The sequence below is a fragment of the Lathyrus oleraceus genome, chromosome 1 (assembly GCF_024323335.1).
Source record: "Lathyrus oleraceus cultivar Zhongwan6 chromosome 1, CAAS_Psat_ZW6_1.0, whole genome shotgun sequence".
NCBI classification, from domain to species: Eukaryota; Viridiplantae; Streptophyta; class Magnoliopsida; order Fabales; family Fabaceae; genus Lathyrus; species Lathyrus oleraceus.
Genome location: NC_066579.1, coordinates 209,537,077 through 209,609,165, shown reverse-complemented (window position 1 = coordinate 209,609,165; position 72,089 = coordinate 209,537,077). Strand labels below are relative to the sequence as shown.

At 39.2% G+C, this 72,089-nt stretch overlaps 1 long non-coding RNA gene across 1 annotated transcript; it reads right to left on the bottom strand.

The window, feature by feature from the left end:
* Positions 1 to 34,000: 34,000 nt before the first annotated feature.
* LOC127128159 (uncharacterized) lies at positions 34,001 to 35,646 on the bottom strand. The gene is made up of 3 exons (XR_007805715.1): positions 35,343 to 35,646; positions 34,870 to 35,259; positions 34,001 to 34,470 (listed from the first exon to the last, which is right to left on the bottom strand). It is a non-coding gene; the product is annotated as an uncharacterized LOC127128159 (long non-coding RNA).
* Between the last annotated feature and the right edge of the window lie 36,443 nt (positions 35,647 to 72,089).

Genomic DNA, 72,089 nt, shown 5'->3' with positions numbered 1-72,089 from the left:
TCTCCCATCAGACTCTTGCAGAGATGGTTTGCATGGTTTTCCCACTTTATTTGTGGGATACCCCCTGGAGGTTCATTCCGATTACCTGTACTGACTCACCTTTCTTTGATGGCATTAGCTTGGGAGATCCCTGGGTTTCTTACTCCTTTAATTGCTGTTACTTCGGATCTTTATCCGTGTGGTACTTTTACCTCTTTTCTGCATTTTATCGCTTTCTTAGCTGGAAGACCTCGATAGGAGGCATTTGTTTTCTTTTGTTTATTTACTTCTGAGCCCCTTGTTGGCACATTTACTTTATACATGTTTGTTTTGTATGTGTTCGTATCCCTGCAGGTAGCGCGGTTCCTTCGTCAAGGACTGCCTTTTTGCCCTTGAGCATCCCAAACCCTAAAACCCAAAGCAACACGTTAACTCCTTCTACTACAGGCGAGTAAGTCTCCAAAGGTCGAGCATCCGGTAGATTGCGTAGTGACGTCGTTCGTCCAAAACCCAATCCATAACCCCATAGTTAGCTGAACTACGGCTTGCTCTGATTCTCATTCCAGATGAGATACGTAGGCATAAGACGCGATGTCTTAGAGAGCACACATCCCCCAACCCATAGGTCAGCCGACCTACGAAGACTCTGATTCTCATATTCAGATGAGATACGTATGCAGTGGATGCGACATCCGCGCGAGTCATTTTCATTTAACCCTTTTTTTTTGGTAAACATCACAAGATAAACTCACACCCTTTAGACAAGAACTACAAAAGTGGATCCCGTAGAGTACTACAGATGCGTAGGGGTGCTAATACCTTCCCTTCGCATAACCGACTCCCGAACCCAAGATTTGGTTGCGAGACCCCGTCTTGTCCTTTCCTTTTTCAGGTTTACTTCGAGCGTTTCCTTTCCCGCCTTTGGGATGAATAACGCACGGTGGCGACTCTTCTGTCATTTTCTTTCGCCGGTTGTTTTTTCGCGCACTGTATTTTTCAGGTTGCTACAGCTGGCGACTCTGCTGGGGATATATAGAAGTTGACCTCTTGCTGGTCCATCTTCCCTAAGCGAGTCCCTCCTAGCTTTTGTGAATTTCTTGTTTATTGGATGTTCATGCTTTTGTACCTTTATTTGCTTACCTGCTTGCATGCATCTGTTGTATCTGTTGGATCTGTTTGTTTGTTTTTTGGGATGGGGTGTTCTATGAGAGATAAGCCCATTACTCAGGCTTGAGTGTACACACAGGTTTTAGAGTGGATAATCATGAGGCTTGCATGGCGTGTTGCTACGTTAAGTCGTTCGTGAAGAACCACACCCAGACGAGGTTTCTTTTGGATATATTATGTCTTACGGGTGTTCCGTAACGGCAGGATGTTCCTCTAGAAATCGTCGATTCTGGTGACCATTTCCCGAGAACCCAGTCGAGGCCTCTCCTCCGAGACGTGATTATGTTAGCTCTGGTGGGCGCATTCTCGCTGCTCAATCCGAGGATCCCGAGACTGGGAACTTGCTATTAGGATGTCCTGTTGAGGGGAGTCAATGGAGGTCTTTTTGTCCCGTAATAATACCAAACCTTTAGTGGTAAACGTATTATTCGCGACTGAAGGGCTGAAGCTGACGAACTTCTGTTCTTAGAACCTACCAGTGAGGGGTGGGCTAAATTCAGGAAACCTTAACCTCCAACCAACCCGGTTTTTCTGGAGCAGAGTTTTGGTCTTGTATTATATTCCTCAGTGAATTTCTCTCCAGGCAGTGCAACCTGACAGATGTTCAAGCGGATCCATTAATTCTGATTGACATGCCTTTGCATTGCATAACATCATATGCATATTTGCATCCAACATCTCATGCTTATTCATTTGCAGGGTATTCCCTTTCAAAACGGGGGTGCCTTAAAACTGAACAAGCAGTGCATCGCATACCATGCATATTAACCCTTGTCTGTTTTGCAGGTGTCACCGCAGTGTCTAATGTTTGCTCCCGTCAGGCAGTTATTGGTCCCAAGCGAGTCCACAGGTACCCGACAAAGGAAAATCGTCCACAGCTAGCGATGGACCAAGTACAGAAAGAGCTGGCTGATATGCGTGAAAGGATGGATCAGTTCATGACATTAATGACTGGTATGGCAGAAGGCCAGGAAAAGCTGAGGGAATTGGTTGAGCAACCGAGCCCCGATCCGGAGGTGGAGATACCAAATGCTGAGGGAAACCCTGGTAACCCTGGGAACGCTGATAACCCTATGAACACTGGTAACGCGGGTAACGCAAATGCTGATGGAAACCCGGGTAATGTTGGCAACACAGGGAATGTTGGAAATGGTATTGGCGGAAGGTACAATGTGAATCAAGGAATTCGGATTAACGGGCGCCCCGTTACTGAAGATTATCAGTATGATCAATTTTCTTTGCACGACGAGGCCCTCGAGACCACTCGCCAGATGGATGAGCTTGCTGAGAAGCTCAAATCTTTGGAGTCTCAAAATTCCTTAGGCTTTGATGTCACAAATCTTGGTCAGGTTCAGGGAGTAAGGATTCCTCACAAGTTCAAACCCCCTACTTTTGAGAAATACAACGGGGCTTCTTGCCCACGCACTCATCTCCAATCTTATCTGGGAAGGTTGGGAGCTCACACGGAAGATGAAAAGCTGTGGATGTACTATTTTGAAGACAGTCTAACTGGAGCTTCTCGTGAATGGTATTCTCATTTGTCTCGTACTACCATCAAAAGCTGGAAAGACTTGGCAGAGGCTTTTGTCAAGCAATATCAATACAACTTGGACATGGCTCCAAATCGGACCTTGTTGCAAGGTATGTCTCAGACTGCCAAGGAAACCTTTAGAGAGTATGCTCAGCGTTGGAGACAGATTGTTGCGTCCGTCCAACCCCCTATGTCTGAAAGGGAGATGGCGGACATGTTCATGAACACTCTTCAAGGAAATTATATTGAGAGATTGGCTACTTGCCCGTCAATCAGCTTTGCAGAGATAGTAATTGCTGGAGAAATAATCGAGAGTCTGTTGAAGATGGGCCGAATTCAAGACAATAGTGCTTCCAACTCATCAGGTCCCAAGAGACCGTTTGCTGGTAACGGTCAGCGAAGAAAAGAAGGCGAGGCAAGCGTTGTGTATGCCGGCAGAGGCAGGGGTAGAGGACGCCCTAATTATTATCAAGATCAAGTGGCCGCAGTCACTATTCCAACACTTGTTCCTCAACCGCAATATCATCCGCAACAACAACCCAGGTACAACAATCAACAATAAGGAGGTAATCCGGGTCAGCAGAGACACTATCAACAACGTCCAAGGCAGACGGACCGGGTCATCGAGCCAATCCCAATGCCTTATTCAGTATTACTTCCCAAGCTGATTGACATGAATCTGGTTACGTTGAGAACTCTGGCCCCACCAATCGATCCCAATAATTTGCCTAGAGGTTATAATGTCAACGCCAAATGTGCTTTTCACTCCAACGCACCTGGCCATACTACAGATAATTGCAAGGCTCTCCAGTTAAAGGTACAAGATTTGAGAGATGCCCAGGCTATCAATTTTGCTCCGGTGCCTAATGTTATCCAGAACCCGATGCCGGCTCACGGCGGGCAGAGGATTAATGCTGTTGATAGTGGGGAAACTTTGAATTTGGTTTCTGAAGTGACTAAGGTGAAGACTTCGCTATCGGTGGTTAAAGACCGACTTCTGAAAGGACAGATTTTCCCGGGCTGTGGGGAAGAATGCAGAAATTGTCAAGCTGCCGAAAACGGATGTGACAATTTGAGAAGGGGTATTCAGCAACTGATAGATGAAGGTTGTCTTCAGTTCGATCAGGCCCGTCCAGTGAAGAATGATGTATCGACGGTGACGTTTTATTTCACTCCTGAAGAAATATATGTTCCCGAGTGACTCGCTCCAACAACAATATATTTCCCAGAAAATACAGAACCAGCAGCGGTGAACATCGAAAGTTCAGCACCAGTTGCAATTTACTCTGACATCCCTCAACCGACTGTGGTTGGTCCGATCACCATCACAATACCAGGACCCGTTCCGTATGAGAAAGACAGTGCTATCCCGTGGCACTATGGGGCTGATATCTACTGCCAGAGGTAGAGAGTTAACGAAGAAGACATTGACATTGGTAGCTCCGCTGTAGACAATGTTGGAGGGGTTGGTGGCTTCACTCGCAGTGGACGCCTATTTGCACCATCAACATTACGCGCAAATACTGAAGCCGAGGCAGCTGCCAAGGCTAAAGGGAAACAGATGGCCGCCGAAGAGGTTACTACTGAGGAAGATCCTCCTAAGACTGCATTCGAGAAGGAAGTGGATGAAGGTGAGAAAAACAAGAAAGGGGGGGTTTGAATTGTTTGAAAAATAAGCGCTTTTCCAAAATGAAAATCACACAATGATTTTATACTGGTTCGCTTATAACACAAAGCTACTCCAGTCCACCCGGCCAAGGTGATTTCGCCTTCAACAAGGACTTAATCCACTAATCTTGAAAGATTACAAACAACCCCTAAGAGAGAAGAAAATCTCTTAGTCCTCTCAAGTCTACAGACCACACAAAGTCACTTGAGGAAATCAATCAAATAAAAGATACAAGATATGTAATCTAGAGTGCTTCTAGGAAAGCAAGTATTACAGACTTAAGAACAGATTTTTCACTTAATAAGCAAAAGCTTAGTGAAATTCTTTGAGAGCAAAGATGATTTTCTTGAGCGTGAAATAATTCAGTATAGTTTTGGCTAGTTGATTTCTTGCTTGCTGAAAGTTGATTTCTTCTCTATTTATATAGGAGTTGAAGTAGTGTTGAAATAGAGTTGAAGTAGAGTTGAATCTGGTGGATAATGAGATGTAATTACGCCATTCCATAAATAGCTTCTGCAGGAGACTTTTTTCTTTTAGAAGTGACTACTTACCACAAGTAGTATCTTTTCTCTTGGAAGAGGAGATTAACGTCTCTTTCTAATTGAGGAAATCCATTTGCAGAACTTTAACTTGGCTTAAACGTTACTTCATCATGATTAACAAATCTGATTAGAGTCTTCGTGTATCTGGAGAATCTTGGGATCTGGCTTCTGATGTTATTTCTTGAGAGTTCAGATAGCGCTGATAAATTTCAGAGTTTACAGAAGGCATTTGTTCAGAGTCAGAGCTTCTAGACTTTACTTCATGTTCAGATGCTTCTGATACTTTGCAGTTTTGTCCAGAGTCAGAGCTTCTTGAAACGAGATTCCACTTTAGATGCTTCTGATACTTGATAATTTGTATCTGATCTTGTTGTGCATCTGATGACATCATCAGATTTATTTCTTCTTTCTTTAGAACCCTGCACACTTAGAAACTTTTCGTTAGGGTGCCATTTTTGGTTTCATCCTTTGTTATCATCAAAATCAAGGAATCTGTTGTAGAACAATTTTTGTTCTTACAATCTCCCCCTTTTTGATGATGACAAAACAACTTAAAATAGCAGATGAAACATGAATAAAATAAGATCAGATAGACAGAAGCTCCCCCTGAGTTAGTGCTAGGGAGTTCAGAAGTTCTTACCAGAGCTTTTCAAGTAATGAGATTTCTGAAACTTTCTGCAAATTCTTAAATTTAATGTTAGAGTTATTTAATCAGAGCTATTTTTATCAGAGCTATTTCTACAAATGTTGCAGAGTGCTTAAGGTTTTAGACAATTTTCATCAGAGCTATTTAATGATTTCTCCCCCTTTTTGTCAGAATCAAAAAGGTAGATATAAAAAAAATAACAAGATAATAAAGAGAAAAACATTTCATTAATCAGAAGCACAAAGGCACAAAGGCATTCAAAACATCAGATCCAAGAGAATATCAGAGCTAAAGAAGACAGAAGCAAAAACACTAGGCAAGCAAACAAAAGAAATCCTAAGTGCCTAAGGGTTTGGAGGTTGAGGAAGTCTCTGAAGCAACATGGCAAACATGTTCTGGATGTTTTCATTCAAAGCATCTTGCTTGTCCATCCTGGCACGGAGCTCATTCTGATCTTGCTTGATTTCTTTCTGATCTTGCTTGATCTCTTTCAGAGCATGAAGAATCATAGGGATCGCAGAGGAAGACTCCCCCTGAGTCAGAGCCTGCTAAGCTTCAGCTTCAGCAGCAGCTTGGGCTTCTGCATCCGCCTGAGCCTTGGCTTCAGCTTCCTTAATCCTTAGAAGTTCTGCTTCCTTTGCCAGTCTTTCTTCTTCTAACCTTCTTGCTTCTTCTTCAGCTTCCCTAGCCAATCTTTCCTCCTCTAATCTTCTGGCCTCAGCTTCTCTGGCCAATCTCTCTTGGAGCCGTTCCTCAGCATCTCTGATGTAGCCATTTCTGACTTGTTCAGAGATACTCTTCAGCCTATAAGACTCAGAGGTCATCCAACTAATGACTCTGTTCCAGTGTGTCCTAACAGATTTAGGATCATCACTAACTTCAGAGTTTTTAGCCAGAGACTTGACCTTCTGGACTGAAGCTTCTGCAACCTGTATAATGGCCTCCTCAAGGGTAGGTATGGTAAGATCAGGTTCAGGTTCAGGTGAATGAGGTGGAGAGTTTTGAGGGCTGAGATTTAGAGAGGGAGGTTCAGTTTCTGATTCTGGTTGAGGTTCAGATTCTGCTTGAAGTTCAGAATCTGCTTCTGGTTGAAGACTGGGGGATGAAGCATAGAGTGGGTTTAGGTCTAATGGGTCAGAGTCTGGTCCAGGTACAACGGGAATAATTGGTGGAGTGATATTAGAGGTGAAGGGATCAGATGGTTGAGTTTCAGAGGGTATGGTGGTTGTTTGTGGTGGAAGGGAAGTTTGATTTTCAAGGGAGATGGTGGTTGTTTGTTGTGGAAGAGAAGTTTGATTTTCAAGGGAGATGGTGGTTGTTTGTTGTGGAAGAGAAGTTCGGAGGGTTGAGGTTACTTCAGATTGTGTTTGAGTTTGTGGGGCGAATTTTCTAGCATAAATTTCAGCTATTGTTGGGGATTTAGGGTCAGAAGGTTCTGATGATGATGATGAAACACTATTGTATGGGGGTGATTCTGGTGCTGAGGATGATGAAGAGGAAAGGCTGTGGTGATATAGTTGTTTAGGTTCAGAGGGTGGTATGAAATTACGTGCAATTTTAAAACAGGTGGAGGTTGTGAGGTTCTGATGGTTGAAGGAGGAATGTCAGAGGTTGTAAAGATGGGAGGTGTTGGGAGAGGAGTAGAAGAAGCCATTATAGGTACAGAAGTAGCGGGAGGAAAAGACTTACCAGAAGAGGAAATTTGCAGAGGAGCTGGAGATTTGTTTCCAGAGGTTTCTCCAAGTCTGGCTTTCTTTGCCTTTCTTGCTTCATCAGCTATCTTCCTCTCAGAAAGACCTCTCTTGTATCTGACAAGATCTTCTTCTGAATCCAGACAGTCTTCAATTCTGAAGTCAGAAACATCAATACCTTCATCCAGCAGACGCTGAAGGTAGATAGCAATGGCATCTCTGGGTTCATTCTTGAAGAACCTGTCAAGGCCATGAGGCATCTTCCTCTGATCCTTCAAAGATTCCCAAGATGTAATCAGAGTTGGCTTGACTCTAATCTCTTTGATGATTCCCATGCTCTTGAGGTTTCTGGCATTTAAAGCCTTCCCTACATCGATTGCCAGATCATCCATACATCTGGTCTTCTCCAGATCATCTACCAAGCCATGCTCAATGAAGATGTCAGAAAGCAATCTCCCCAGAGGAATATAAGATCTTGGCTTCAAACTGTTTCTGGTGTCTTTGACAGAATCCCTCAGATATTTGAAAAGAAGAACAGGGAGATTGATCTTGATACCCTTCTGAATGCAATATAAAATGCATTTCTGATCAGCATTTATATAATCAGAGGAGTTGGAGGCTGGGCGATGGTGAATGGTTCCCAGAATTATTTTCAACCATACTCGGAGGTTCTGATGCAATTCCTTGTTCTTAGAAGGGTTTCCCTCAGCGTTTGGCTTGAAGATAGTTGGGTTGATAACCTCAGTGATGCGTTTTGACCTAGGAGGAATGTTGTAAATCCTCTTTCCTCCAGTAGTCTCCATGTTCAGCAGGGAGGCAATTGAAGCTTCAGTGATTACAATCTTCACTCCCAGAACAAAAGAAACAATGAACTGGTCATCTGCATCTGCATGTCTCCAGAATTCTTTGACAAGAAGAGGGTAAATGGGACCATAAAGCCTGTTGAAGTAGTTTTCCCAACCTTGCTTGCGAAGATCTTCAGTAAGATCAACACCGTTTCTTTTCAAGTTTTCAAAATCTACCAGCGATTCACACAGTACATCCAAACTTTCAAAGGGGGTTGCAAGATGAATGTGGCGTTCACGGTCCAAAATGTGAGGTTCTTGATAAACGGGGGTTATAGAAACACCGGTGACGGTTGGAGTTGGAACAGAAGATGTTTGAGCGGTGGAACTTGACTCCATTTGCTGTGAGTAGTTGAACAGTTGTTGTTGTTGAGCATCCATTGAGATGAAGAAGATGAAGATTTGAAAGAGTTGCAGAGAAAACTTCGAGAGAGGGTTTAGGGTTTTAGAGTGAGTGAGAGTGATAAGTGTGAAATGTGAGAGAAAGTGTTTATATACTCTAAGTAAACACATGCAAAACGACACCTCAGAAAGCGTTAGGCACAAAGCTCAAAATGGCACGCTTGGGGGGAAAAATGATTACAGCTCATAAATGAATGTCTAATCCCACAGTTTGCACACTGCTCGAGGAAAACTCAAACGTCTGCCTTTTGAATTTCTTGACAGCTGTCTAGAAGTTCTAAAGTTTGACGCTCAGAGTTCCACGTGTTGATGTATCTGATCTTCAGGAATACCAAGAGATTGGTTCTGAAGATGTCTAACTCAGATATCTTCTTAACAATGTAGAAGTATCAGAGTCAGAGGCAGAAGTGTATTTGTTTTTATCAGAGTCTCATTTTACATGTTCAGAGCCAAATTTTACTCAGGGCAATTTTTAATGTTCAGATTTTCTAATATAAAAAGAAATCTATCTTCAGCTAGAGGCTTAGTAAAGATATCTGCCCATTGATGTTCTGTATCAATGAACTTCAATGTTACTATCCCTTTCTGAACATAGTCTCTGATAAAATGATGTTTTATTTCTATGTGTTTGGCTCTGGAATGTAGAATAGGATTCTTACTTAAACAAATAGCAGCAGTATTATCACAAAAGATAGGAATGTTACTCTCAAATATCTGAAGATCTTCTAGCTGATGCTTCATCCAGAGCATCTGAGTTGTGCATAGTGATGCTGAGATGTATTCTGCTTCTGCAGTTGATAGAGCAATAGTTGACTGTCTTTTGCTAGCCCAGGAGATTAGATTGTTTCCCAGAAGCTGGCAATTCCCAGATGTGCTTTTTCGTTCTATTCTATCTCCTGCATAATCTGCATCACAATAACCAGAAAGCCTATACTCTGATGTTTTCTCATACATCAGGCCCAGGTTAGGAGTTCCTTTCAGATACTTAAGAATTCTCTTAACAGCTGTTAAATGAGATTCTCTAGGATCTGATTGGAATCTGGCACAAAGACAGACGCTAAAGAGAATATCAGGACGAGTAGCAGTCAGATAGAGAAGAGAGCCTATCATACCTCGATAGAGCTTCTGACAAACCTTGTTGCTTACCTCTTCCTTTTCCAGAATGCAAGTTGGGTGCATAGGAGTTTTTGCAGAGTTGCATTCAGTCATGTCAAACTTCTTCAGAACGTCTTTAATGTACTTGCTTTGATGAATGTACGTGACTTCTGGAGTTTGATTGATTTGAATTCCCAGAAAGAACTTTAGTTCTTGCATTAGACTCATTTCAAATTCTGCCTGCATTAACTTAGAGAATTCTTGGCAAACAGAGATATTAGCAGAACCAAAAATGATATCATCAACATAAATTTGGCATATCATGAGATCATTATTAAGGTTTTTACAGAAGAGTGTAGAATCAACTTTCCCTCTGATAAAATTTTGTTCCAGAAGAAAATTGCTTAATCGTTCATACCAAGCTCTGGGAGCTTGTTTAAGTCCATATAAGGATTTCTTAAGTTTAAAAACATGTTCTGGAAAGTTTGAATTTTCAAAACCTGGAGGTTGATTGACATACACTTCTTCTGAAATATAACCATTAAGAAATGCACTCTTGACATCCATTTGGTATAATTTGATAGAATGATTAATAGCAAAAGATACAAGAAGACGAATAGATTCTAACCTCGCGACTGGAGCAAAAGTTTCATTATAATCAATACCTTCTTGTTGACTATAACCTTGAGCTACCAGTCGTGCTTTGTTTCTGACAACTTCTCCTTTCTCGTTCAGCTTGTTTCTGAAAACCCATCTGGTTCCAATGACGTGAGTGCCTCTGGGTTTAGGAACAAGATCCCAGACATCATTCTTGGAGAATTGATCTAACTCTTCTTGCATAGCTGCCACCCAATCGTTATCTTGAAGAGCTTCATCACAGGACGTAGGCTCAATCAGAGACACTAGTCCCAGAGGAATATCTTCAGAAGTTCTGAAGGTAGATCTGGTTCTAACAGGTTCATCTTTGTTTCCCAAAATCAAATCTTCAGATACGTTAATACGACTTTTAACTTTCCTTGGAATTTCTGGAGATTTAATTTCTTCAGAGTCTGGAGTGACAGTTGCTTCTGGAGTTTTCTCAGATTCTACCAGAGTGATCTCTAAATCTGCAAACTTTTCAACTAGCTTTGACTTTTCAGGGTCAAGCTTATCATCAAATCTAACATGAATTGATTCCTCCACAATTTTGGTTTCTGTGTTGTATACTCTGTAGCCTTTAGAGCGTTCTGAGTATCCTAACATAATACCTTTCTGTGCTTTGGAATCAAACTTGTTCAGATGTTCTTTAGTATTTAATATAAAACAAATGCATCCAAAAGGATGAAAATATGAAATGTTGGGTTTTCTTCCCTTACACAGTTCATAGGGAGTCTTTTCCAGAATAGGTCTAATAGAGATTCTATTCTGAATATAACACGCTGTATTTACAGCTTCTGCCCAAAAGTGCTTTGCTACATTTGTTTCATTGATCATGGTTCTGGCCATTTCTTGGAGTGTCCTATTCTTCCTCTCTACAACTCCATTTTGTTGTGGAGTTCTAGGGCAGGAGAAATCATGGGATATTCCATTAGAATCAAATAATTCTTCAAAATCTTTATTTTCAAATTCTCCACCATGATCACTTCTGACTCTAACAATTTTAGAGTCAAATTCTTTTTGCACTTTAGAACAGAAACTGGTGAATACAGAGTGAGACTCACTCTTGTGCTTTAGGAATTTTACCCATGTCCAGCGGCTGTAATCATCAACGATTACTAGTCCATACTTCTTTCCATTGACTGATGCTGTTTTCACAGGACCAAATAAGTCAATGTGAAGAAGCTCCAGAGGCTTAGAGGTAGAAACAACATTTTTCTTTTTAAAAGATGTTTTTGAAAACTTTCCTTTCTGACAAGCTTCACACAGAGCATCTGAAGAGAACTTCAGTTTAGGTAAGCCTCTGACTAACTCAAGTTTAGTTAGCTGAGAAAGCTTTCTCATGCTAATGTGGCCTAAGCGTCTATGCCATACCCATTGCTCTTCGTGAACTGACATTAAACATTTAACATTTTGATCTTTTAAATCAGAAAGATTTATTTTATAAATGTTGTTTTTCCTCTTGCCTGTGAAAAGGACAGAGCCATCGTTCTGACTAATGGCTTTACACGTTTTTTGATTAAAGATTACATCATAACCGTTATCACTTAATTGACTTATGGATAACAAGTTATGCATTAATCCTTCTACATAAAGAACATCAGATATAGAGGGAAGAGTACCATTACCAATAGTTCCGGAGCCTCTGATCCTTCCTTTCTGATCTCCTCCGAAGCCTACAAATCCAGCGTCTTTAAGTTCCAGGCTTTGGAACATAGACTTTCTTCCCGTCATATGTCGCGAGCATCCAGAGTCCAGGTACCATGACTGGTGTCTGAACTTTGCTGCATAGGATATCTGCAACATAGATAATCTTATCTTTCGGTACCCAGAATCTCTTGGGTCCTTTTAGATTAGTTTTCCCAGAGTTTCTCATAACTTTGGGTCTTCTAGCATTTTTAAACTTGTTTTCTTGTGTGTGTGTGTAGTGATATGAAAAAGGAGATTTAAGCTGGTTACTGGTAGAGGTTTTATTTTCCTCAGAATCATATCCAATTCCCCTTTTATTATTCTGACTTACTCCATAAATCATGGATGCCATAATACTCCTATCTATTCCATTCTTCAGAAATTTTTGAAAAGCTTCTTCATATTTATAAATAGTTTCGTTTGAAGTTTGTGGTGCTTGAGACAACGCTTTTTCTAATTCTAAGCTTTTTGTTCTAGCTCCATCTCTTTCTAACGTTAAAGATCTGATTGTATCTTCTCGTGCTAGAATTGTTGTCTCAAGTTTACTACATACTTCAGATTTTGCTTTAAGAAGGCCTTTAATGTCTTTAACTTTTTGTTTTAATTTCTGAAGAGAGGTAAGAGTTTCTGATAAACATGATTCTAAGTCAGATCTAGAAAGTTCAGAAAATACCTCTTCAGATTCTTCATCTGAGCTGCTGGATGTGGTAGCCATAAGAGCTACGTTGGCCTGTTCATCAGAGTCAGATTCTGATGATTCGGATTCACTATCGTCCCAGGTGGCCATTAATCCCTTCTTTGTTCTGAAAGTATTTTTCTTGAAGCTTTCTTTCTTAGAGTTATCTCTCTTCAGCTTGGGGCATTCATTTTTGTAATGACCTGTTTCTTTACATTCAAAACAGGTAATATCTTTGTTAGGTTTACCTTTTGAAGTTGACTCTGATCGATCCCCTCTGGGTCTTGATCTTCTGAAGTTGTTGTTGTTCCTCCTTTTCCAGAGTTGCTTAACTCTTCTGGTTAGTAGGGACAGTTCTTCTTCATCATCAGAGTCTTCAGATTCAGAGTCATCAGTGTCTGCAGTTTCTGCTTGAAGGGCTTTGGTTCTGTCTGACTTCCGTCTTTCAGGTCTGGACTTCAGCGCCACTGACTTGTTCCTTTTCTGAGGCTCATCCTCCTCTAGTTCTATCTCATGGCTTCTGAGAGAACTAACAAGTTCTTCAAGGCTGATATTGTTCAGATCCTTTGATAACTTCAGAGCAGTAACCATTGGTCTCCATTTCTTTGGCAGACTTCTGACAATCTTCTTAACATGATCTGCAGTCGTGTATCCTTTGTCTAGCACTTTAAGACCTGCAATGAGAGTTTGGAATCTGGAGAACATAGCTTCTATAGCTTCGTCATCTTCCATCTTGAAGGCTTCATATTTCTGGATCAGCGCCAGAGCCTTCGTCTCCTTGACTTGGGAGTTTCCTTCATGGGTCATCTTCAGAGAGTCAAGTATATCTTTAGCCGTCTCTCTGTTGGTGATCTTTTCGTATTCGTTGTATGATATAGCATTTAGAAGTATTGTTCTGGCCTTGTGGTGATTTTTGAAATCACGTTTCTGATCTTCTGACATTTTGCTTCTGGGAACTTCAGCTCCATTTGAGACTGGAGGTTTGTATCCATCTGTGACAATGTCCCAGAGGTCAGCATCATAACCCAGAAAGAAACTTTCGATTCTGTCTTTCCAGTAATCAAATTTTTCTCCATCAAAAACAGGAGGTTTAGCATTGTAAGAATCTCTTTCATTTGAGTGAGCCATTTGTTTTTCTCGCACTGGATCTCTCTACACGGTTAAGTGTTTGATTTGAAAATCAATAACAGAGCCGGAGCTCTGATACCAATTGAAGGTGAGAAAAACAAGAAAGGGGGGGTTTGAATTGTTTGAAAAATAAGCGCTTTTCCAAAATGAAAATCACACAATGATTTTATACTGGTTCGCTTATAACACAAAGCTACTCCAGTCCACCCGGCCAAGGTGATTTCGCCTTCAACAAGGACTTAATCCACTAATCTTGAAAGATTACAAACAACCCCTAAGAGAGAAGAAAATCTCTTAGTCCTCTCAAGTCTACAGACCACACAAAGTCACTTGAGGAAATCAATCAAATAAAAGATACAAGATATGTAATCTAGAGTGCTTCTAGGAAAGCAAGTATTACAGACTTAAGAACAGATTTTTCACTTAATAAGCAAAAGCTTAGTGAAATTCTTTGAGAGCAAAGATGATTTTCTTGAGCGTGAAATAATTCAGTATAGTTTTGGCTAGTTGATTTCTTGCTTGCTGAAAGTTGATTTCTTCTCTATTTATATAGGAGTTGAAGTAGTGTTGAAATAGAGTTGAAGTAGAGTTGAATCTGGTGGATAATGAGATGTAATTACGCCATTCCATAAATAGCTTCTGCAGGAGACTTTTTTCTTTTAGAAGTGACTACTTACCACAAGTAGTATCTTTTCTCTTGGAAGAGGAGATTAACGTCTCTTTCTAATTGAGGAAATCCATTTGCAGAACTTTAACTTGGCTTAAACGTTACTTCATCATGATTAACAAATCTGATTAGAGTCTTCGTGTATCTGGAGAATCTTGGGATCTGGCTTCTGATGTTATTTCTTGAGAGTTCAGATAGCGCTGATAAATTTCAGAGTTTACAGAAGGCATTTGTTCAGAGTCAGAGCTTCTAGACTTTACTTCATGTTCAGATGCTTCTGATACTTTGCAGTTTTGTCCAGAGTCAGAGCTTCTTGAAACGAGATTCCACTTTAGATGCTTCTGATACTTGATAATTTGTATCTGATCTTGTTGTGCATCTGATGACATCATCAGATTTATTTCTTCTTTCTTTAGAACCCTGCACACTTAGAAACTTTTCGTTAGGGTGCCATTTTTGGTTTCATCCTTTGTTATCATCAAAATCAAGGAATCTGTTGTAGAACAATTTTTGTTCTTACAGTGGATGAGTTTATGAGGATTATCAAGAAAAGTGACTACAAGGTAGTCGACCAGATAAATCAGACACCCTCAAAGATCTCCATTCTCTCACTATTGCTGTGCTCTGAGGCGCACAGAGCAGCCTTGTTGAAAGTACTGAATATGGCCTATGTTCCACCGGAGATAACTGTTAACCAGCTGGAATCGGTAGTTTCCAATGTAAACGCTAGCCGGGGGCTAGGTTTCACCGATAATGACCTGACATCTGAGGGCATGAATCACAACAAAGCCTTGCATATCACAATGGAGTGCAAAGGGGTGATGCTTTCCCATGTTTTGGTTGATACAGGCTCTTCTCTGAATGTTCTTCCAAAGAAAGCCTTAATGAAGTTGGATTGCGATGACACCATCCTGAGGCCAAGTAACTTAGTTGTGAGGGCTTTTGATGGCTCTAAGAGAGTTGTCTTTGGCGAAGTTGAGTTGCCAGTTAAGATTGGACCGCAGGTGTTCAAGAGCACCTTTTATGTGATGGATATCCAGCCTGCCTACAGTTGTCTGCTAGGTCGGCCTTGGATTCATGTTGCCGGTGCTGTTACTTCTACCCTCCACCAGAAGCTCAAATATGAACTAGAAGGTCAGGTCGTCACTGTCTGTGGTGAAGAGGATATTTTTGTTAGCCACCTGTCTACATTTAAGTATGTAGAGATGGACGGCGAGATGCACGAGATGCTGTGTCAGGGCTTCGAAGCCATAAACATCAATGAGGTCGCGCCCGAAGTTGTCTTTTCACCTGAGTTTGAGAAGGTCGGGACTTCTATCTCTTCATACAAGCAAGCTGTCGAAGTGGTTAAAGCTGGTGATGCCCAAGGCTGGGGCAAATTTGTGGAGCCAGTCATCAAAGAAGACAAGTTTGGATTGGGGTATGCTCTGGGATCTCAGAAGAATGAAACCGGTACTCTCTCCAGCGGGGGTTTGGTTTCTTCCCACATCGTCAATGTTGCAGATGAAAACAAGGCTGACAGCGACTGTGACTTAGATAGATGGATTCGCCCGTGTGTCCCAGGAGAAAAGCTCGACAATTGGTCGTCCGAAAAAGTCGTCCGGGTTACTCTACTGAAGGAGTAATTTTTATTGTTTTCCTTTTATCACATGCATAATAAAGTCTTACACTTTGCCCGAGGTGTAACGGCTCATTTGTAGGGCCATCCATTTAGTTACATTTCGCAATTATTTTTATCATCAATAAAGGACGGCTTTTGCAAACAATTTTGTGTTCTCTTTCTTTCAGTTTTTTTTTTTTACAAAAAAAAATGGCAATGTTTCTTTTTTCGTTTTTTCTTTCTTTCCAAAAAAAAATCTCTCATTCTAAGGTAAAGCATGATCCTCCATCATGCAGAGCGGACCACCCGGATATCACTACTAACGACACTGCTATGGCCAAGTATGACTTCGATAATCCTATCTATTAAGCCGAAGAAGGGGTTGAGGAAGATTGTGAATTGCCTGAAGGGCAAGTCTACAGGCCGAGAGGAAAGACCGTTGATCATGTACTTGACTGTGTTAGAAAGGTCAATGGGTTGTGTGCTCGGTCAGCATGACGAGTCAGGTCGAAAAGAGCATGCAATATACTACCTTAGCAAAAGTTTACCGACTGTGAACAAAGATACTCATTGCTCGAGAAAACTTGCCGCACTTTGGCATGGGCTGCTCGCCGACTAAGACAGTATATGTTGACTCACACGACTCTATTGATATCAAAAATGGATCCAATCAAGTATATTTTTGAAAAGCCAACACTTACCGAAAAAGTTACTAGGTGACAAATGATACTGACAGAGTATGACATCCAATACACTTCACAAAGAGCCATCAAGGGAAGTGTCTTGTCAGACTATCTTGTAGAGCAACCGATTGATGATTACCAACCTATGAGGTTTGACTTTCCTGATGAGGACATCATGTTTCTCAAATCGAAAGATTGAGAGGAACCACTCCCGGAGGAGGGGCCTGACCCTGAATCCAAATGGGTTATGATGTTTGATGGGGCGGTCCACGTCAATGGTCGCGGAGTTGGTGTAGTGTTGATCACACCGGAAGGGGGTTCATATGCCATTTGGTGCCAGAATAACTTTTCCCTGCACCAACAATGAAGTCGAATACGAACCTTGTATCCTAAGACTTGAGGAAGCCGTCAATATACAGATTAAAACCCTGGATGTATACAGGGATTCAGCTTTGGTCATCAATCAAACCAACGGGAAATGGTATACACCTCAGCCTCATCTGGCTCCTTACAGAGACTACACGAGAAAATTGTTGACTTTCTTTTAAAGAAAACCAATTTGCTGATGCTTTGTTTACCTTGTCTTCGATGATTAAGGTGCTATGCTGGAAGTACGTACCCAGAATTGACGTATCTCGGTCAGAGACGAATGAAGGAAGCATTTGGTCAGAAAGTGCGCCCTCGGGGGTATCAAGTCGGTGAATTGGTACTCAAAAGATTTCTTCCTCCCAACACAGATCACAGGGGCAAATGGACACCAAACTATGGGGGTCTGTACGTGGTTAAAAGGATTTTCTATGGCGGAGCTTTGATGGTAACAACCATGGATGGCGAAGGATTCCCGTCCCCTATTAACTCAGACGCAGTTAAAAAAAAATATACTTCGCATAAAATAGACCCGCTGGACGATAAAAAGAACAGTCCAGGCAAAAAAGGGCATCCCGACGAACCAAAAAAAAAAGAATAAAGAGGTTCGGGCAAAAATTAGGGATATAAAAAAAGAGTACACCCGGTGAGTCGAAAACCCAAAAGGGCGGCTCAGGCAAAAATGGGTATCCCGGTGGATTGAAAACCCGAAAAGGGGGCGATCCAGGCAAAAGTTAGGGAATAAGCGAATGACTGTGATCTGAGTTCATCAGTGTTATATCACCGTTTCATTCAATCCGGTAATCTTCGAAGGTTAAAGATCGACTAATCATCCACTTCAGAAAGCAAGATGAGCAGAGCGTCTTGAGGACATACGAGCCATAGCATAGTCGAAACTCGGTGGGACCCCGTATCCCCATTGCCATTAGGATAGTTCTCTTTTTATAGCGATCACCTCTTTTCAGGGATCAGCTTCCTGATACCCTCGCCTATTCCTGGCACAAATTTTCTCCCCAGTAAGAGTCGAATAATTCAGTTAAAGAGCCTCTTTATTTTTCATTTATCAGTTTGTTTGCAAAAATGTCCGAATTTTTGATAAAACATATTGCATATGAACATAATGGTGGCTTTTGCAGATGATTTGCACAGGAAAACATTTAAAATTGCTTTGAATGTGCTTAATCCCGAACGGTGAATTCAAACCGAGTAATTCCCCCGAGGCATACATGTATTTTTGGTTGCAGGTCACAGGAACCGGATGCCAAGTCATGAATCCTCATCCCCAAGCAGTTGACAAAGTCTCTCCTCAGGAGAGCATGTTCCCCAGCAGAGTTGACAGTATCCAGACTATATATCCCCAGCGGAGTTGACAGTGTCAGACTGTATCTTCCTAGCAACAGCGGAGTGGTTGCATAACCAACAGATGAGAGGGTGGTGTTCCCAGTGTTCATCTCATTCCCCAGCAGATTATTTTTAACAGATTTGTTAATCCCCAGCTTGAGGGCGATTAGCAAGTTCATATCCCCAGTAAAGGTCATTTCCTACGACATTTCCCCAGGAAGTGTTTTCCCCACAGACTCTCCTCACAGAGCCTCGCCGAACAAAGTTTCCATAGTTGATACTCCCCCCGCAAGGTCAACTTTTCAAGCAGCCAATTTATTTTTGGTGGCTCATTGGTCCCGACAGACGGATCATTCCCCACAGAGCATTCAAGGATTGATACAGCGATCTGTTCCCTACCAGAGTTTGCTTCCCCAAGCAGATTTCTTTTTACACCATGCATAACATTTGCATTTGCATGCATATCATATCAAGCATACACATAAGCTGATAAACAGGTTCTTCCAAGCAGACTGAAGAATTACTTTACAACCAAGGTCATGAGATCCAGCCAGAGGATTAAGCGTGAGCGATCTAGCCTGAGGGTCATTTTGAAGATTCAGCCTGAGAATCGTTTTCCAGTGATCCAGCCTGAGGGTCATTTCGAAGATTCAGCCTGAGAATCGTTTTCCAGTGATCCGGCCTGAGGTTCATTTTGAAGATTCAGCCTGAGAATCGTGTTCCAGTGATCCAGCCTGAGGGTCATTTCGAAGATTCAGCCTGAGAATCGTATTCCAGTGATCCAGCCTGAGGGTCATTTCGAAGATTCAGCCTGAGAATCGTGTTCCAGTAAGCCAGCCTAAGGCTCAATTTGAAGATTCCCCAGTGAAGTCGCCTACAAGCTTTATTTCCCCAGCAAGCCCAATTAAGGAGTCGTTACAACATGTTCTAGCCCGAAGAATATGTACGAAGCCCAAAAGTGGAATATTCTCGAAGCTGCATATCTAATATGAAGGTTGGGTGTAGATTTCAAAAGAGGGTCAACCAGCGCATGCCTCAGATGCGGGATCCTAATGATGGGAATTTATCATCAAAACAATCCAGATCTAGCCAGAAGATCGAAGTAGATTCAGCCAGAGAATCGAAACAAAGAAGATCTAGCCAGAAGATCAAAAATCGCAACAATTCAGATCTAGCCAGAAGATCGAAGTAGATTCAGCCAGAGAATCAAAGGAAATAGATTCAGCCAGAGAATCGAAACGAAGGAGATCTAGCCAGAAGATCGAAGAAGATCTAGCCAGAAGATCAAAATCGTATCCAGCCCGAGGATCAAAATTAATATCCAACCAGAGGACTAAATTGAGTATAGGTTCAGCCAGAGGATCGAAACTCCAGATTAAGCCAGAAGACTGATTCAGATCCAGCCAAAGGATCGGAAGAAAAATAAACAGCGCGTTGTATTTCCGCGTTTTTGTGGTGTTCTCGGAGCGCAAATTTTCGGTCTGTCTTTGGAATTCAATCACAGCTCACCCCGTTTGTCTGATAAGCTGTTCGCTTTCATCCTACTCGGGTTAGCTGATGATTGAATAGGGGCAGCTGTAACACCCCAAAATTTACCCTCCTCATTCATGCATTCATTTAGCATTTCATATTGCATTTCATCATGTCAATCAGAATTAGATCCAAGAAACTTTTTTTTAAAAAATAAATAAATAAATAAATAAAATAAAGTAAAATAAAACGAAAAAAAATAAAAAATAAAAAATAAAAAATAAAATAAAATAAAAATAAATAAATAAATAAAAATAATAATAAAAAAATAAATGAAATATAATAGAAAAAACTTGGACTTGGACCTCTCTCATTTGAGCCCACAAAGCCATGAAAATCAGGTTATAAAAGAGGGAGATCAGACAGAAAAAGGAAGGGAAGCAAAATACTCTGAGATTTCCTTGAAACAAAACCCTTGACAAAACCTGGAAAGAAACCTGACAGAGAACTCAGAGCAACCCCCAGGCAGCTCTGAAAAATTCAATCTGACTCACACACTTTCATTTCACGCAAACCCTAACATTGCCTTGCAAACCCAGCCGTGCCATTTGATTTCAACCGGTCTCTCCCATCAGACTCTTGCAGAGATGGTTTGCATGGTTTTCCCACTTTATTTGTGGGATACCCCCTGGAGGTTCATTCCGATTACCTGTACTGACTCACCTTTCTTTGATGGCATTAGCTTGGGAGATCCCTGGGTTTCTTACTCCTTTAATTGTTGTTACTTCGGATCTTTATCCGTGTGGTACTTTTACCTCTTTTCCGCATTTTATCGCTTTCTTAGCTGGAAGACCTCGATAGGAGGCATTTGTTTTCTTTTGTTTATTTACTTCTGAGCCCCTTGTTGGCACATTTACTTTATACATGTTTGTTTTGTATGTGTTTGTATCCCTGCAGGTAGCGCGGTTCCTTCGTCAATGACTGCCTTTTTGCCCTTGAGCATCCCAAACCCTAAAACCCAAAGCAACACGTTAACTCCTTCTACTACAGGCGAGTAAGTCTCCAAAGGTCGAGCATCCGGTAGATTGCGTAGTGACGTCGTTCGTCCAAAACCCAATCCATAACCCCATAGTTAGCCGAACTACGGCTTGCTCTGATTCTCATTCCAGATGAGATACGTAGGCATAAGACGCGATGTCTTAGCGAGCACACATCCCCCCAACCCATAGGTCAGCCGAGCTACGAAGACTCTGATTCTCATATTCAAATGAGATACGTATGCAGTGGATGCAACATCCGCGTGAGTCACTTTCATTTAACCCTTTTTTTTTGGTAAACAGCACAAGATAAACTACACCCTTTAGACAAGAACTACAAAAGTGGATCCCGTAGAGTACTACGGATGCGTAGGGGTGCTAATACCTTCCCTTCGCATAACCGACTCCCGAACCCAAGATTTGGTTGCGAGACCCCGTCTTGTCCTTTCCTTTTTCAGGTTTACTTCGAGCGTTTCCTTTCCCGCCTTTGGGATGAATAACGCACGGTGGCGACTCTTCTGTCATTTTCTTTCGCCAGTTGTTTTTTCGCGCACTGTATTTTTCAGGTTGCTACACCATGTTTGGACTTTCTTGTTATTTTTACAATTTAAGAATTTTTAATTGTTTCACTTTTATCTAGCAAATGAATTATGTTATTTCTTTCTATATACCTCATTCTTTTCTTTTCAATTTTCTGTTTTAATTTAATTCTACCATACCTTATTTAATTCTCACTTTTATGTTTCTTGTTTTTATTTCACCTAACTATTCAACAGCTATTAGATGGTGGTCCAATGAATGTACATGAAAAACTATGGTCAAAAAGAAAATGCATGGTCAAACACAACACAACATGTGGCGCCTGCCACACACACAAGTCATGGCGCCCGTCACCTACACCATTGTGGCCCCGCCACACTCACAAAAGTGGCGCCTGCCACACTTCACATGGTTCCTCACGCCGTGCCATCAAATCTTTGTCCCATGCATGGCAGACAAGTTTTAAATTTTCTTCAACCACTTTTAATCTCTTTTGACCAATACATTTTTCACTATTCATTAAAATTTATTCCATTCAAAACTTTCCAACTACCATTTACCTCTATATAAACTCTTGCAATATAACCTCACAAAATACATCTCCATCTCACATTTCATAAACAAAATTCTCCTTCTTCTTCCCACTCGAGTTGTGTAAATTTCGGTCATGGCACAAAGGCACAGATACAAAATATTTTTCAGAGCCGGCGAACCGGGTGAATTGCAGGAAGAAATCTACACGGCTCTAATCACCAGAGAAATAGAGTCAACAAGGTACACTGATGAACCTTGTTTAATAGCCTTAGGAATTCTTGATAGTATTAATCATATGCTCAATACTTTAAGTTTAAACTATTTCTTATCTTTTAAAGACCCGATATATGTGCAACTAACACTAGAATTCCTTAGTTCGCTTATTTTTAGCCCCGCCCCCAACACAGGTTGTTCTAGTGGGACTGTCCAGTTTTGTCTGTTCAATGTAGAGTACACTTTTACTTTTGCCCAACTAGCGAACCTGCTGCAATTCCCCCACGGGACTGACGTAGCATGTGAGGTCCCGGGTACCGATGGTTGGCAGCATGCCTTTCAACCATTCTGGAGGGCAATAACAGGTACAATAACACACAGTTTTGAGGGAAATAGGGCCACATTAATTCACAATCCGGCCATACGCTATTTCCGCCAACTATTGGCTTGCATTATTTTTTGCCGATCCAATTCTAACAAGGTGAACAAGAAAGAATTCTTCTATTTGTTCGACACATTTATGCCACAAAAGGTCAATACAGTCCCTTTCATGTTTTCTCACATGTAGGCCATAGTCAACGCGAGAAGAGGACCAATTGTTTTTGCAGGTTTAATAACCTCAATAGCCCGAGTCCTAGGACTCGAAGAAAAACTCTCCTGCCTAACACCACCCCCGCCTCGTGGCATTGATATTGACATGACAAGGAGCATGAAATTGGTAAAACAAAGGCAAGACGGTAAATTTCACCTAATGGTTGCTAATAGTGTTTTCCCGGATTTCATTCTCCCCAACCCAAATTGCACATATGTGCGCAATCAGAACAACTATTGTTATATTCATGATCCGGTGCCTAACCCAGTCCTCGTGCATATTCTTGAGAATGTAGCTGCTGGCGGGGACATCAATGTGGATTATGTTCAAGAGTTGGCTGCTCCTGCAGATACATTATCCGGTCATAGGCCCAAAAGAAGAAATATGGCACCTGCCACTCTTGATGACATATATGCTGAACAGCTGCGACGTAGCGAATTAGACGCTCAACGCGACCAACAAATTCAAAACATGGAAGCTCAGAAAACCGAAATGATGCAAATCCTTCGCCAGATGCAGCATGACCAACATGATTATGCTTTCAGGAATGAACATAACATGTCACGTTTGATCGATGAAATGGCAGCTTTGACAGTGCGTGTGGAAGATCTACAAGACCATGCCTCTTATGTGGGTACACCACCTCACCAACCTGGAAATGGTAGACATGGACGAACACGTGGCAGAGGCCCCCAGTAGCAGATTTTCCAGGTTCTACCTTCCTTTCCTATCTTATGTCGTTGTGTTGGGGACAATGCTCGGTTTAAGTATGGGGGAGGAAGCTTTACCGCTTTTATTTATCGCTTTCTAGGTAGATTTAACTATTGTTATTTCCTTTGTTAACTTGTTAAGTGTTAGTTGAGTCGAATATCATTGCACTGTTGAGTCTTTATGCGTGGTTTCCATTATTTATTGATTCTCCCATTCTCTTAAGCCATACCAAACTTTTGCGAAAGTCTTGACTTAGAAATACAGTACATATTTTTAAAATTCTAAACTATAAATAAAACTTAGCTTGGATTGTAGAGATTTGGAAAAACTTTACAAGATTGGTATCGTTTTAACACCTTAAATCTCCCAAGTATAAGATCGATTTGAGTACTTGTCATGTCGTAGCCTTAAATTCTATCCTTTAATATTCCTTAAGTAGTTTATCTAGTAGTCAGCAACATCCTAAGCACACAATACGCAAGAAGTCGATGCAAATAAGTGTATGATCTCAGGCTTAAAAGAGAAAAAGAATTACAAAATTAATGAAAAGTGTTGTTCCTTCTAAGTTAGGTGACCTTCACCCGGTCATTTAACCCAATGGTACAACCATCTTTAGCTGTTATTTGAGCCAAAGTGCGAGAAAAAAATAAAATAAAAAATAATAATGAGATCATAGTCACTAACAGATTAACTTGCCATGAGTGTGAAAGGATAACGGGCTTTATGTGATTGCACTAGAATGAAAAAGGATAAAAAGAAGGATTAGTAAGGTAGGTTTAGGCATGATGACATGATTCAAATTCGTTTATATAAGAGGGAGACTTATGATTGCATGATTGAGAGCCTATGTTCCAATGATACCCTTAGTGTGGAAGTTAGTACCTATTGATGCAATTTCTGACCGAAGTAGAGTTTGTAGGCTAGAATGAGTATCCGAATGCAACTGTGTTTTTCACGAGTCTCGATACACTATGCCGTAAAATTTTACAAAATTCTTTTATTCACGTGTGCAACATTTGTTTGAGGTCAAGCAAAGGTTTAAGTATGGGGGAGTTTGATAACGCGAAAATGTATCATATATTTGACTTGACTTACATTGCTTTTTACTTGTTTTCCATAGCATTATGTCGTACTTTATGTTTATTTCAGGTATTTATCGAATAAGAAGTGCTTATGCAAGCAAAGCGGGAAAAGAGCAAAATGGAAAGAAAAGGGGGAAAAATGAAGCAAATGAAAGAAGGTGGCGCCCACCACCAGATGAAAGGTGTGGCGCCCACCACATGAAACAAGGTGGCGCCCACCACCAAATGAAAGGTGTGGCGCCCCACTACCTAGGGTTGTGGCCCCACCACCAAACCTTTTCCTCCTTATTTTTCTCCACGCTTTTCTCCACGTCCCCTTTATCTCGGTCAACCAACCGCTTCCACTAAGAGATCTTCAAGGCTACTTTCAAGGAAAGGAGTGGGGAGTATATATTAGGGCTTCGGTCTTCAAAGACCGGATGGTCACTTTTAGCCAGATTTTTGTTGTTAGCATTTTAAGCAGATATTTACTTGTAAAGTGATAAATTCTCCATATCGGGGACTATTACGACTTTAGTTATAGCGATTGAATTTGATTGTAACTGTGTACCCGATTCATCAAGCGTGCCGACATTATTTGAATTCAATAACCAGCGTTAATTCCAATTTTCCGGTCTATATTCCAGGTTCTATTTTAATTTATATTTTAATTGCTTATGCCTTGTCTTATGTTTAATCATCATAATAACATGTTTGTTCTCGAATCCATGTCCGGCTAAAACAATCGATATCAGTATGTAAAGATCGTCGAAACGACGAGATTCGTAAATAATTGTTGTTGACTTTTATAAAATATTGTTTTTTGGTTACAGTTTCTTGTTCTAAATTCTAAACTGTTTTCGTACGAGAGTACAAAGCGAACAAAGGTTACGGTCAATAAAAACGAGAGTTTGAGGTTTTAACCGGATAGCTGAAACTAGGCATTAATTCTAAATACAACAAGAGCGCTTTAGGATTAATTAGACTTTATTTATTTCCAAAATTTACTTTTAATTCAAATGAGACAGTGAGAGTGAAGCATTCTGGTTTAAGAGTATAGTCAGAGTCAACAACACGAGAGTGTGAGATAAAGTCTTTTAAATAAATAATTTCTACTGAAGAGTATTTTGACGTTTAAGATTACACCAACTATTTACCGAATCCTCGAAGTTTGATTTATTTCATACCGATATCCCGCTATTAAATATTTTTATTAAAATTATGTTTTCGTTAGTAGTTATTTCTCATCGTCCCTCAACCCCTAGAGAAATCATCAACCTTAGATTTACGTAGTAACATTAGGTAATAGTAAGTTCGATTATTAGTCCTTTGGGTTTGATAATCTTTAAAACTATGTGATACAACTGTGCACTTGCAGTCACGAATCCTATAGACATACTAAGTCGCGATCACAATGCAGAGTTGCAAGTCCATGGTATGATTCAATGGTTTATTTGGTCTTTGGTTTGGTTTTTGCAGGATCACATTGGTAAAGCTTTGTTTCATGAAGCATTTGGCATGATTATAAAGGTGAGCTCAGGTTGTGCAACTGGCAATGGGCCAATGTTTGTATAGGCTTCTTCTTAAGCTTGGCATGTTTGTTCTAAAAATTTGGTCCATGGCTTCTTGGTTTTCTTGCAGGTTCATTTTGCAGTAGGTCTGCATATGATGCTAGCTATTTCCTCGGCTCAATTGGAATGATTGTTGTAGGTGATTTGTTGCAGATACTATGGACTGGTATGGATACAAGGCTATTGACATTTCTTTGAATAGTTTGTACTGCTAAATGTTTTGGTTTGATGGCAGTGTGGTAGGAGATTGTGTTGATTTTCTAATGCATTGCAAATGAGCTGCAGAATTTGATTCATGGCCCTGAAGCAAGGTTTGTATTGTAGGTCTGCTTGGACTAGTATGCTTGGATGATTTCTGCATTGAATGTGTTGCTATGTTGCAGGTTGGTGTGTTTGGACTAGCTGGATCAGACATTTCCATGGTTGTATTTGAAGCATGGTAAGCCATTATGATTTGTATGTTTCACTGTAGGATCACTTGGCTTGGTTGGGATGTTCTTGTGAGTTGAGTTACCTGCTACAAGTTGTTGTGTTACTGCATGTTTTCTTTGATGTTGCTGGAGCTTGGTCAAGTCAAGGTGAATGGTTCTTAACATGAGTATTGGTCTAGGTTGCACCAGGATTTTGACCCCTTAATGGCTAGGTTCCATCCTGATTATGCAGTGATGAGCTTGGGTGGAAATAGTTATGTTAGTGTATAACTTATGTGCAAGTTTGTTATGGTTGGCTGCACAATAGCAGACTCACTGTTGCAATGTCTAGTGTTTGCTGCAGAATGGTTGATCACTGCATGTTATGATTTATCCTTGGCAAGGTTGGATTGTTGTGGTAAGTTAGTTCAATTGGGGAATTTTTTGTTAGCTGAATGGTTAAGTCAGTTGGTTTTCAGAATGGTGGATCACTGCTTTATTATTTTTCCCTACTATTTATTTTAGCTGCCACATGATGTTTTGATAGGTTATGCCACTGACTTGCAATTGGCCTCACTGCAGAATTTGTGACTAGTTTGTATGCCATGATGCATTGTGGTTCTGGCATGGTTGTGATGGTCTTAATGCAGGGTTATTTTGCAACAATGTTTTGAGAATGGCATTATGCAAGATGCAGGTGTGTCCTTGGTTCATCATCTGTGCAAGATGTTTGCAATGGCTCTGCAACACGTTCTGCAATGTGTGTATTGTCTCATTCTGACCTGGCTTATGGTATGCATGTGGCTTCATGGTTTTCTTTATAACTTGTAGGTCTAGGACATGTTTCTCATTATGCCTTCATGTTCTGATTTGTGATTTCATACAACATGGTTTCTTGGTCATGACATTGTTGTATGGACATGAGGTGGATGGTTGGATAAAATCTACATAATGACACCAAGATTGGGATTTTGAAACAACATGTAAAATTGGTCCATCAAGAATCAACATGGAAACCTTAGAGATGGAATTAGGATTTGGGTTAGGGATTGGAATTTTAGGGTTTTCTAGGATTTAGTTGACTTTGGTCAAAGTTGACCAAAGTCAACACTTCCAATTTTTTGTAATTTTTCATATTTTGGACACTTTGATTTGTAATGAATGAGATTGACATATTATGAATGGTATTTGAATGGAATTGATTGATTTTGAAATTATACATGAACATGATACTTGAATGAACTTAAATTTGTCATGATGAACTTGAATATGGATGGCTTAGCATGTATTGAAATTGGCCTAGAATAAAAAAAATGAAATACCCTAACAAATCCTGAATGAACCGATCAAAAGACATAAGTGATTGTGAATGGACCAAAAATCAAATCAATGGAAATGATGGATGGTACAAAGCATAGATGGAATTATGATAGCATGGACACATGGACAATGATGAACCCATGGACACAAAAATGAACAAAACAAAGATGTACCATGAAATATGGCTTAAGTAAAGATTCATGAACCAATGGACAATGACATGATAATGGCAAGAGATGGACTTGAAATACAATGACCATATGAAATAGAAAAACATAGACTAGGTACTTGAAATGGCCATATGAAATAGGCCTAAGAAAGACATGAACTTGGACTAGGCATGAAGAATGATCATATGAACTCCTAGGGATGAATTGACTCCAGTGGAAGTAATGATTCCATGGAAATGTGCTTGAACCAATGAACATATGCAAGCAAGAGATGAACATGTGATCCATGAGATGAATGTCAATCCAACCAAGGAAACCTCCATAATAGATCATGATCAAGAGTTCCTGGAATGGATCTTGACCAAGAAAGTAAAGCATACACCATGGAATGATGATGGGCCAATGAAATGAGGTTAGGAGCACACACAAGGAGTAGTGGCCATAGTTAGGGCTTGGGGACACCATGATGAAATGAGGATCCCAAGATTAGGGTTTCGCTTCACCATGAAGCCAAGACTGAATCACCAATGATAGGAACAAATATACAAGCTTCAAAAGCTACCTCCAATCAGGGTTTGATTGATTGAGCCACCTTTAGTTGTAGAGATACCCTAGCTTCCATTAGGTGCAAGCACAAAGCCTTGAATCCATGATATATGTCCTCTTGTATTGGACCAATGACCATGCAGGTGAAATGAATGACATGAAGATATGCTTATGACTAGGGTTAGTGATCTAGATGAACTTTATGAATGGTAGGGTGAATTTTGGGGTATGACAGTTGCCTCTATTGAATTTTCTCAAACCTGGATGTATGGATAGTAATAGCTTTCGGACATTCGAGGTAGGAGGGGATTAAATACTAAAATATCGAAAAAATTTGCCCACCAAGAACAAATGAAATATGAAGATAGGTCACAAAGGAATTCTTCACAGAGATATAGGATAAACAAACTAGCTTTTGTGCAGGGCAGCTGCTGGGGATTGGAAGGTTATTATTTGTGAAAATGGATAGTTATGAAAGGTTAGAGATGCATGACGTATGCAGGATGCTGATGCAATATGATTATCCTCCTTTTTCAATAAGCTCTATGTATCTTTTTTTAACAAGCTTTTTTATTTTTTCAAACCTCTCTGGAAAGCTCTGAGAATATTTTTGTTGTTGGGGAGAAGAGAGTGAAAGATGTTTGAAAAATGGTTTGCCAAGTGGAACTGGACTTTGATGTGACGACTAGGGAAGAAAGGATATGGATTAACCCATCATACACTGGGTTCTCATAGGGGACTCATATTTTTTTTTGTTTATTTATAACTGGAAAGAAAAAGGGGAGGGAGGCCAAACACAATTCAACTTTACAGAGGGATGCATTCCGAAGTTGACCTTACCAAAGAGAGAAGAAAAGGATAAAGGGCAGGGCTCCGAAGTTAACCTTATCAGAAAGAGAAGAAAATGATAAAGGGCGAGCCTCCGAAGTTAATCTTATCGGATAGAGAAGAAAGGGGTCCCGAAGTTACCTTATCGAGAAGAGAAGAGATGATGATCTCAGTGAGGACGAAGATCCGAAGTTAACCTTATCGGAAAAAGAAGAAACGAATCCCGAAGTTAATCCTATCGGGGAAAGAAGAGATGGATCCTGAAGTTAACCTTATCAGGAAGAAAAGAGATGGAAAATGGTTTCCAAAGTTAACCTTATCGGAAAGAGAAGAAAGAGGTCCCGACGTTAACTTTATCAGGAAGAGAAGAGAAGGATACGAGATTCCGAAGTTAACCTTATCAGGAAGAGGAGAAAAGGATCCTGAAGTTAACCTTATCAGGAAGAGAAGAGATGGGAAAGGGTTTCTGAAGTTAACCTTATCGGAAAGAGAAGAAACGGAAAAGGGGTTCCAAAGTTAACCTTATCGGAAAGAGAAGAAAGGGATCCTGAAGTTAACCTTATCAGGAAGAAAAGAGGCGACATCATTGGGGAAACATTCCAAAGTTAACCTTATCAGGAAGAGAAGACGCGACATCGTTGGGGAAACATTCCAAAGTTAACCTTATTGGAACAGGAGAAGGGGGGGGGGGTTCCAAAGTTAACCTTATCGGGAAAAGAAGAGATGAGAAAAGGGTTTCCGAAATTAACCTTATCGGAAAGAGAAGAAAAGGATCCTGAAGTTAACCTTATCAGGAAGAGAAGAGGCGACATCACTGGGGATGCATTCCAAAGTTACCCTTATTGGAACAGGAGAAGAAAAAAGGGGGGAGGGGTCCCGAAGTTAACCTTATCGGGAAAGGAAGAGATATGAAAGGGTTTCCGAAATTAATCTTATTAGAAAGAGAAGAAAAGGATCCTGGAGTTAACCTTATCAGGAAGAGAAGAGGCGACATCACTGGGGATGCATTCCAAAGTTACCCTTATTGGAACAGGAGAAGAAAAAAGGGGGGAGGGGGTCCTGAAGTTAACCTTATCGGGAAAAGAAGAGATATGAAAGGGTTTCCGAAATTAACCTTATCGGAAAGAGAAGAAAAGGATCTTGAAGTTAATCTTATCAGGAAGAGAAGAGGCGACATCAGTAGGGATGCATTCCAAAGTTACCCTTATTAGAACAGGATAATAAAGGGGGGGCGAAGTTAACATTATCGAGAAGAGAAGAGAAGAAAAATGGGTTCTGAAGTTAACCTTATTAGGAAGAAAAGATGGAAAAGGGGCTCCGAAGTTAACCTTATCGGAAAGGGCAGAAAAATGTCCTGAAGTTAATCTTATCTGGAAGAGAAGAGGCGACATCACTGGGGATGTTGTTCCAAAGTTAACCTTATTGGAACAGGAGAAGAAAGAAAGGGGTCCCGAAGTTAACCTTATCGGGAAGAGAAGAGATGACGACACCACTGAGGATGTTGTTCCAAATTTAACCTTATTGGAATATGTAGTTCATTTGTAAAACTTGTATGGTTTTCAAATGATAATAGTAATGAAATAAACGTGCATGTTTTGATTAAATCTATTTGTGTTCACTCATATTTTACTTATCAGTATCAAACTGTTTGTCAAATAAAATCAAAGGAGAATGATGCAATTAAAAATACGCTAGATCGTTATCTGTATGCTTTTGAATAAGACTGTGTTGATGATGTAAGGTATTGTTGGAATCCCTAAACACCGGAGATATAATGAAGATAATCCCTAGTCAACCCCTTTGGGCCTTGTAGTAGGAGTTTCTTTCTTTAACATATAAAGCCCTCATGTTTAACCAGGGGCAGGGTAGTCTTCAGTTAGTTTGAAATTGAATTCAAATTTCAAAAGGAGAATATCCCATAAAGTGATCAATCATATCATATCCCTCCAAAGAGGATGGAATCAAAAATCCAGAATGGTTAACCCTTACCCACAAAAGGAGTGAGATAGTCATGAACCTTGTGATAAACCAAATAAGCAGTGTCACAGGATTTTCTCCAAAAGAAAAGATGAAAATAATCAAAAGCAAATGAAAAATCCGCTAAGTCAAAGACTTGAAAACAAGATTGACTTAGGCAAAAATTCGGGCATCCCGGTGGGCTGCAGACCCAAGGGATCAACTTAGGAAAAAATCAGGGAAAACAAAAGACAAAAAATCAGAGGATCAATATCAAAATCCTCAATAAGAGCAAATCTCTGTGACCGCAAACAAAAGTAAAAGGTGAAAGACTGTCGCTCCAAACTCCCGCTGGGTTCCTTAACCATTTTTTATAATACCCAAGATCCTTTTTTGAAAGATGGGCACTTGTTTTAAGCTAACTGAATATAGGATTGGAGAACATCACGGAGAATGGGCGGGTTAAAATAGGTTTTGAGCCTTATATCCTTTCTTTCTGAAACCGTGAACCAGACCACATTACAACCCTCAAAAGACCTAATTGAAGAAAGCTTTATTCCAAAGCATACTATGGTAATATTGCGTTAAGCTGACTCCTAAAGATTTGCTTGTCATTCGTATTGATACTGACTTGACATTCTAATCAGTGATTCATTCACTAGATGTCATAATCTTAGTGAACACACTTGAGTTTCAAAACTTGCATGAGCATCACATTACAATTATCATTTTCAAAATGAGCATTTTACATTCGCACAATCATTTGACATCAAGGAAGCTTACAAGGGGAAAGTTGATCAAATTCCTGATATCCCATAGCTCAGATCTCTTCAGGAGTCCGTCAATCTGGGGCAACCATGTCGAGATTCTACAAATCTCTCTGAATCATCCGAATAGAGGCAAAGTTTACTTTGAAGTTCATATTGGGGCAGGCCACCTCAAGAGCATGAGAGGTCGTTACTCCTAAGATGGTTAATCAAGAAATGTAGTTTTGAGACGCTGGGGCAAGCCAGGTTGAAATATTCAGATGATAAGACTACTCTACCATTTGTAAATGGGGCAGTCGGTACAGCTATCCAGTAAATTGGGGCAGAGGCAGGCTACATAGGTACAAGCTCTCTCCATGTTTCAGATAAAGTCCAAAGGTATAACTACAACCATTCAGCTTGAAGTAGGTGTCAGAGGATTACATATGGACGACCATTATCCTAGCCCAAAATTCCCACCGTCCTCTAGGAGAACATCTGGCTTAAATATGGAATAAATCATTATCATGCATAAACCACGTCGTTTCACTCATGCATAACATTCATAAAGCATAACATGAAACCGTGCAAACAAGAAAAACCAAAAATATGGTCTTATTGACTCAACCAGAAGCCTAACCTTCACTTGGCAAACCACAAAAATCTCATCACATTCTTAACAGGCAAGTTTTTGGATATGTTAGTATTTAATCCTCTTCTACCTTGAATACCCGAAAAGCTATCACAATTCGACCATTCCGGTTCAAGAAGATTAAATAGGGGCAACTGTCATACCCCAAAATTTGCCCTCCATTTTTATTTTTTCACCTAACCCATGGCTTGAGATTCATATATACTCATTCATATGCATCCTTCATTCATGCCTAACATTTACTGACAAGTATCATAGATTAAAAGTTTGCGGTTGATAAAATCAGGATTTTGACTTGAAGATTATGGTATTGTACATCATGTGGGTTAAGACCCTAATTCTTGACCTTAAAGGATCTTGTGGCTTGGCTTATGCGCATCGACTTGGCTTCTGAACCCTAATTGGGGGCCCAAGGTTTGAGATGTGATTTGTGGAGCTTTATGTTGAAACCCTAATCAGGGGTAATCAGTGTTCAAATACCTTTCTTGGTAGACTTTTGGATTGGTGATTAATTAAGACCTTGGTTGATAGATGCTTGAGGCCTTGGAGTTAGGATTTTGGAGTTCAATCCATATAGAACCCTAGCTTGTTAATGCATAAGGGTTATAGGCCTCATTGCCTAGTGTACACTTAAAACCTTGATTAGATATGCCTGAAACTGTTGGTTTGATTTGAGGATTGTGAAACCCTAGCTCATGGGAGAGGTTGTTTGGTCATCATGATCTGTATCATGTCATTCATTAGGTTCACCAGAGGATTATGGTTTCACAGTACTGATTGTTCAAGTCCTCGTATGGATCTTCCAAGGCCCATGCATTGGTTTAAAAGGTCATGGTGCATTCAGGCTTTTCATGCTTCATTCATGATTAATCTATTGATAAAGGTTTTATAGTGCCTACAAGACCTTTGATTTAAGTTGATTTCAAACTACATTTTGAAGGGAAAATATGTCACTTAGAATACAAATTTCATTTTACTATACACATTCACACTCAAATTCATATTCACTTTAAAATCCAAGCATCGCATTACAAAATCCTCACAAAAATCCAATTCTATACAAAAAAGTATATTTTTGACCCGAGTTAACTTTTGGTCAACTATTGACTTTTTGGTCAACAGTTGACCAAAGTCAATTGACCAAAATTTTCCATCCCACCAAATTCCTTCCAATTTACATTTAATAATTCTATTCAATTCAAAAGATTGCCATGTTCAATCAAAAAACTAAATTACATCTCTAACTTACCACCATAAACAATATATTCACTTTCAAAATTCATTCACAAGTAAATTCCAAATTGCACCATTTCAAATTACCACAACACAAATACAACCATTCAATACACATTTCAATCCCAATTCCGTATCCTCTTTCATACATGCTCACGTAGGCACGACATAAATTCTGAAACCTTTGTAGTTGAATAAATATTACATCCCAAATCAAAATAGCATTGGCTCATTACATCAGTATGGAAGGTTATACACAAGTACGGAAGGCTACACATCGAAAACTATGCTAATACAATGCACATTTCTACCAGCTAATGGACTCGCCATTTGAAAGGTCAATTAGTAGGATCTTGGTCATCCTTCATGCCGCATTCACCCAACCGAAAGTCATTTCCAAATCCACTCCACAATGGTAGCACGCCAAACTCTCCCAGTTCAACATAAAACCCAACCTGATGGGGACTTTGCATTTCATATGGTAATGATTCTAGTCAAGATGTTGGCACAAGTAGGCTACATATAACCTGTTAAAAGAAAGAAAACAAGAACCCATTTCAGAATCCACAAATCCTCCATTAGTTTCCAATTGAGTTAACAATAACCTACAGCAACCAATTCAAACTATCATTTATCTGCAGCAAGCAAGTCAGGCCAAACCAATTCATCATAATCAACTAACAACACACACATATAACTTCAAAAACCAAAATAGAATTCTGTAACTAACTGAACCGTTCGTAACTAACATAACAATCAATCCACAACTCTAACAGAATTCCTGACAAACCATAACAGATTTTTTAACCACTAACCAACTCTAACAGACTGGGCACAAGGCTAACAGAATGGAAAATAAATCGAGAGGGAGAAGCAATGCAAAAGGATAAAAAGCATTCACCATAAAAAGAGAGATAACTCAATACCTTGGGGGGGATTTTTTTCACGATTAGATCCAACTGTTGAACCTTCATTCGCCTTCTGTAGAATCGGTGCGAAGCTCTCAAAACCACCTTCCAAAAAACCTTCTTCTTCTTCAACCTCTACATCCTTAACCAAGCCGACAGAACCACCTATTCTACCATATCAAGGCCCTGCAAAATCGATTTTCAATCGACAACACGCCTTCACCTTCAATTTCCTTTCCCATATTTTCCAATCTCTTCTCAAGTCACCTGCTGCGAACAGGACGAGGCAAAACCTGCAACCAGATTTCATAACCTCGAGCCTTCACACAATTATAATTCTTGCATGACGACATGAATTCACCGACCATAGAAATGGAGGAATAACTCATAGAACCGCACACAATGTCTCTGCATGCAACATAACCCAAACGGAATTAGAGAAGAAGATGACCGAAAGCGTATACAGAAACGATTGAGCTACGAAGTGTCACCTGAAGAAGCATCGGGATTTTGAAGCCAGAAAGGATCGAAACTTTTCAACACACGCATGAAAGGACCATTCTTGAAGAATAACACAATGATTCACGATTCCATTTTCATGCCCCATCACGAGGCATAGGCTTCCTCGTTATCAATAACAGTGAAGGCGACGCGAGATGAAGAAACAGAACTGATGTGGCGGTTCGCGGAAGACCGGGGCCGAGAAATCATTCGTCGTGTTCGGAATAAACCACATTCTCCTTGCCCGTGTTGAAGTAGAGGGAGTCTCGTACGGTTGGGTCAAGAATTGGACCGGTTCTTGGGAAGCATAGACCCATGTTCTTTCTTGGCAAGGACTGGGCCTTTGGGCCCCAACAAAAATCCCTTTTGGTTCCATACACCCCCCTCAGATGGATCGTACCCCCCATGGCCCATGATTATCCTTTTCAAGCTTAATTAAGGTGTGTTAATCTTAGTTAAATTCTTGAATTAGCCTTGTCTTTGAATCCTCTTGTTATTGTTAAAATTGGGATTTTCTTGTTTTTAGGTAATTAGGAATTAAGTTAGTAATTAGGTTTAGTTACGAATTAAGGTGGTTTGGCAATTTGGTTTAGGTTTAATCATGTTGATTTTGATCTTTAGATCGTTTTTAGATTTAATCTCATTATAGATTAACCTGGCCATGAGTAGAGTAATTGGTCATTGGAGTTAGATTCTTGATTTTGTGGATTTTTTATTTAGGTTAATTGGGAAGTATTAATCCTTTAGTTAACTAGGTTTAAGCTTAGTTAGATCCTTTAGAATCAAATTTAATCAAGATTGTTTGGGATATAGATTCAATTTTTAGTTGATTTTGCTTGGTTAGAGATTTAACTTCAATATTTTATGATATGACCATTTTACCCCTTATGGGTTATTTTGTCATTTTCACCATATAATTGTATGTTCCCTTAGGATTATTTTAATATAGAATTTTAATCAGGAGTTTTGGCTAACTATGCATGATCCCTTAGGGTAGTTTCTAACAATTTCACCTTTAGATTAGGTTCAACCTAGTTTTCCAATTAAATCTAACCATTATATTAGGTTCTAACCTAGTTCTCAAAATTAAATCAAACCTCCGATTCAAATTGATCAAAAGCAATTTTGATCGATCAAATCCTTTGAACTTGTATAATCCCACAGTCTAAATTGAGTGACCAAAAGACCCTTGATAACTTAATAAGACTTTTCCTCTAAGTTGTGGAACTCGAAGTCTCAAGTTAGACTCTCAAGGCATCCTCAGTCATACCAAGCAGTGGATAATACAAGCACATCAAAGGTGGAAACTTCAAGAGCTTGTCAAATCAAAGTTAGAATCGTGTGGTATGAGCCTTAAATAATGGAGAAGGAATGGGAATGGAGAATTTCTACCCCCATTATGAATATCTTTGGGTATGGGAGGAATGATCCAATGCTCATCGTATTCACCTTTATTCATATAATTTAGCACAATTCTAATCATACGATTGGCAAGTCTCTTTCTCTTAACAAAGCAATGCAACAAGCAAGGACTACATCAACAACTTATCAATCATGAATCGAGTTGTATGATACAAGCCTTAAGCAATAAAGAAGGAGAAGGACTAGAGAATTCCTACCCCAATTCTGGATATCTTTGGGTATGGGACGAATGACTCATCGCTCATCGTATTTGTAAGAGCAAATCTAGTTTCTACAATATATCTCTAAAATTTTGATGATAACAAAGGATGAAACAAAAATGGTACCCTAACATTTTTTATCTAAGTGTGAAGGATTCTAATCAAATTAGTCAGATAGACATCCTTCAGATACATATACAAGTTCTGAGATACCACTTAGAAGATAAGCAAGAAGAAGCTTTGATTCTGATTAGAGAAAGCGCAAACTCAATAAGCGATACTCTGAAGTATGCACTCTAGGGTCTGAAGCCCTGCGCTCTGAAGAAATCAATCAAAAGAAACTCTGAAGACAGACAACAACAAACATCTATCTGAAGAAACACTTGCTGAATAGAGACTCTGATGTTCGAACCCTCTGATTCAGAATACTTAGCTATGAAGAAATTCACTTATAGAAAGAATCTATTTCAGGAAGAGTTTTATGGCGCCCCAAAAACTGTTTGATAAGAACACAGAGTTTAATGACTTTAATCATCCATCATTTCCAAAGATTCTAACATTCAAAAACTCAACGGTCTTCTCATCACCCCTATATAAAGGATGGAATGTATCACTAAGAACAGACCCTGAACCACACGAGAATACAACACTACTATTATATTCATTATTCATTCTCTTTCTCACACGAGTTGCTACTCTAAAGTATGAACAATCCTTTTGCTTTTACCTTGTGTAATCTTTGCTTACCTAGAAGCACTAAACATTACTGTAATTCTATTTACTTGTTGAAACTCTCCTCAAGTGACTTGTGAAGTCTGTATACTTAAGAGGACTAAGAGATCTTTATTCTCTTAGACGATCTTTTGTGTAATCTTTCAAGATTAGTGGATTAAGTCCTTTTTGAAGGTGAAATCACCTTGGCCGGGTGGACTGGAATAACTTTGAATTTCAAGCGAACCAGTATAAAGTTCAGTGTTGATATTACTTGTTTCAGCGTGTGCTTCATTTCCAAAAAGTTTTTATTATCGTTAAAACAATTCAAACCCCTCTTTCTTGTTTTTCTCTACCTTCAGTATTCACCTCTATTCGTAGACTTTAGTGCAATTCGAATCGAACGATTGATAAGGTCTTCATCAATACCAGAAACAACAAAGATTCTCCTTCACCATTTTGAAAGTTAAGATGAGAATTACATGTCACGAGCCTTAAGTAGTAAAGAAGGAATGAGACTGGAGAATTCCTACCCCCATTATGGATATCTTTGGGTATGGGACGAATGACCCAGCGTTTATCATATTTGTAAGACCCCAATTTTGACCCTAAGATCCCTCATGCTATCTCATCATATGCATTAGCATTGGGATCACACCTTGGCATCCTCCTTACCCCTCATTTATTGGGTTTGTATTAGGAGAGATCACCAAGCACATTTGATTGTATCGTACTTAATTTTTCTTTGTTTACTAACCAAAATAACAAAAATATGTCAATGTATAGTTTGTTGCTTTTGTAGGTAGTGTACATACTCACCTATGCTCTATCAAGCTCATATCTAGGGTTTGAGACCCTCAATGCAAGGAGCTCAATCAATAAATGGTTTACTATGGATCTAATTATCATATATGGATCCCCATGATCTTCACATGTTATTTGGATCAAGAAATCATCAAGAGTTTGGAGTTGGTTTGTCTTGGAAACCCTAATTCATATGGGTATCTTGTGTGACTTCTTCAACAAGTTTCTTCAACAATTGATCAAATATTTCAAGGTATACTTCACATTACATCATATTATGCATATATGATCCTCCATGAGTCCCAAAAGTCAAGAGATTGTCAAGCTAGCAAGTTGGTTCATGGTGGTTGACCAGAGAAGGTCAACTGGTCAAAACTGGGGTTCCCTAGACCCTATCGTCTACAATTTTTGTCATATGAAAATGATCCCAAGCTAGAATTTACTCTAAATCACATTCCAAACAACTTTCATGTTGAAGTCAAGAGCTAGGTTTGCTTGGAAAGTCATTTGTTATGGTAAAAGATTATGGGTCATTTTGTCTGAACCCTAGTTTGGAGATCAACTTCCCAAGACCATAACTTGCTCAGCTTTTATGAGATGAAAGCAATTCAAATTTCATGATCAAATTCAATATGTCTACTTCAACTTTTATGTTTTTAGGAAGTGCAAATTCAACTTTCAAATGCATGTACCAAGAGGAAACATTATAGGTCATTTTGGGCCAATACCATTAAACAAGTGATTTTCCTCAACTTCTAAAATACATAACTCCTTCATGCCAAATCCAAATGAGGTTAAATTTGTTACCAAATTTAAGAGATTTTAAAGAGCTACAACTTTGATGAAGTAACGTTTCTCATTTGAAGTCCATAGAAAAAGTTATTCAAGGTGGAAGAAGTGAGCATGTGACTTGGGACTTAGAAAATTTTCAAATATGTTTGATTTCCCAAACTTCCACCATAAAATTCATCCTGATACAAGCTTCAAATGAAAAAGTATTCAACATGAAAGTTATTCCCCTTGATCTCACCTCTCCAAAAAGTCCAAAATCATCTTATTTGGACATCATTTCATGGGCCTCATGCACGCCCATGCACCCATGCAAGGGAGAATTTGAAAATTTGCCAAATTTGAAAGTGTGCAAATATCATTCACATTGGCTATAAATAGGAGGCTTGATGATCAGAAATGGGATCCCTCTTACCTAAGCTTCGACCCGCTTCTTCCCCAAACACCATTGAAAGGATAACCTTGAAGGTTTCTTGAGAAACCGAGTTTCAATTCTCCCTCTGTTTTAGGATTGAAACTCCAAGAGTCCAAGCTTTCTAACCATTCAAATCATCTTCTGCAAGCTTCTAGCTTCAAGCCAAGCCAAATTGGAAGCAAGATCAAGCTAATTTGAAGATCCTCGAAGGTGAGATTTCATAAACTTTTCTTCTTCGATTCTCCCTCATTTCTCATCCATTTTGACTGATTGTTGGTTTGCTGAAGTTTTACCAATGTAGGCAACAAGATTGAGTTGCTTTGAGGTTAAATCGAAGCAACTCAGTTCATGATCCTCAAAATTCAAATCCCTGTATCTTTTCATATACTTGGAATTGGACAAAATTGAGGCCTGATTCGAGCTCCTGAGCATTTTTTCTTTAAATCCATGTCTTGCTTTTTCATTTTGATGATGGTTGATGGTGGACCAGTCCGATGAGGTCCACTGGAGAAGAAGACCATAATATCCTTTGAAAATGTTTTAATCTCGTGCGTTGCTTTTGATTACCATGTGTGTGGTTCAGTTGACCAGGGAACATGTGGAACGCGTGCTTGTCACCATCTGATCTGCCACCTCAATTAATGAGGGAGAACAAATGGCTCTCATTTTTTTAAATTTTTGTTTATTTCATTTAATTGCTTATTTTTAATTAATTCATATTAATTTCATTATTAATCCAAAAAATATGGTACTTCCACTAGAAATTTTCAAATATTTTCCTCTTTCATTTTCTGAATTAAAATTATTTTTTGGATTAATATTGATATTTTTCACGATTTAATTGTTTTTGTGCATATTTTAAATTGTTTAAAAATACTTCTGACTTTTCAAAATTAATAAAATTTTCTCTCCAAGGTCCTTTGACCTTGTTTGACCTATGATAAATCTCTTGGCCATTCATTTGGTGTTTTGAAGAGGTTTTAGGTTTTTGATCAAACATAATTTAATTTAAATGCATTTTAATTTTATTTTTAATTGTTTAATTGTGTGAAAATTATGTTGAACCATTTTTTTATGGACTTGTGAAGTTTGACTATGTGTTTGGGCCTTGGTCAAGGTTGATTTAACTTTTGTTAGATTAAAATCATTGAATTTAGGAGATTGATGAAATGTACATTTCATCTCCCAAAATAAATGAATGATTTTAATTTGATAAAATTCCTCCCATGACCAATTTGTGTTTGTCTCATTTCCCCTCCCTCTTTATTTTCAATCTCATTCTATCCTATCCCTTTCATTGACCAATGACATCTCAATATCCTAAGGCTAATTGGTTCATCAATAATTTCATGTTAGATGAACCAATACAAGTATGGATGAGATTAGGTCCATCCTTTGATCATTTTCTTTTTGTGTGTGGTATATTTTAGAATTATGGTTCATTGTACCATATATCTAACATGCATTAACACCAAAATTTCTATTGCCCGGCCTCAGATAGTTGTGACTTCTACATAAGTCCAATTACGATTGCTTAACATAACGCTAAATTTTGACCAAAAGGCATAGCATTCTAGTAAGTGAGATTGTAAGTCCCCCCCCTGTCATGGTATTGCGTAGAAACTTGGACTTTTTCCTTCCTTTATAAGATGTCTTGGTTCAAGGTGTGGCGGTAAATTCATGACCATCAAGCTATGGATAAGCTAAACGTCAATTAAACCAGAGTCGCCACCGCGCTTTTATTGTTTCCAAGGGAAAAGGGAAAAGTACGAACAAAACCCAAAGATAAGAAGTTTTCAAATCAAAACTAATAAAATGCTAGATTACAGGTAAGGAGGTTGGTTACACAGAGGGAAGGTGTTAGCACCCAAAGTGTCCTAGGTACTCATAGGGAGCCCTTTCTTGTGTGCGTATGTGTTTTTATATAAAATGATGTTTGTAATAAAATGGAGTGGAGGGATGAGAAAACAATTCATTAATTATATTTTTGTGTTTGACAAGACCTTCGGACTTGTGTCTACGTACCAACATAAAAATGAAGGATCAAAACCTCGTAGTTCATGGTAATAATTTCAAAGTGAATGCATTGCTTTTAGCAAAAGTTTAAGTTAAAAAAGGCACAAAAGGCCTAAAAGGTTTGGATGAGTGTTATTTCTTTTTGTATTTTGAAATTTTAAGTCAATTATAGTTAAGTTCATTTACAAATTTGATTAAGAAAAGAGTTTGAAAGTGCAATGGCGTAAGGCCAAAGTTTCTAATTTGCAATATGGTCTAAGTTTAGAAAAAAAACAAAAGCAAAGAAGATTTTAAAAAGAGGGAGAGATTTGAAATTAAAGAAGTGGGGAGTTGATGAAGAGACTAATCCTAAGCAAAAATTTAAAAGTTAAGGGTTGAAAAGATCTGACCAATGGGATACAATCCAATAGACAAGAATGTCATATAGAAACCCAAATTTCCCTTGGACTTTAGAATCAAGCAATATCAATACACACAATAACAAGGTGAAGAGCAAGGCATCAAATAAAGATAGCCACATCCAAGCTTATCAACTCCATGACCTTCTTCATAATCTCCCATGTATCAGATGAAATCAGAGATAGGCATTAAACACGAGTTCAAAGTAACAACTTCAATAAGACCATGTAGCAGATGAACTCAAATGGGATCTCAACACTTGCTTTAGATGAAAATTCACTTCACAAGCAGATGGTTTCATGGAAGTTGGCATTGGCCAAGTCCTTTTGTATAGGGAGTGTTGCCTAATTCTAAGTCCAATGTCTCAGATCAAATCCAACAGTTCACACAAATGTCTTTTAAGGTTTTTATTGTTTTTATGTATATTAAGGTCAAAAGACCACAAACACAAACAAGTATATACAATCACAATATAATCACAAGATATGGATCAAATGAGCAAAGTGAAAATGGCACTAAAGTAAATAAGTTAAATGGTATGAATAATGGCATATGAATAAAGACTTGAATTTAAAGTGCATAAAAGTAAATGGCTTGAAATTAAATGTTAGTTGTTAGTTGATTAGAAGTTAGTATTGCTTTTGCTTTTGTTGTTTAAGTCATTCTTTGGAGAACACTCAACCCACTATTCACAAGCATGGATCCTTGAACCAAGACATCTTCCAAAGGAAGAAAAAAAGGCCAAGTTTCCACACAATACCATTAAAGAGGGGAGACTTACAATCTCACTTACTAGAATGCTATGCCTTTTTGTGTCAAAAACTTAGCGTTATGTTAAGCAATTGTAATTGGACTTATGTAGAAGTCACAACTATTTGAGGTCGGGAAATAGAAATTTTTAGTGTTAATGCATGTTAGAGATATTGTATTATAAACCATACTCCTAAAACATACTACACTTAAAAGAAAAATGCAAAAGGGGTGGACCTAATCTCATCCACACTTATGTTGATTTTGTAATCGACTAGCCTTAGGATATTGAGATATCATAGGTCTATGAGATGAATGAGAATAGAATGGGATTAAGATGGAGAGGGAAGGGAAATGGAATCAACACAAATTGGTCAAAGGAGGACTTTTATCAAATTAAAATCATTCATTCATTTTGGGAGATGAAATGTACATTTCATCAAATCCCCTAAATCCAATGATTTTAACTCAACAAAGTCAAATCAACCTTGACCAAGGCCCAACAACACAAGTCAAACTCAACAAGTCAATATCAAAAGCTCAACACAATTTATTTGGCAATTAAACAATTAAAATTAATTAAAAAATGCATTAAATTAAATTATGGTTGGTCAAAATCCTAAAACCTCATCAAAACACCAAATAAATGGCCATGAGATTTATCATAGGTCAAACAAGGTCAAAGGACCTTGGAGAAAAAAATTCATAATTTTTGGAAACTTAAAACTATTTTTTAACAATTAAAAGTATTCACAAAAACAATTAAATCATGAAAAGTATTAATAATAATCCAAAAAATAATTTTAATTCAGAAAATGAAAGAGGAATTTATTTAAGAATTTTTGGTGAAAGTCTCATATTTTTTGGATCAATATTAAAATTATTATGAATTAATGAAAATAAGTCAATTAAATCAAAAATCATAAAATAGAAAAAAACGTGGACCACTTGATATGCCTCATTAATTGAGGTGGCAGATCAAGTGGATGAGAATGCACGTCCCATTATGGATCTTGGTAAATGTGTCATACGCGTGGTAATCAGTTTGTACACTCAAGATTAAAACAAAATGGATGGATCCTATGGTTCTGAGACATGCCAACGCATCGCCAGAGCTGTAACTCCGGTCTTCTTCTCCGGTGGACCTCACCGGACTGGTCCACCTTCAACCATCACCAAAATAAAAAAAGAGGACATGAATTTAAAGTAAAAATGCTCAGGATCTCGGATTTGGCCTCAATTTCTCCTAACTCCAAGTATATTGAAAGATACAGTGAGTTGAAATTTGAGGATCATGATCTGAGTTGCTTCGATTTGACCTCAAAGCAACTCAATCTTCTTGCCTACATTGGTAGGACTTCAGACAATCAAAAATCAAGAAGAATTATGGATAACTGAGTGAGAATCGAAGAGATGAAAAATTGAGAAATTCACCTTCACTGCAGGTCTGGATGAACACGATCTTGCTTCCAATTGCACTTGGCCTTGCTCTAGACACTTGATGGAATGGAATTGAATAAAAAAGGAAGTAGGACTCTTGGAGATTTGAATCTCAAAACAGTGGAGATTCAAACTCGATTTATAATAGAAATCCTCAAGGTTATCCTTTGAATGAGAGGGTTTGGAGCTAGGGATTCAAAGTTGGAGTGCAAGGGTCCTCAATTCTGAACGCAAGGGTCTCTATTTATAGCCAAGGCATTGCTAATTGCACACTTCATTCAAGTTTTCAAAAATAGTAACTTTGTTTGCATGGATGCATGGGCATATGATAGGCCCATGTAACCATTCCTTCAGGTCCAAAATTGTGTACAAACATTGCTGAAGTCATGTGGAAAGGCCATGCATTTGTGTATGGAAGATTCAAGTTCACTTATGCCAAATGGTGATACAAGTTCAAGCCATGCGCAAGTCACTCATACCTTGTCCAAATGGGATGAATTTAGACTTTTTAGAAAGGTTATATCAAGAGGAACAACTTTCATGTTGAACACTTTTTCATTTGAAGCATGGATCATGATGAATTTTGAGGTGGAAGTTAGGAAAATCAAACATATCAAAAATGTTTCTATGTGTCAAGCCATATGTTCACTTCTTCCACCTTGGCTAACTTTTTTTATGAGCTTCAAATGAGAAAGTTCCTTCACCAAAGTTGTATGTGTCTCAAATTCCTTCAAAATGGTTACAAATTTGACCTCATTTGGATTTAGCATGAAGGAGTTATGCATTTTTGAAGTTGAGGAAAATCACTTGTTCAATGGCATTGGTCCAAAATGACCTATAATGTCGCCTCTTATCATATGCATTTAAAAGTTGAATTTGCTCTTCCTCCAAACATCAAAGTTGAAGTAGACATCTTTAATTTGATTGTGCAACTTGAATATCTTTCATACCATAAAAATTGAGCAAGTTATGGTCTTGGGAAGTTGACCTCCAAATTAGGGTTTAGACAAAATGACCTATAATCTTTCACCATAAAAAATGACTTTCCAATCAAAACTAGCTTTAGACCTAAATATGAAAGTTGTTTTGAATGTCATTTAGAGTAACTTTTATATTGGAATCGTTTTCATATGACAAATATTGTAGGAGATAGGGTCTAGGGAACTCCAATTTTGATCAGTTGTCTTCCTCTAGTCAACCACCATGAACCAACTTGCTAGCTTGACATTATCTTGACTTTTGGGACTCAAGGAGGATCATATATGCATAAGATGATAAAATTTGAAGTATCCCTTGAAATATTTGATCAATTGGTGAAGAATCTTGTTGAAGAAGTCACATAAGATACCTAGATGAATTAGGGTTTCCAAGGCAAACCAACTCCAAACTCCTGATGAACTCTTGATCAAAATAACATGTGAAGATCATGAGGATCCATATATGATTCTTAGATCCATAGTAACCCAATTATTGATTGAACTCCTTGCACTGAGGGTCTTAAACCCTAAATGTGAGCTTGATAGATCAAAGGTGAGCATGTGCCCTACCTACAAAAGAGTTAAACTATACAATGACATATTTTTGGTATTTTGGCTAGTAAATGATAAAATAAAAAGCATGATACAATCAAATGATGCTTGGTGACCTCTCCCAGTGAAAACCCAATAAATAGGGGGTAAGGAGGATGCTAAGATGTGATCCCAATGCCAATGCATATGATGAGATATCATGAGGGATCTTAGGGTCAAAATTGGGGTCTTACAGCTGCCCCTTTTTAAGTATGTTCTAACTGAGGAGATGAAGGTTAAAATCTTCATATCGACTCAGTCGAATGAACTTAAATAACAATATATAGAAACAAATTTTGGTCCCTAAGAGACCTCATGATGCATATGATATGAATGTTACAAAAATAAATCATTGTGGGGAAAATGCTACCACGAAGGAAAAGAATCCGGAGAGACTGAAAGTCCGCAGGAGTGTAATGTATTCCATAAGGAAAACTCACTGGGGAGACCGAGACTCTGAGGGGAATAAAGGGTTGTGCGTAGGCTAGGCTACGACTTAAAAACAATTGGGGGACTCGAGGGATTCCATGAAAATTAATCAATGGAAAGACTCAGCCAGGGAATAAAAGGAACACCTACATGGGAAACGGGTAGATCAGAATAAAGCTGAAATACTCAAACCAAATAGGAAACAACAATTTCACTAAGGAAATGCACACTCAAACTCGACTGGGGAAGAAAATATCTTCAACACAGGAGGAGTAGAAATCTATTATCCATTACCGGTTACTGGGTAAGGAGATAACAAAAATCTGACAGGGAGGACATCTGTTACCGGTTAGGGTAAACATATCAAGGATGACTCGCTGAAGGCAACCATGAGGTGTATTCATTACCGACTACCAGGTAAGAATAAACTGTTGGGGAAAATGCCAAAATAGGATTTACAACTACCAGTTACTGGGCAGAAGACCAAAGAGAAAGAATATCCATCACTGGTTAAAGTGAACATATCAAGGATATACTCAAAGGAAAGAAAATCCGTCATTGGTTAGGATGAACATATCAAGGTTAAACTTGCTTGGGGACACTAGGAAGGATATCCATCACCGGTTAAGATGAACATATCAAGGATAAATTGCCTGAAAAAGTAGGAATTACATCTATCGAATACTAGATAGAATACCGAAAAGAGAATATCCGTCATCGCTTAGGATGAACATATCAAGGATAGACTCAGAGGGGAGAAATAGGAATTACATCTATCAGTTACTAGATAGAACACCACAAAAAGAATATCCGTCATCGGTTAGGATGAGCATATCAAGGATAAACTATGTAAAAGGGGAACAAGCAGGATTTACAACTACCGGTTACTGGGTAGAAGATCGTGAAGAGAAGGAAATCCATCACCGGTTAGGATGAACATGTCAAGGATTAAGTCTCTGGGGAACAAAATAGGGATTACAACTACCTTTTACTGGGTAGAATACCAAAAAATGAATATCTGTCATCGGTTAAGATGAACATATCAAGGATATACTCAAGCAAGGGAAGAAAATATCTATCATCTATTAGGATGAACATATCAAGGATAAACTTCCTGGGGAAATGTGAAAATGAATCCGTTGGGGAGAAAAAATTACTCTTGTCAGGTATTGGACAAAAGTGAAACATGAGAAGAATATTACCAGTTACTGGGTAATATACTCTTAGGGGACCAAAAGCATATATCTAGGTAAGACTTAGAAAGAAACGGTCAATCAAGTACTCAACCCAATGAGGATATAACTCAAGGGGAGTGGTTCCATCTAGATACTCTACTGGGGAGGAAACTGAAATAACAATCATCCACGAGGAAATAACTCAGTGGGGAAAGAGAAAGGTTAAAGTCTTTCTGCTTAATGGGCTGACACTCTACAATTGAAAGAGGGCAGACAAACCAAATCTGTATGGGGGAAAAGTATACCACCATAGTAGAGGACCAAAATGAACAATGAATCACAAAGTGTAATAATGCAACAATGAAATTATATAAGTGTATATGAATATGTATATATATGACGATTATGCTGACAAAACGATCACAAAGGATACAAATATCACTGGTTTGAATCATCGATACAAACCCTAGCCAATCCTCACAGGAAGGAAACAACTGTTGGAGAGAATCAAACATCTCGAAGGCTCTATCCGGGCTGGGGAAAGCACAAGGAGAGGATCTGCTGAGGAAATAACTATAAACTCTACAGGGAATTTTAGGTCAACACCATATCAAATGGGAGACAACCCTGCAGGGGAACACACAATAGCTTCTCAAAACCAGGAGTAATTCTGACGACTTGCAGGGAAGCAAAATTCTGCCTAAACCATGCAAACTGCTGAAATAACGCGCCTACAACTCAAGGGGAGGCCAACAAACTCGGCTGAGGAAACCAACAAAACTCGGTTGCTGAAAAGATACGGGGAATGAAATAGGGATCACGCCAACTACTTGGGGAGAACCAATAATGCTCCACATTTAGGGCTTATCGCTTTTCAAACTACTGTTGATATTCCTTTAAATGATATCGATTATTTTTAAAGTAACTGCTTCTATATATTTAAGAAAATATGATTTTAATTTAAAAATTTAATTTCAAAAATGATCATAATAAAATTTAAATCTATTTGACTGAATTAAACAAGAGTAGAAACAATTGGATAAAAAGCTCAACTTTATTTAATGGAATGGTAGTCTGTAAATGACAAGACTCCATAGATCTTTTACAAAAGTTGAAAATATGGTAATTTACATGGAAAATGGCTACATTGAATACAATGATCACTAATCCTTCTACCAACTTTTGATATCCACTGTGCTCTTGGTGTCTCTACTGGAGAATGATGAATCAGAATCGACCGACTTGCTCAAGAATGTCTTCAAAACTGAAGATCAGCAGGATGCAGTTACTTGCCATAATCCCTATTTTTGCATAAATTGCCCCAAGGTGGGGTACTCAATTTATCGGGATAATTCTTTTCTATTTTATGTCGCTTACTTTTTCCTGGATCGCCCTTTTGGGTTTCAATCCACCGAGATGCTCATTTTTGCCTAAGCCACCCTTTCAGGTTTTCAACTTAGTGAGTTGTTCTTTTCTTTTTTTAGGCGAAGTATTTCTTGACTGCATCTGCGTTCATAGAACGAGTGAACTCTTCACCATCCATAGTTGTAAGAATTAAAGCACCGCTTGAAAAGGCTCTCTTAACAACATATGGGCCTTCATAATTAGGAGTCCATTTGCCCCTAGAATCTGGTTTGAAAGATAGAATTTTCTTGAGCACAAGGTCACCTTCTCTGAACACACGAGGTCTGACCTTCTTATCAAAAGCTTTCTTCATCCTCTACTGATATAACTGACCATGACACATGGCAGTTAATATCTTCTCTTCAATCAAATTCAGCTGGTCAAACCTAGTTTGACACCATTCAGCCTCAGTCAACTTGGCTTCCATCAGCACGTACAGTGATGGGATCTCAACCTCTACTGGGAGCACAACTTCCATGCCATAAACAAGTGAGAAAGGGGTTGCCCCTGTTGAAGTGAGGACGGGTGTATGATACCCATGCAAAGAAAATGAGAGCATCTCATGCCAATCCTTGTATGTCACAACCATCTTCTGAATAATCTTATTGATGTTCTTGTTTGCAGCTTCAACAACACCATTCATTTTAGGTCTGTAGGGAGAAGAATTATGGTGTGCAATCTTGAAGTCTTTACAAAGATCTTCCACCATATTATTATTCAAGTTATACCCATTATCAATAATGATCTTACTTGGCACACCATAACGGCATATGATCTGATTCTTGATAAACCTCACAACAACCTGCTTGGTTACATTCACATATGATGCTGCTTCAACCCACTTTGTGAAGTAGTCAATTTCCACCAAAATGAAATGATGTCCATTTGAAGCTCTGGGCTCAATCATGCCAATCAAGTCAATTCCCCACATGGAGAAGGGCCATGGAGAGGAAATGACGTTCACTAGTGTCGGAGGAACATGGATCTTATCCACATAAATTTGACACTTATGGCACTTCTTCACAAACTTGCAATAGTCAGATTCCATTTTCAGCCAATAGTAACCTTCTCTCAACATCTTCTTTGTCATAGCATGTCCGTTGGAATGAGTACCAAAGGAACCTTCATGGACCTCAGTCATCAACAGGTATGCTTTGTGTCTATTCACGCATCTGAGCAGAATAATATCAAAGTTTCTCTTGTACAATACATCACCATTTAGGTAGAAGTTACCGGCTAATCTCCTCAAAGTTTTCTTATCTTTCAAAGATGCCCTAGGTGGGTAAATCTGACTTTGGAGGAAACATTTGATATCAAAATACCACGGCTTTTCATCTTTGGCTTCTTCAACATCAAACACATGAGCTGGCCTATAAAGACAGATCACATTCAGATTGGAAACCTCATTCCAATACTTCACCATAATCATAGAAGCCAGCGTTGCAAGAGCATCTCCCATCCAGTTGTCATCTCGAAGAAGGGCCAGAACATATGGCAAGAGCATATGATGAAATTCAACCTTTATGAAGAAAGTCGAAATCCTCCTCGCATAATCTCTATATGGTATTAAACCGGGTTGATTCGTCTCCCATTCACCTTTGATCTGATTCACAACCAAAGTTGAATCTCCATAGACGTCTAAATACTTGATTCTGAGATCAATGGCCTCTTCAAGCCCCATAATGCAAGCTTCAAACTCAGCCATATTGTTTGTACACTTGAAAGTCAATCTGGATGTAAACGGAAAATGAGTGCCTTGAGGAGTAATAATCACTGCCTCAATGCCATTACCATACTAATTAACAGCTCCATCAAATACCATGCCCCAACGGGAACCCGGTTCTGGCCCTTCTTCAAGCAATGGTTGATCACAATCTTTCATTTTCAAGTACAAGATCTCTTCATCAGGAAAGTCATACTGCGCTGACTGTTAATCTTCAATCGGTTGGTGAGCCAAATGGTCAGCCAAGACACTACCTTTAATCTCTTTTTGAGATCGGTATTCAATATCATACTCTGATAACAACATCTTCCAATGGGAAATCCTACCAGTTAAAGCAGGCTTCTCAAAAATATACTTGATTGGATCTATTTTGGATATCAACCAAGTAGTATGATTCAACATATACTGACGCAAACGCTTAGCAGCCCAAGCCAATGCACAACAAGTTTTCTCTAGCATAGAATATCGAGTCTCACAGTCGGTGAACTTCTTACTGAGGTAGTAAATCACATATTCTTTCTTTCCAGTCTCATCTTGCTGACCAAGAACACAACCCATACTCTCATTAAGAACAGTCAAATACATGATCAAAGGTCTTCCCTCAACAGGTGGAGACAGAATTGGAGGCTCAAGCAAATATTCCTTGATACTGTCAAAAGCTCTCTGGCAATCTTCGGTCCAATCACAAGACTGATCTTTCCGAAGAATCTTGAATATAGGCGCACACGTGGCAGTCATGTGCGATATGAATCTTGAGATATAATTCAAGCGGTCGAGAAAACCTCTGACTTGCTTCTCAGTTTTGGGCGCAGACATCTCTTGTATTGCTTTGACCTTGGAAGGATCAACTTAAATACCCTTCTCGCTGACAATAAAGCCCAACAACTTACTAGAACGAACACCAAATGTACACTTATTGAGATTCAATCGGAGTTTATACCTCCTCAAATGCTGGAATAACTTCAACAAATGCTCAACATGTTCCTCTTCATCAATGGATTTGGTAATCATATCATCAACATAAACTTCAATCTCTTTATGCATCATATCATGAAATAGAGTAGCCATTACTCTCTGGTAAGTTGCACCAGCATTCTTTAAATCAAAAGGCATCACTCTTAACAGAATGTTCCCCAGGGTGTAATGAATGTGGTCTTCTCCATATCCTCAGGTGCCATCTTGATCTGATTATATCCGGAAAATCTGTCTATAAACGAAAAGACTTTGAATTTAGCTGTATTGTCTACCAACATATCAATGTGCGGTAGAGGGAAATCATCTTTCAGACTAGCTTTATTCAAATCTCTATAATCAACACACATGCGGGCTTTTCCATCCTTCTCCGGAACATGCATAATATTGGCCACCCATTGCGGATACTCAGCGGTAACAAGGAAACCATCATCAATCTTCTTCTGCGCTTCTTCTTTGATCTTCACTACCATATCAGGATGAGTTCTCCTCAATTTATGCTTGACTGGCGGACATTCTGGTTTCAATGACAATCTATGTTCCACAATCTCAGAATCCAAACCAAACATGTCTTGATAGGACCAAGCAAACACATTTGAATACTCTCAGAGAAGATCAATCAACCCCTTCTTAACTTCTGGACATAGTCGAGACCCAATCTTGACTTCCTTTACATCATCTTCGGAACCCAAGTTGACCAACTCAATCTGCTCTTCAAATGGCTGAATGGCTTTTTCCTCATGCTCAAGTAGACGAGACAATTCAACAGATACTTCTTCATCACTTCCTTCCTCGACTTCAAACACAGGGAGTTCAAAGTTTGACGAAGGAGTAGGATCATTATATTCAATAGGTTTAGAAACCAACCTGCATAATGATTTGATATTTTGATTTTAGATAAGTGATTTGGTGACTAAATATTATGCAGATGGACAATTATTTATTTATTTATGTTTTTTGTGATTACCATTTTCAGAAAAACCAAAAAGTAAAAATAAAACATCATAGATGTGGATGAATAATATTGAATTTTATTAATGATCAAATTTGAAAATGCCAAACAATGTTCACTTCTCCCTTAGGCATAGGAGAAGGATTTTCAAAACCAATAAAAGAAATTACTTAGAAAGATGCATAGTAAGAGGAACATCGACAACAGTCCGATTGTTGCAAGCTTTTCCATGCGTCACAAAATTAATGCAGTCTTCATCTTCATCCCCCTCGATCACAGCAGCTAAGTGTTATTCATTACCATGAATGAACCCTCCTCTACGGAAACTGGGTTGCACATCTTCAGCTCTAATCTCAGATGAACCTTGTTGGAAACCCAAACCGGCTCTGCTCTTGTTTTCGGCGACATTTATCATCTGGCCCCAGTGATCAGAATTACCGTCTTCAACAATCTTCTGCGCATCTTTGAAGGAGGACATAGGTGCCCCAACTCTCTTTTCCTCAGCAATAGATAGATCTTAGGAAATAGTTCCAATCTCATCCTCAGCTTCTACATAAGATAAAGACGACAGGTGGCTTACCAACAAAGCCTTCTCCCCATCGATGATAACAAGCTTTCCATTCTTAACAAACTTCAACTTCTGATGTAGTGTTGATGTAATAGCTCCTGCCTCATGTATCCATGGCCTTCCTAACAAGCAGCTATAGGCCGAGTGGATATCCATTACTTGGAAAGTAATTTGGAAATCACTCGAACCTATCTTCACAGGAAGGTCCACCTCACCAATTACAGTCTTGCGAGAACCATCAAATGCCTTGACGATCACGCCACTATGTCTCATCAGATACATTATACTGGTACGGGACAACTCTATCAGATGCATATGGGACGGGTCTCACTAACCGTATTACCAACGGTGATACCGACCTATTGCTGATACTGTTATTGCTGCTACTGTCAAACTGAATTATTACTCTCTCTGGAGTCTTGAATACTGGCACTATAATATTCACATCGTCACCCAAGTGACGGGACTGAAGAATCTAGATCATACCTTCATCCATCAACCTCTGAATGTCTCTCTTCACAACCACACAACCTCAGGGGTTAACACTAAAAATTGCACAACCATCATGATCATGCTCACAATCACTCACCAAAAAGATATCCTTGTGCATCCTCACCAAGGACCTTCTAATGAAACATACATCATATACCTCAAACTCCCCATGACAACCCTTTACCATGTTAACAGAAGGATTACCATGAGCAGGTAGTGGGTTAACTTTGGCATTAGGCGCACGGTCCTCAAAGGACACCATCCCACTTTTAACCAACTTCTGGACTTTGTATTTAAAGGGGTAACAGTTCTCAATATCATGGCCAGAAGCCCCTTGGTGAAAGACATAATGAAGCTCTGGCTTGTACCACCATGGAAGTGGTTCTGGAATCTGTGGAGGATTTCTTGGTAGTAGAAGGTTCTTGAGAACCAAAGATGTATATAATTCAGCATAAGACATAGGAATCAGGTCAAAAGAGACCTTCTTCCTCTCGAAGTTTTGTTGTTGTTGATGATTGTTGGTATTGTTGTTGTTGTAGTTTTTTGAAATTTGCGGTGGCTGTTATTGACGTTGTTGTCGAACGAGCATTGATTGGTTAATGGAAAAACTGGAATAATAGATGATACTTGATGATGATGTTGACGGGGTTGTGGATTCCTTCTGACATGAGGCCTCCTCTGCCTCCCAACCGATACTGCATTAGTCTCGCCTTCTTTCTTTCGGGCAAACCCACTACCATACTTCTTTCTAAACGGAACCTCCTATTTAGACAACCGTCCCTCTCAGACTCCTTCGTCTAGTCTCATCCCCATGTTTACCATTTCGGTAAAATCACTAGGGGCATTGGCAATCATCCGCTCATAGTAAAATAAGCTCAGGGTCTTGAGAAAAATCTTGGTCATCTCCTTTTCTTCCAAAGGAGGGGTAATCTGAGCGGCAAGCTCTCTCCATCGATGAGCGTACTCTTTGAACGTCTCCTTAAACTTTTGAGACAATGATCTCAACTGGTCCCTATCCGATGCCATATCCACATCATACTTGTACTTCTTCACAAAAGCCTCACCCAAATCATTGAACGTGTAGACACTCGCACTATCCAAACCCATGTACCACCTCAGCGCGGCACCAGTCAGACTGTCTTGGAAATAATGAATCAGTAACTGATCATTATCAGTTTGCGTCGACATCTTTCTAGCATACATGACGAGATGACTGAGTGAACAAGTATTCCCTTTATACTTTTCAAAGTCAGGGACTTTGAACTTCATCGGGATCTTAACATTAGGAACCAAGCAAAGTTCCACAACACTCTGATCGCTGTACTCGCAAGTGCACGAATCGCGTCAGAGTATTATAAAAGAATATCGATCCCACAGAGACCAAATCATCAATCTATCGATTACTATCATTACGATGTTTCTCTAAGGCGGTATAAAAGAGATATTGATGTTGTAAAATAACGGTAAATAAAGAAAATAAATATAATGCAGGTAAAGACATGTTCGAATGTATTTCACGTCGGTTAAGTGATGTTTCGATTGTCTAAATAGAACTACTTATGAGGCAATATTTTTTACTCTTGAAAAGAATCCATTTAACAGGAACTGTCGCTTTCGCGTATTCAAAAACGAGTTTACCCTTAAATTAAGGCCTTTTATTGTCACTTATAAAAGGTGGGCATAACGCTAAAGTAGTAAACTTATTTTTAAGAAATAAGACTCATAAACTTAGTTGAAAATTGATTTTGATTCGGAAAGTTTTACCCAAGGAGTTTCCTGATTTTAAATCTATCAACGCGTCCGAAAACAGTTTCAAAAATCATTTTTCCTTAAAGTGATAAAAATTCCTAGTTAACTAAGCCAGGGTGCTTTCGCACTCCTTGAATAGTTAAAAATGACCAAGTTTGTTTCAGAAAACTCAAGTTAAAAACCAAAACAGCCTTTAAAGCATTTCTACAGATTCAATATGTGAAACATCTCTTTAACCGCGATCCTTACATTCTAACCTTCGAAAGATTTAGGCAGACATGGTAATACAAGCAAACACAACGATATTGATCATGATGAAAAGTTATTTTAGAATGTAAGGTGTAAAGAACAAGTAAAGCGTGGACATAAATTAAATGAAGTAAAGCGTGGACAGAAATTAAATAAAGTAAAGCGCAGACAAAAATTAAATAATGTAAAGCGTGGGCAGAAATTAAATAAAGTAAAGCATGGTCAGAAATTAAATAAAGTAAAGCGTGGACAGAAATTAAATAAAGTAAAGCAAGACAAGTAAAATAAATAAAAGCGATAAAATAAGAATCTGCTCCAAACGGAGGCTTTCAATCTGGTACAAGGAAAATAAACCTTCGACTTTGAAGATAAAGACGACAGCAAATCGAAGTGCCCCAACTTAATCTCACTAAGGTGCGATAACTCCCCGATGTGACGGATTACCGCTTTACAGATGATAAATATAATCTTAGAATAAACTAAGTTGGATGATTTGGAAATTAAAATGGAACGACCTATTTATAGAGGAGTTCAGCAGTTTGTAAAGACCATGGTGCCCCTCAACTTCTCCTTAGTGGGAACGTGAATTGCAAAGGTGGCGCCCGCCACCCTTTCATGGCGCCCGCCATGTGTGAAAATGGGAAATATCATGGGAACGTGGTGGTTACCTCCTGGTTGAGGGCTGATGACTCATGGCTTCTCCTATAGCGGCCGCCATGTGCAACGCCATGTGTACAATATTTGTCAAAAAACCCTAATTTTTGGTCTTTTTTCTTCGTTTCTTCTAAAAGGGTCCCGAAAGAGATAAATATCTGAAAACAACATAAAAGAGAGCATAACCCAAGCAAAATGATAATAAAGACCTAATAAACATGTGAAATCCGAGTCAAAAACGCGGTGTGATTTAGTGTGATCACACTCTTACCAAATAAATCTTTTCCCTCAAGGTCTTTAACTCCTTTCGCAGCTCAAGGAATTAGTCTTTCATTTCATCCATCTTTTCATAAACATTCGAACCCTTAGACGACTCAGAATGATAGATGGTGTCCTCAACACGAGGCAGAGTGTGAACGATCAGTGGTGGCACAGACATGACCGGGCTAGATGCCGATATAGAAGCAAAAGTAGGCGCAAAGCCCTCAAGCACAAAGTTGGGCGGCATTCCCCACGGGAATTCGGAAGGCATGACGGGAGCGAACTGAGTGGCAGGCATGGTTGAAGAAACAACCTCAAAAATGACCGTCCTCTAAGGATGAAAAGTTGCAGGCGTTAGAGAAGATTGACTTTGAGCAGCTAGGACTGACTCCATCATGGCAGTCAGGCGGGCGATCTCGTCTTTTAAGTCTCTATTCTCTTTCTCTATGCATTCTATGATTCTCGGATGATTGGAGCGGGTATTGTATCGAAGAGTCAGCTTGGCTGAAACGTAGAAGAATAACCAATAAGACATCTGGCGAAAGAGAAACCTGCTATGCAAATGATGCATGAAATGTGATGCTTGTTTATTTTTATTTTCAAGGAACATGTTGTTTTATTTGCAAATATATAATAATAACAATTGCACAATTTGATTGACCATAAAATCTCTTTTATTTATATAATTGGAAGGATTACACTGAATACAATTTCAGAAACCAAAATACAAATATAAGAGAAAATGAAACTAATCATCCTAAGGATCCCTAACAACAATGTCAGATGATTGAGCCGCAGGCGCGTACTTCCTTCGGATGCGTTGGATCTCAGACTCAAAAGAAGTCTTCATCTGAGTCTTCTCGAGGACAAGCTGATCAATAATCTTCTTCCAAGCAACGGAAGGCTGAGGCATATTAGAGGAAGATTGTAAGACCCTAATTTTGACCCTAAGGTCCCTCATGGCATCATGTTATTGCACAAGTGCATTGCCTCAAGGATCATAGCATGTTTGGCTCCTTAACCCTAGGGTGGGGACTTGTTTGAGTGATTTAAGACCACCAAGCATGCTTGTATTGTATGTCATTGCCTTTTTGTTTGATTACTAACCAAAATCACAAAAAAATGTCACTAACTCTTTTTGTTTTGAAGCTCAAGTGATCATGTGCTCCACAATGCTCCCAGGAGGCTCCTAAGCCCAATGCAATGGCTAGATGAAGATGAGAAAAGCATGACAATGGTCCACAAAGTTCCTAATCATCATATATGTATCCCAAGTATCTCCATTTTCCAATTTGATCAAGATACCCCAAAGGGCTTGAAGATTGTTTCCCAAGGAAACCCTAATTTCACAATGCTTTGATTGTGCCTTGCCCATGAAGCAACCTCAACCTATGATCAAATTTAATCAAGGTAAGTTCTTTCATTCATCATTTTATGCATGTGTGAGCCTATTTGATTCCCTTCAATCATTCATTCATCAAGATTGGAAGTTTGGCCTTGAGAAGTTGACCAGTCAAGTCATCTAACTAAGCTGGGCACCATTGAGATATAACTTTTAATGTGTTTGTCAAATGAAGATGACCCCAAGATAAAAACTGTTCCTAAGAACCATATGAACAACTTTCATGTTCATGAAAAATATATTTGAAACTTGTAAGGTCATCATTCATTTCAAAACATTATAGGTCATTTTGATTGAAACCCTAATTTTGGTCAACTTACCAAGGGCATAACTTCCTTAATTTTATGATTTTGAGGTGAGACCAAATGAATTGGAAAGCTTGAGATGTCTATTTCAAATTTTATGTTGAAAAAAATTTCATAATACTAAAATAAATACATGTGATAATACAAAACATTATAGGTCATATTGGACCTAATTCATTGAATTTGAAAAACGTACCTAATTTCAAGTGCCCATAACTTTGTCATAGAAACTCCAAATGATGCAAAATTTGAGTTTAAATTGATCATATTAAAAATATCTACAACTTTGATGTCGGAGGTTTTTCCATTTGAAGCTTGCATCATAAAAACAGAGGGGTTTGATTAAGCTTGTTTTTGGTAAACTTTTTCAAAATGACTTGAATATGTTTTATACTTGGATTTTCACAGTTTTGATCAATTTGCACATGCCAAATGATTTTTTTCCCAACATGACTTTTGTTCCTTATATCAAGATCTTTCCAACCATTACTCACAATAGTCCTCGGGGTCTACCATTTGGGAGTTTTGAAATTCTTTTCATTTATGTGCATTTTGGTATTTTTATGTTATAACTTGAATTGCAAGCATTTCCCACTTTATGTGCACGACCAAATGCCTTTCATGTGAACTCAACAATCTTCTGCAGTCATTCATGGGCCTTTCACTCGTCCACAAAGGCCCATGCAATCAAAGTTCAAATGGCCATGCACATGAACAAAGCGTGTGATCTGATACCTTCAGCTATAAATAACCACTTCCTCTCATTCACTTGGTAACCTTTTGGAGATCTGAATTGCTGCAGCACTGAAACCATAGCCATACCAAAGGAATTGTTCAAAAAAATTTCTCACTTTCGAGCTTGAAATTCAGCATCATTAGCTGATCTTCAAAGCCTAATTCCTTAGCCTTTCACTTCCCATACATCCATAGATCAAAGAGGAGCAAGGAACTTGGAGGATTCGTGGCCAGGAGTGCTTTAATTCAGAGGTATACATTTAAACTTTTTGATCTAGAACTCTCAATTTAATGTAGCATTCTTGTGTTTGTGTGGTTTTTTGAAGTCCTCACACTTGAGGCAAGCCATTGGTGCTTTCAATTCATCATTTCATGAGCTTACAGTTGGAACACCATGATCTTCTTCTTCATGTTTCTCTCAATATATGAAGAGTGAGGAAGATACAATGGTACAGTGATGATCTCCATCAAACAAGCTTCATTTCCATGTCCTTGTTTTCCATTTTCATTAAAGCTTTTTTCTCTGTAACTGGTGGCCGGAAGTGGTTGTCTTGCCGGAGAAGATGGTGGTTTCCACCACCATCACCACGTGTTCTAATTAGGACCATTGGATCTAGTTGCCACGATCTAATATTGATCCTCCATTGTGTTTACTTATTTTAATTCATGTTGTGGCGCGCTTGACTTGTACATACCGTGTTCCTTATGATCTGGACCATTCATCCTTGCCACGTCAATTAATGAGCTCCATCACGCGGCTGTGGTTTTTTCCATTTATTTCATTTTCTTTTATTTTCAGTTAATTCATTTGATTTTCAAAAATTCATAAAAAAATCATTTGAAGTCATAAAAATATGAGACCAATTCCAAAAAATTTCTTGAAAAATCTAATTTCATATTATGATTTTTAATTATTTTTGTGACTTAATTTGATATTTTTCATGGATTATTTGATTTTTAATAGTTTTAATTCATTTTAAAATACTTTCTGACTTTTGAAAAATCCAAAAATATTTTCAGAGCATCTATGGATCATGATAAGTCAATGAAAAATGGTCTCATCAATTTCTTATTTGATTTGAGATTATTTGAGATTTTAATTCATATTATGCTATTTTTAATTGTTTTTAATTACTTTCTGGTTTCAAAACTTGATGAGAAAATTAGTCAAAGCTTGTTTGACTATGTTGAACCCATGAGAATTTAATTGGACTCATCGAAGTTGTTTTGAATTGAATTTGAGGTTTGACCTTATTTGTTTATTTTTTTATTTGCATTTTACTTTAATTCAAAAAATACCAAAAAAATACTATTGACTCTTTGACTTGTTATTTTCATTTCTCTTCTGTTTGGTGTTGATTGATGGTGATTTGATTCACATTTGATCAATTGGATTTGATTGTGGTTTTCTTTTTCCCTCCCTTTCATCTTCATCCATTTCTTTCCATCAATGGCCAATGAGTTAAAGTCTTATGGTTGGTCTTGACAAATGAGAAGTTTAACCTTCTTTGATCCAAACCAAACTCAACTTGATACATGATCAAGTGAGTTGTTTGGTGTCCAAGATAGGTTGCTTCTTGGTCAAGCAAAAAAATAAAAGTCAATACAAGGCCCTTCCCCTTTTGTTTGGCATGGCAAGTTTATGGAGCTTGGCTTACTAGTCATGATCTCTAACTTATGTTCTTTGCCTATATTTTTATTGACCGGCCTCAGATAGGTGTGATTACTACATTAGTCCACTTATGATTGCTTAACATAGCGTTACATTATCTTATGACAAGCTAACATAACTTTACTAACTACTAACTTTAATTTGAGCATTTAATTTCTTGTCATTTAGATTTAATGTTATTTATTTCTTGCTCATTATTCATATTGATTTTTATTTTGCTCACTTGAGCACATATTTTATGTTTATGTCATTTTTCTTTTGCTCATTTGAGCCCATTATTGTATATAAATATATTGTTATCTTGTGTTTGCTTTGTGTTTGTTTTTGTGTGAACCAAATGCAAAAAGAGAAAGGACTTAGAATTAAGACTTACCTATGCTTAAAGGAGTTCAAGAGCAACTAGGCCTCATGCCTTTAGAATGCAAATTTTTTGAAGAGCAACTAGGCCTCGTGCCTTTAGAATGCTAAAGTTCAAAGTTGATCTTAAAGGACTTCTCATCCAAACTCATTCTTTGTCCATTCCCCTTATTGTGTTGTGAACTTTTTTTATGTTTGCTCTTGTGTGATAGGGATCCCATCTTGAGATTATGAAAAGAGGATCATTGTCATGAATAGCCAAGTTAAGATCCAAGCCAAATGGAGATCCTAGGAGCTTGAATTCAAATTGTTTGATTGCTTGTTTGTGTGTGCTAAGTCCAAAGGAAAGGAGCCTCTTGAGTCATCTTTATGACTTCAAGAAAAGGAAATCCAAGGGTTTTATCTCTCCCCTCTTATCTTTGTATGCTTTAGGAATAGCCCTTCTCTTCTTCTCTCCACTCTAACCCAGCCAAAAATCTTTTTCTTCAAACTTTGATTTTGTTTCAAATTAGAAACCTAGGCCTTAAGACTTTGACTTTTCAAAACTATTTTCATAAATACTCATTGTAAATAAACTTAATCCAACTTTGACCTCATTTTTGTAAATAAACTTAACTTGTAAATACAACCTATCTCAAGTTGTTTTGTGGTTCCAATGGTCACTTGTTAAAACCCTTTTCAAAAACATTAGTCATAGGCTTGAGTTACCATAGTGGTTGATGTAAATATCACCTCATCCTTAGTGTTGGATTATAAGTCTTCCATGCTTATTATAGGGTTAACCCCTCACTAGCATGTTGAAGCCTTTCTCACATGGTGGATTGTTGGTCTATGTTGACTTTTCTCCCTTTGATAACAAAAGACCTTAAGGATTTTGGTCAAAGCAATTCACCAATATTTGAGATTTTTTACCCCGAACTACAAGGTTTTGATCCTCCTTTATGATGGTACGTAGGCAATGGGTTCATCCATTCAAACAACAAATTTGTAAATATAATTTATTTTCTTCTCATCCCTCCAATCTCTCCAATCTTTTGCACAAATCTTTTCACAAATACCAACCTACAACACATATTTACAAAAAGGGTTCCCTTAGAGTACTAAGGATGTTTTGGGTGTGTAAAACCTTCCCATTTCATAACCAACCCCCTTACCTAGATCCCTAACATTTTTATTAGTTTTTGATTTGAAAAAACTGCTTACTTGACTTTTGTTCGCTTTTTAGCCTTTCCTTTGGACAAATAAAAGTGCGGTGGTGACTCGAATTGTATGTTGACTTTTGGTTTAGTCAATAAACCTAAAGGTAACGAAAACTCCGCTACAGAAAAGTGGCGACTCTGCTGGGGAGTTGTCTCTCTAATGGGTTTAGCCTACTTTTTGCTTGTATGTGTTCAATGTTTATATTTATTTTGTTGCATATTTTTGTGCAAATTTGGGATGAATGTATTGTTTGTAATGTATGAATTGCTTGATATGTTAATTTCTTGTATGTTTGGTGGTTTCTTGTGAGATGAGTTCTATACCCGAACTCGAGTGCACTTATGATAGGAGAATGGCATAGTCTCGTTGACTTGTGTGAGTTATTCCTTAACAAGTTAACTTACAAGTCCATTCACTTGGTGGAGGTTTTATTGGGATCACTAATGTCACACGAGTAGTCGTGGTTAGGCATTACTCTTTCCAATAGAAACCCTAGAAGCCAAGGACCTTAGATACCTAGCCCATCTTGGCCTATTGTAGGACATAGTGCGAAGGTCGTTCAAGTGTAAGACTTGAGGCGATTGTTATGTGATACTACACTCATAAGAGTCCCTCTTGAGAATATTTTTGGAGGACGAGTAGTCGTTTTATCCGATAATATCCGAAAGATAAGATGATGACTATGGGAACCTTTTTAGAACATGATTGTCAGGTTTAACCATAGTACACTCCCGTTGGGTGGTTCTTAACCGAGACTCCATGCTCGTGACTTACAACAAACCCGTGATTCGCGGTCGATACGTTCTTGTATATCCTCAATATCAATGGAACTTGGGTGTTGATAAGGTGTAAACCATAATCCACCAAAATGGATGATTGATATTGACGATGACTTGAGCCATCCCATGACCTTTTTATGGTGTGACTTGCTTGATCCTTGAGTGTGTTTGTCGCATCCATGCATTCATGCATTCATTCGCATTCATGTCATCAACAATAAATATTTTTCAAGGAACTTAAGAGGTCTATTTGCAAATTTTCAGACATGGATAAGCAAAGAAGGAATACGAAGAAGTACAGTTTCAGACAACCCGACTTGAAAGAGTTAAGGAGTTTGGCATCTTACGTATTAGAGCCTTTGGAGTTCAAAGCTCGCCATGGGAAGCTTTTGTCTATTCTTTCTACCAAGGTGGATGAGGGTTTGATGAGTGTGTTGGTGCAGTTCTACGATCCTTTGTATCGGTGTTTCACTTTTTCGGATTTCCAGCTTTTGCCTATGTTAGAGGAGTATGCTTATCATGTGGGTATACCTATTCTGGACCAGTTGTCGTTCAATGGTTTGGAGAAGATTCCGTCCTCTCAAGAGATTGCCGACATGCTTCATATGGATGTATCTGACATTGTTTCCAATATGACTACCAAAGGTGGAATTCAAGGTCTCCCATTTGATTTTTTGACCGCCAAAGCTACCTTGTTTGGAAAGGCCATGAGTAAGGAAGATTTTGAAGCCATATTTGTACTCCTCATCTATGGGCTAGTGTTATTTCCCAACACCGACAACTTTGTGGACATGAACGCTATTAGGATTTTCTTTTCTCTTAATCCCGTTCCGACTCTGTTGGATGACACTTATTTCTCTTTGCATATGAGGAATGCAAAGGGTGGTGGTTCCATTGTATGATGTCTGCCTCTGTTGTACAAGTGGTTTATTTCGCACTTGCCTCAGACGCTTGCCTTAAAGGAGAACAATGGATGTCTACGGTGGTCCACAAGACTTATGTCTATCACTAATGATGATATCTCTTGGTATGATCGTGTTTATGATGGCATTCAGATTATTGATTATTGTGGTGAATTCTCCAATGTACCTCTTCTTGGTACATGTGGTGGAATTAACTACAACCCTGCTTTGGCTCGCCGCCGTCTTGGGTTCCCTTTAAAGGATAAACCTAACAACATTTCATTGGAAGGCTTGATCTTTCAAGAGGGTAAAGATCCCCAAAACTTGAAGGATATGATGATCTGCGCCTGGCGCAAGGTTCATAGGAAAGGGAGGAATGAGCTTGGTCCGAAGAATTGTGTTGCTTTGGAACCTTACACCTCTTGGGTAAGGAAGAGAGCTCTTGAGTACCGCATGCTGTACGAATATCCGAGACCTACCCCTATGGTTGTGGTTGGACCTTCAACCCTCCCTAATCAAGGAGTAGAGGAGTTGAGAGACGAAGACCGTTCGCGTGCTTGGGTTCGTGAGCGTGAGGAGCTTCTTCAGCAGCTCAAGGATAAGGATGCAGTGATAGAGTTTCTAGAGCACCAGGTTATTGATGAGCCCGATGATGTGGTTACTTCTCTCCTTCCTCACTCATCTAGGTTTTAGAAGAGGAAGTATGATCAGCTCGCCAAGGAGAAGGCCAACATAGAAGCAGCTTATGAGAGGGAGGTGAAGAGGCTTCGTGCAACTTATCTTCCGATCTCGAAAGCTTTGGACGACTATTTCTAGGGCTCCGTAGGATGTTTATTCTCCTTTTTTCCCTTGTATTGTATTTGGTTACCGAGACTGTACTACTTCTTTGGTGTAAAAAGTTTCCAAATATTATTGCTATGAGTATTCCATATATGTTCAATATTTTCAAAACATTTGCAAATAAATCTTTATAAAGTTCCTCTGATAAAAAAACAAATCATATGCACAAGCATTGCATGCATCATATGCATAAGAAGGTTTTGGTTCTAAGCTCTGATACAGTGGTCTAACTCTTTGCTCTTCATTTATTTTGAAGATAAGATGACGCACCGGTACAATACTCGAGCAAATCATCAGAAGATCATGTAACACCTCGAACAAGAGAATATGGATCTGAAGGAAGAGATTGCTAGACTGACTGCCATGATGGAGTTAGTCCTTGCTGCACAAAGTCAAGCTTCACCAACTCCTACAACTCCTCCCGCGAGGACAGTCATCTCTAAAGTGGTTACTTCAACAGTGCCTGTTGCCACCGGCCACTTCGCTCAGAATATGCCAGCTAGAATCCCTTGGGGGAATGCCATCTAACTTCGTGCTAGAGGGTTTCGCTCCCACTCTTGCTTCTTTGTCGGCATCTAGCCCGGTCCTGTCTGTACCGCCACCTGTAGTGCATACCTTACCTCGTGTGGAAGACACAATTTATCATTCCTAGCCATTTGAGGGCCCGAACGTATACGAGAAAATGGATGAGATGAAAGATCAATTCCTTGAGCTGCGCAAGGAACTGAAAACTTTGAGAGGTAAGGACCTTTTTGGGAAGAGTGTTGCTGATTTGTGCTTCGTGCCCAACGTAAAAATCCCAGTTAAATTCAAAGTGCCTGACTTTGAGAAGTACAAGGGAAACACATGTCCGCTCAGCCATCTTGTGATGTATGCTTTCAAGATGTCGACTCAAACAGATAACGATCAACTGCTGATTCACTATTTTCAGGACAGCCTGAAAGGTGTTGCGCTCCGTTGGTATATGGGGCTGGAGAGTGCAAGCATCCACACTTTCAATGATCTTGGAGAGGCGTTCGTGAAACAATATAAATATAATGTGGATATGGCTCCAGCCAGGGATCAGCTGAGGGCAATATCCCAGAAGGACAAGGAGACCTTCAAGGAATACGCCCTGAGGTGGCGAGAATTGGCAGCTCAGATAGTGCCACCCTTAGAGGAGAAGGAGATGACAAAGATCTTCTTGAAGACTTTGACCTCTTTCTACTATGAGCGCATGATTGCTAGTGCTCCTTCGGGCTTTACCGAAATGGTAAATATGGGGATGAGGCTAGAAGAGGGAGTCTGTGAAGGACGGTTGTCCCGTGATGACAATTCGGCAAAGAAGTATGGAGGATTTTCCAGGAAGAAGGAATGGGGAGACTCATGTTGTTTCTTCTCATAGCAAGAGAAGGCCCTCTGTGAGGAGGAAAGAGGTACGACCCACTGTCAACCAACACCAGGTGGCTCATATAGCGCCTGCTTTCAGAGAAGCTCAACAACCACAACAACAACATCGTCAACAACAACAGGCTTACCAACCTCGCAACAATAACAACACCAGCACCAGCAACTATGAGAGGAAGAGGGTGACGTTTGACCCGATTCCTATGACCTATGCTGAATTATATCCTTCCTTAATTGATAGGAAGTTGATAACTCCACGAGATTCTCCTGTTGTGCCAGCCAATCCCCAATGGTGGTACAAGCCCGAACTTCACTGTGTGTATCATTCCGGTGCTCCCGTACATGACGTGGAGAATTATTTTCCTTTGAAGACCAAGGTGCAAGACCTTGTGAGGAGTGGGATACTGTTCTTTGAGGACGTAGGCCCAAATGTAAAGAAGAACCCATTTCCCGAGCATGGGAAGGAAGCTGTCAATTTGGTTCAGAGGTGCCCTGGCAAATACAAAGTCCTTTATGTGAATGACATAAGGCAATCCTTGGTAGAGATGCATAGGCTATTGTGTGAGCACCGTCATTATGAGCATGATCATGATAGGGGCCAGGTGTGCACTATCAATGAGAGAGGATGCCATCAAGTGAGAAGGGACATCCAAGAGATGCTAGACCAAGGAATGATTGAGATACTTCAGAATCGTAATGAGGAGGAAGTTGATGTTATCACTCCAGTGTTCAAAATTCCTGATCCTGTTGTCATTAAGTATGATGGCAGCAAGAAGAAGGTGGTGTCAACTCTTGTGATCAAGCCAGCGGGCCCTGTCCCGTACGTATAAGATAAAGCGGTCCCGTACCGTTATAATGTTGTTATGCTAGAAGATGGGAAGGAGGTTTCGTTGCCCTCAACCTCTGTGGTAAGCATTTCCGACGTTAGTGGAGTGACCCGTAGTGGTCGTGTTTTCTCGGCTCAGCCGAAATCCCACGAAGACGTTAGGAAGAAAGATGGTGTCAATCATGCCGGTCCCGTGGGGACTTCTTCTTCGAATCAGTCTGTTCCTGTTGTGAAGGGTGTTGACCCTATTGTTGATAAATCTGTTAAAGCTCCTGTCCTGGTTGGCCAGTCCGGCATGTTAAAAGAGGATGGTGATGAGATGCTGAGAGGAGTGAGTACAATATTGTGGAGTAGTTGCTTCAAACTCCATCAAAGATATCTCTCTTATCTTTGTTGATGAATTCAGAGCCACACCGTGAAGCGTTGCAAAGGGTGTTGGACGTGGCATACGTGGATCACGATGTCACAATTGAGCAGTTTTATAGCATTGTTGCAAATATAATTGCCTGCAACAACTTGAGCTTCTGTGATGACGATCTTCTCGAGGAGGGAAAAGACCATAATTTGGCTTTACATATCTCCATGAACTGTAAAGACGATGCCCTATCCAATGTGTTGGTGGACACAAAGTAATCACTTAATGTATTTCCAAAATCCACTCTCGCCAAACTTTCATATCAGGGGCCTCCCATGAGGCAGAGTGGAGTGGTAGTAAAAGCTTTTGATGGATCGCGTAAAATTGTGATCGGTGAATTAGAACTCCCGATCAACATTGGACCTAGTGATTTCCATATCACTTTTCAGGTCATGGATATACATCCGTCATACAGTTGTTTGCTTGTTAGACCATGGATTCACGAGGTAGGCGTCGTGACATCCACCCTGCACCAAAAGTTGAAGTTCGTGAAGAACAAAAAATTGGTGGTGATAGGGGGAGAGGAGGCTCTCTTGGTTAGCCATTTATCTTCCTTTTCCTATATTGATGCTGAGGATAAGGTTGGAACGTCGTTCCAAGGCTTATATATTGTTGAGCCTTCTAGAAAAGGACTTTCTTCATTTGTCTCCTATAATGACGCGAAGTTGGCCATTGAGTGTGGTGCAACTACTGGTTTGGGTAAAATGATCAAGTTGGAAGATAATAAGTCTCGGGCTGGTATATGCTACTCTTCTGGTGTTTCCAATGATCTTGGGCTGTTTCAGAGTGGAGGTTTCATCCACACCGTTGAAGATCAGGAAGCCACTGTCATCGTTGAAGAAGATGAAGAGGAAGACCTTGGCAACTTTGTCATACCTGGAGGAATCTGCAATAATTGGGTCGCTGTTGATGTTCCAACAGTTATCCATAAGTCAACATAATGTGTTCGTTTTGTTTAAAAACCCTTCTCCCATGCCAAAAGGAGAAGTGAAGACATTGTTGGCATAATTGATTAATACAATGATATTCATTCAATAATCGCATGTTAAATGTTTGTTTTCTCAAATTTATTTTTTCCTTTTTGCTTTTTGCATGAAACTGGTGATCACCATAAAACCCAAAAAAAAGAGAATAAAATCAATTTTTTTCATCTGCATAATGATTTTCCTTGTTTGAGTTCTAAAATCTCTTTTATACTCAAAATCATTATGCAGGTTAATCAAACCCATTGAACATAATGATCCAACACCATCTCCCACCTTTGAGTTCCTTGTATTTGAGGCAGAAGAAGATGATATTGAAGAGACTCCTGATGAGATTACCCGTCTTCTTGAGCACGAGGAGAAGATCATTCAACCACATCTTGAGAATCTGGAAACAGTCAACTCGGGGTCTGAAGATTGCATTCGTGAAGTGAAGATTGGGGCACTCCTTGAAGAGTCTGTTAAGAAGGGGTTGATTGAGTTGCTACAAGAATATGTCGATGTCTTTGCCTGGTCATATAAAGACATGCCTGGTCTAGATACTGATATTGTGCAACATTTCTTACCGTTGAAGCCTAAGTGTGTGCATGTGAAGAAGAAGCTCAGAAGAACTCATCCTGATATGGCAGTGAAGATAAAAGAAGAAGTTCAGAAGCAAATTGATGCGGGATTTCTGGTGACTTCTACATATCCTCAGTGGGTGGCCAATATTGTGCATGTGCCTAAGAAAGATGGAAAAGTCCGAATGTGTATGGACTATAGAGACTTGAATAAAGCTAGTCCGAAAGATGATTTCCCTCTACCACATATTGATATGTTGGTAGATAATACAACTACATTCAATGTCTTCTCATTTATGGACGAATTTTCCGGATACAATCAGATTAAGATGGCACCCGAGGATATGGAGAAGACAACATTCATCACACCTTGGGGAACATTCTATTATCGAGTGATGCCCTTCGGTTTGAAGAACGCCGGAGCCGCGTATCAACGTGCTATGACTACCTTGTTTCATGATATGATGCACAAGGAGATCGAGGTGTATGTTAATGATACGATTGCGAAGTCGAAAACGGAAGTTGAACATGTAGAACACTTGTTGAAGCTTTTCCAAGCGGTTGAGGAAGTACAAATTCCGTTTGAATCCGAACAAGTGTACATTTGGAGTCCGTTCCAGCAAGTTATTGGGCTTTATTGTCATCGAGAGAGGTATTGAGGTTGATCCTGCCAAGGTCAAAGCAATACAAGAGATGCCTGTGCCCAAAACTGAGAAGCAAGTCCGAGGATTTCTTGGCCGCTTGAATTACATTTCGAGATTTATATCCCACATGACTGCCACATGTGCGCCTATATTCAAGCTCCTCCGGAAAGATCAGCGTCATGATTGGACCGAGGATTGCCAAAAGGCCTTCGATAGTATCAAAGAGTATTTGTCTGAGCCTCTGACTTTGTCTCCGCCTGTTGAAGGAAGACCATTGATTATGTACTTGACTGTGCTTGATGATTCCATGGGGTGCATCCTTGGTCAGCAAGATGAATCAGGAAAGAAAGAATATGCAATATACTACTTGAGTAAGAAGTTCACTTACTGTGAGTCTCGGTACTCAATGCTTGAGAAGACATGATGTGCTTTGGCTTGGGCTGATAACCGCTTACGCCCGTATATGTTGAATCATATGACTTGGTTGATATCTAAAATGGATCGGATCAAGTATATCTTTGAGAAGCCTGCTTTAACTGGGAGGATTGCCCGTTGGCAGATGTTGTTATCTGAGTATGATATTGAGTATCGAGCTTAAAAAGCTATTAAAGGTAGTTTCCTGGCTGACCATTTGGCGCATCAACCAATTGAAGATTATCAGTATGTGCAATACGACTTCCCTGATGAGGAGATTCTGTATTTAAAAATGAAAGATTGTGATGAGCCTACGCTCGATGAAGGGCCAGAGCCTGGTTCCCGATGGGGTATGGTGTTCGACGGTGCTGTCAATCAGTATGGAAATGGTATTGGGGCAGTGATTATTACTCCTCAAGGCACACATTTTCCTTTTACAGCAAGGCTAACTTTCAAATGCACGAATAATATGGCGGAGTATGAGGCTTGTATTATGGGTTTGGAAGAATGTATTGATCTTAGGATCAAACATCTGGATGTTTATGGTGATTTGGCCCTTGTTGTTAATCAAATTAAGGGTGAATGGGAGACGAATCAACCTGGCCTCATCCCATATAGAGATTATGCGAGGAGGATTTCAACTTTCTTTACTAAAGTTGACTTTCATCATATTCCTTGAGATGAGAATCAGATGGCAGATGCTCTCGCTACACTTGCTTCAATGATTGCTGTCAATTATTGGAATGAAGCCCCAAATATTACTGTGATGCGCTTGGATAGACCATCTCACGTGTTTGCAGTTAAGGAGGTGAAAGATGATAAGTCGTGGTATTATGATATCAAGTTTTTTCTCTAGAGTTAGACTTACCCGCCTGGGGCCTCTGTTAAAGATAAGAAGACTCTGAGGAGATTATCTGGCAGAGTCTACCTTAATGGTGATGTGCTTTACAAGAGGAATTTCGACATGGTTTTGCTCAGATGCGTGGATAGACACAAAGAAGACCTGTTGATGACTGAAGTCCATGAGGGTTCATTTGGTACTCATTCCAATGGACATGCTATGGCAAAAAAGATGCTGAAAGCAGGCTACTATTGGCTGACAATGGAGTCTGACTGCTGCAAATATGTGAAGAGATGCCACAAGTGTCAGATTTATGCGAATAAGATTCATGTTCCCCCGACACTTCTGAATGTTATTTCCTCACCATGGCCTTTCTCCATGTGGGGAATTGACATGATTGGCATGATTGAACCTAAGGCGTTGAACGGTCACCATTTTATTCTCGTAGCCATTGATTACTTCACCAAGTGGGTTGAAGCGGCATCGTATGCAAGTGTGACCAGGCAGGTGGTTGTGAGGTTTATCAAGAACCAACTCATATGCCGATATGGTGTGCCAGACAAGATCATTACTGATAATGGATCTAACTTGAACAATAAGATGATGAAAGAGTTATGTAGCGAGTTCAAGATTGCACATCATAATTCTTCTCCTTATAGACCCAAGATGAATGGGGTTGTTGAAGATGCTAACAAGAATATCAAGAAGATTATTCAGAAGATGGTTGTTACGTACAAAGATTGTCATGAGATGCTGCCATTTACTTTGCACGGTTATCGTGCATCTGTCCGCACTTCAACATGGGCAACCCCTTTCTCTCTTATATATGGCATGGAGGCTATGCTCCCTGTAGAGGTTGAGATCCCATCAATGAGAGTCTTGATGGAAGCCAAGTTGACTGAGGCTGAATGGGTTTAGAGTTGTTATGACCAACTGAATTTGATTGAAGAGAAGAGATTATCTGCTATGAGCCATGGTCAGTTGTATCAATAAAGGATGAAGAAAGCCTTTGATAAGAAGGTCAAGCCTCGTGTGTTCCGAGAAGGAGACCTCGTGCTCAAGAAAGTCTTGTCTTTCGCGCCCGATTCCAGGGGCAAGTGGACTCCAAACTACGAATGTCCATATGTTGTTAAGAGAGCCTTTTCAGGCGGTGCTTTGTTGCTCACAACTATGGATGGGGAGGATTTCACTCATCCTGTGAATTCAGATGCAGTCAAGAAATACTTCTCCTAAAAATAAAAACAAAATATCTCGCTAAGTTGAAAACCCGAAAGGGCAGCTTAGGCAAAAATGAGCGTCTCGGTGGATTGAAAACCCGAAAGGGCGATCCAGGC